Raw genomic sequence first — 70573 nt, forward strand, 5'->3', positions numbered from 1 at the left:
GAGGAGTATGGACTAAAGTAGAATATTGTCAAGACTGTATTCCCCAGTGACCAAATCCACTGCTAAATGCAGTGTCAAACCCTCCCCTGACTCCCTGTCCTTGCTGTCAGCCGTAACTGCTGTTACCCCGACCTGTGGTTGTGTGGTGTCTCCCCGAGGTTCCCACATCCTTCTGAGAGGCCACTGTTGTTGTGGGCAGATCTGCAAGGTGAACGAGACAGAGGCTCACACAGGAGTTTAACCATGCTCCTGATGTTGCTGCAATATGGGACAACTTCTCCACTGGCAGGGTAAGAGCACGAGGAACCAGCCACCAGCCAGAGGACAGCTAGGGACTGCATGCTAGCAGCGTTAACAAGCACAGCCATCATTAATTCCTGTTCTCCTGATGTATACTTTTATTTGCAACTGCTATGAAAAGCATCACGTTGTTTCAGACATACTCTTCGCCCTACTGGGAGGTGAGCAGGCTTTGTCTCTTTCAAAGGTCACCGCGTGGCATCTGTGCTTGGCCCTGTGATCACAGGTCTCAGGGCCCTGATGACTGAGTTACCAGCCAAGGAAAGCAGCAAGCCTTTCACAAGGCACCCATCACGCACCATCTTGCGGAGCCTGGATATATCAGAGCACAAGAGTGAGTGTGAAATGTGGTGTGTTTTCCTGAAACACGTGGCCAATCATAAGGAACAATGGTCAGTTTGATTTTTTCAACCACTGAATTACCACTCATGTTCCTCATATTCAAAACAAAGTCCCGATTCCTCATCTAAACTTGCTAAACCGCAATAGGCAGAATTACACAGCCAGCAAGAGTTTCAAAAAAGCCAAAGAGGAATAAATGTGTCTTTTAAATACAAAACCTCTTTTGCATCAGAAAAGAGCAGTTCCCCTAAAGAGGAGGAGGGAAATCAAATACAAGAAATAAAAAAGGATAGAAAGCCAGAGCCAGTGAGGAGAAGTGTTTCAGAGCGCAGAAGGCCAAGGCTTTCCGTGTTTTCTTCTTTCACGGAAGGGAAGTAGAAATGTTGTTCTGTTCCAGTGCGGAAGGACTCCAGGTGTTTTCCATCCAGCTGTGGCTCTGGGGACTCACCTCTCACCGTCAGCTCAACGGCGTCGCTCTGCTGCACAGCCCCGGCCCCAACCCTGTTTGCTGCCTCACAGTAGTACTTCCCGGCGTCGGAGGGCCGCACGCTGTCCCACGCCAGCTCGGCCTGGCTGCTCCGGAGCTGGGCTTTCCCTCCTGGGATGCTCCTGAACCAGCGGTAGCTGATGGGGGGGGACCCGCTGGCCACACAGGTCAGGCTGGTCCTGGCTCCTGCCGGGACCGTCAGCCCCAGCTCGCCGGCCCTGATGACGGGCTTGGTCGCTGCCACTGGAAGACAAAGCAGATGAGGCCCAGGTCACGCTGGGGAAGGTTCTTCCCCCCCCTCCGTGGCAGTTCTTGCTCTGGCTGTTAGTGCTTTCCCGCACCACCGCTCTCACATCACTGCTCTGCACAGGTTGAGCGTGGCTTAGCTGTGCCCGTACCAGCTATGCCGCCCAGCACACCTCCCACACGAAGGCCCGCTCTGCGGGGTTGATGCCACATCCGGTCCTCTATAAATCACCACTGCCCAGGCAAAGGGAGATCAGGCACATGCTGATGGAGTTTGGTCAAAGGAAAGGAATGCAGTACCCCAGGGGCTTCCTCTCTGGTGTGCGTCCCTTGGAAACATTGAGCCATCGGACACAGGTAGAGCCAGGGACAAACTGGTAAATGAGAGGCCACAAATCCTCCCCCAGCCCCTGAACTGCAGGGCACAGTGTGGTGGGCAGAATTCCTCTCTCTGACCTATTTGCTGCTTCTCCCTGAAGTCAGACACCACTCAGCAAAACGCTTCTGCAACAGAAGCGGGTGGTCACTGCCTCCCTGATCTGTTCAATTCCTAAAAGCCTTCCCGAGCCGTGCCTTCCGGTCCTGCACAGCTTCCCTATTGGGTTTACCTTTAACAACCTCCACTTTAGTGCTGATCTCCTTTGCTATCAGGCTGTTGTTTCTGGCTCTCCAGGTGACCTGGCACGTGTAGGTTCCCCTGTCAGAGATTTCCAGGTTCTGGATGTGGAGAGACACGTTCCCTGGGGCATCCTTCAGGACGCTGACCCTGCCTCTGTACTCGGCCAGGAGGATGTGGTCACCAGAGCCATCCCTCCGAAAAATGGTGCCAGAGCTCTGGTCGTGTACCACAGTCCACATGAGCATTTGCTCCACAAAGTCCTTCACAGGCACATAGGCACACGGCAAGGTGGTAGATGCCTTCCATGTACCCTCGATCTCACTGGGGCCAGTCAGGTCCAAAAAAGCTGCAGGAAGAATGGAGAAAGACAATTAGAAAAAAAAGCAATCACAGTGAAGGCAGCTCCTGGGTGACAAAGCGGTGGCGGGAACTTCAGCACGTGGAATGCACCAAATCAAAACCCTGGGCGGCCAGTGCGGACAACAAGGCATGGTCTGCTCAGGGATGGGCTAACAAAAAAGCAACGTAGCGCGAGGAAGACAGATGGGAGAGCGCCGATCGCCAGGCGCACTGACACCCGCCACTCGTGCCGTTTGGTTCTCGTGCCCTGCCTGCTGCTTGCCTGCAAGCAAGTGAACAGCAGGCAGAGCACGGCATCGGAATTAGCGGACGATTTAGACCTGAGGAAAGGAGTTTGTCTGAAGCCCGAGTTGCGGAGCGCCCCGGTCACAGCTGGCATCTGCCCCCACCACTGCTCTTGGGGCTTTCCTGGAAAGCACCGCACGTTAACAGCAAACCACAATTTTTATGGTTTTCTCTCCTCCACTGCCCGTTTGTTCTTCTGAAAGACAGTGCTTTTTCAGACTAGCTCAAATTTAAGCAACTTAGCAATGGATCAAAGAAGTCTAAAGCTCTTTACATTTTCCCGTAAAAAACAAGGTCTGTTGACCTTGTCCCAGTACATTTTTGTCACTCTTAGGGGTGCATCTATGCTTCCATACACACTTCTTTACCCTTTTCTCCTGGTTTCCAAGCCTCCCCTTTCCTGGGAACACAAGGACTAACCAGACCCTTTGTGCTGGGCTGCTCACTGTGCTCTGTGAAATAGTTGTCACAACATATATGGGATCTTCACACCCTAAATACGCGGGCAGCATTTCCATCCCCTTCATGCACCGCTGCACTCTGCAGCCACTGGATTTGAAACAAGCGAACACCGAACACCGAGCCAGCAGCATGCAAAGGCATTGGCCTTTTTGCTATATTTCTATTTCCAAAAGAGAACCACCCCTGTACAGACACAGCAGTGCCAGGGAAGGAGCTGCCCGGAGCAGGAGACCTTTCTGTACACTCACCATTGCAGAAGAGAAGGGGACTCATAAGCACAGCTGCTCTCACCAGCATTCCCATCCTTCCCAGGGCTGCAGCTTCTCCCCCTCCAGCAGAACAGACCTGCTCTCTGCTCCCCAGGGGGTAAACACTTCCCTTTCTTCACTCGCTTTGTCGTCAAGACTCCGGGACAGCTGCTGATGGTTTTTCCTTCCTCTTTTTCAGAAAAAGAGTGTCTCAGTGATGAGTGTCAGAGGTGTGGGCAGAACAGAAGTCCTCAGGGAGGGTGAAAAGAGAAAAGTTTAAGAATTACTTTTACTCTATTTCACATTTCCTGCTGAGTATGCTTTTCCCCCTTCTGCCTTTTTTTTTTTTAATTCAAGTTTAAAAAAAGTTTCCTTTGTTTCTTTTTATTCCTAAATACCTATTACTTCCTCTTTTCCTCCTTGCATTGCTTTCTAAATAATAACTTTTAACACATATGTTACATACAAGATCTGAGAGAGTACTCTTCAGGAGCTAAATAAGGTCCTTACTATTCATTTTCTTAATAGCTTTTTGATGGAGCTTACCACCGTGTTTTAAATTAAGATTCATGAAACACCCTAAATCTTTACATTACCAACGCAAAACAAATTATTATTGTAGGTCCCTTCCAACTGAAATATTCTATTCTATTTCATTATATCCTATTTAAAAGGCAGAGAGTTTAGGTATACAAAGCTGAAAACAAACAATTTCCAAGAGCTGCAGTCACCTGGTTTGACCATCCCACTCTATATCACAGACTGAGCCTCCTTTCTCACATAGCAATTTAGCTGCTTGGTTGAATTGATTAATTGCATTCAATTAAAAGCACAGATTAGAGACATATGCACCTGCATTTCCATGTAGATTATTCTGGAAACAGGTAAACAATTTTATGCCTAGAGAGGAAAAAAAAGTAATTTATCAAAGCAGAAAATCTTTGACACTATGAAATCGTGACTTCTTACCAGTAATAAGACTGGTGTTATTAATTAAAGGTAGTATTAGCTATATTATTAAGTAATTGAGCACTAGAGTCATCTAGGAGAAGTACCTGTTCTCTACTGAAACATTATCTTCAAGAGATTTTACATGTCTTTCTCTGTCTTCTGCAGCTCTTAATTTTTCTGGTGCCCTAATGACAGAAATCTCTTCTGCTTCATTGTATGCAGCTAAATCGATGCGAGCGCTTTGCTATTGTTACATCCAAATTCAACATCCAGTCCTCAAATGCAAGCAAACTGAATAATTCGACGCAGTCAACAAAATCCTAGACCATATTCTAAAGTACAATCCTCCTTTAACAATAGTGAGACGACATTTGCAGCTGTTGAAGCACAGTACAGGAGACCAACGCAATCAGTCAGTGCTGCCTACCTCACTCTGAAGTTGTGGCAACGTTGGGAAAAAGATATTTCCTACAGTCTTATATACAGCTTAAAGACAGCTCCACCTACATTGTCATTTGTAGGCAGCTTCATTAGGTTGTTAGGTAATTTAACACTAAACCCAAGAGATTTGTGTATACAGCCCTGGGAGCTCTGATATTATCTTGTTCCTCTTCTTTCGAGGTCTTTGCTTTCATTGTGATTGCTTGCTTTTACATATATTCTTATTTTAGAGTCATTGATAGTTCGTTCTGCAAAAGAATGGTGCTTAAAAGCATATATGCATATGGAAGTGTGATTTTTTTTGACTACTTGTTATTAACATTGATCTAATTATGACTATGTTGTCGGTATTTGTTTGAATTTGGTTTTTTTCAGGTTATGACATTCTGATCTCTGTTTCCCTGAAGCTGGTGATTTTACTACATGCAATTTTCATGCCTTTATTTGGTTAGAAAATCTCCGTATCCTTGTGGTTGTTTATCAGTCTCGGCCTGGAGAATCATCTGTTCACTTAATTTCTTACTATATCTACCATATTTGCAGTTATACCTGTGATTAAAGAGGACATCTAACCAGCTTAAGGTCTAAAATGCTTCTGAAAGTATCCTACTTGATAAAGCTGAGAAAAAGGTTTGACAGAGATTCCGGAGATTTTGGGACCTGATTTCACATGCTCCTCCCTTGTAGCCCTGTATTCCTCCGTCAGAAATTTTCCACCAGGTGCAACTCCAATCTGCAGTCCCTGGGATGGGCAGAAGCAGAAAAAGCTGGTGTGGGTTGCAGTGTTCACATACTTCTTGGTTCAAAAAAAGAAGAGAAAAGAACCTGTTAGGTTCAAGTTGATGATACTCCTTCCTGGGGAACGTGGCTCGCTGGACAGGAGGGCAGAAGCCTAAACTGACTCGGACTAAGTCATAAGGGAACCTACCACTAGAAGGGTATCTACCCACCAGGAAGCTAAGACTGAAACTGCTTTACAACAAAAAAGTGTATACATTTATTTATATTTAAAGTGTATATATGTATTTATATATGTATATTTACATTTATGTTTTTGGTTGGGGGCACAGCGGCAGGAGAAATCTCTTGTCCTTTATTTGATGCAAGTACCGACACCCGTAGGCTAAGATGACCCGTGGTAGCAATCTCTTGCTTCTGCTTTGGGGAACTATGATAAGAGATAACACGGATACTACTTTTCAAAATGGCAGTCTTGTTTTAGGGGGACAGCAAAACATTTTGAGCATGGACTGGTTTAGGTGGCATCACACCATGTCCAGGAGAGACAGATCAAAATAAGTTCTTCTGGTATTCTGGAAAGCTCTGTGTTAGCGAGTGCAAAGCAATAGGAGATGATAACAAATTGATGGCTAAGGCTGACATGGTCTGTGTGGGGAGGGCTGGTCTGAAACAGTGTGAAAAATAACTACGAAAGGAGCGTGTGAGGGGCACTTTTCCCTTTCTCACACTGTGCTTGCCGCGCCTGGGGGCGTTCTGTAAATTCTCAGCACGTGGAAGTCAAAGAAAAGCCACTTTCCCTTCCGCAGGTACGGGACACTTAAACCAATCAGTAAAAGCGTCAGCCATGGGCGTAGGTGCTGGAGGGGGAAGGAAACTTGCGTTACAGTGAAGCAACTGCGGTCATGGATAACACAAACTTGTTACGCATCAAGCTGCCGTGCGTAGCAGTCCTAACCAGCAAGATCTTGGACATCGAGGGGTAGCGACCCGCTGCCGTCTGGCCGGCTGCGCTGCCGATATCGCTTGGCTGCAGACAGACTTGGCCGGCTAATGCTAACGGAGTCCTCTGGCCGTGGCTCCCGGCGATGACACCGCTGCCGTGTCCTTGTCCTTATCTTGAAGCGGAGCAGCACTTTTTCATATAAACAGCCTTTTTCTTGGCGGGGGAGATGATGAATAGAGTTCTCTACTTCTAGGAAAACCCTGCAAAAACTGTAGAGCCCCCAGTGCCGGTTAACCTTGGCACGGGCCCTGCACGGTGTGCCATGCCCGGACCAGAGGTCTGCCTGATGCTGAGGTTATCTGTGCTGCCCTGTTTCCTTCTCAGGTTATCTCTAGTAAACATTTTAATCTGTACCTTATGGAGCTGAGGGCCTTTCTTACTGGACGCCACAAAGAATACTTGCGCTGGTGTATCACATCTGGCACAGCTGGCAGAGCCCGGTGAGAAATGGCTTTTTGGGAAAGGCTGGTGTGGTGAGGTCAGGGCGGGTGCCCGCTGGCCCCACACGTGGGCACTTGCGCAGTCTGCGGTCAGAGTGACCGCCCCGTGAGTTGGCAAACAGGGGAAGGGTAATCTGGGTGACCCATCCCAGCTGAAATACTAACTTGTCTCCAAAAGGACAGGGAAAGGGTGGCAAAAAACCTCCCAGCAGAATTTATGTTGTAGTTGGTTGTTATTAACACGCTTTCCAAAGAGTGCTGGAAAGTTTTGGCCAGGCAGAGAATTACAAAAGGCTGAGCTACAGGAAGAGCTGGCGTGGGTACTCCAGCAAGAAGAACTGGTGAAAGAGCAGAGAGCTGCTGTGCCAGCTGGGGGGGAGAACAGCCGCAGGAGCAGGTAGCAACCTGGTGTAGTGGGAGGCGTCCCTGCCCACCGCAGGGGGGTTGGAACTGGAGGATACTTAAGGTCCCTTCCAACCCAAACCATTCTATGATTCTGTGACTGCTGCAGGTTATTAAAGGGGACAGATGGTTCCTACACCTTGGCAGCGCAGCTGAGGGCATCCAGAGTTTTCCACCAGCTTTGCCCAAATCATTTTCATCCTGTCTTTCATCTTACTCTCCCTTTCACTTCCCCTGTGTTCACTTCAGCTGATTTGTGTTTACATAGACCTTGTATTACTCAGAGGATACCTCTGAGTAATGTAAGAGGATTGAAGGATACTTGTTCCTTTGGAACAGCAGTAGCATTTGTTTTGCTGAGCTTGGGGCATGGTGGTGATCTTTACAACAGCACTTGTTTGCACAAGAAGGTCCTCAAGTGGTTCCTGAAGTTGCCGTTTCACTGCACACAATCCATCATGACTTCCAGTTGTCAGCTGGGGAGCTTTCCATCACAAGTTCGTTTCTCAGCCAACGCAATATTTTGAGCTTTTACTTCACCACCTATGAAAAAACACTTGATATCATGTGCCCTCACTGGTTAGATGTGAAGGCCGGCTCCCAGCAAGCTACGCGCGTGTAGGCAATGAACAAATGCCCAAAGCCAACCTGGCCCTATACTGTCAATGGTGGTCAGTCCCCTTCCCACAAGCTTTGATTCCACGGCATGTCACATACGGGTTAATAATAAACCTAAAATTTCCTTCCTTCTCAGGCTGACAGCTCTGAAATCAGGTGCCAGGCTAACCTTAGCATTTCAGATAGTTTTGAACCAGCAGCAGCTGCATAATGAGATCCCCCCTGAGAGCATTAAAGCTCTCCTTTCCAGAAAATTCAGTAAACAGGTTTGGGAAATATTGGCACACACAGGAACGCACAGAAAAAGAACATACAAAAAACACAGTAATGGTTTTGCAATTCTTGAGTTTAATTACTTCAGCACGTGGGTTTTTCTTACTGTTCAGCCTTCCCCTTTCCACTGCAATCTTTCTTAGGGAACTTGCATAAACAAACACTTTTCCTAGACCAGTACATAAACCAGAGATGCACACGTTTTTATTTGCAGTTTTCTCAAGCCTTGGTTTTTTAACTTCTTAAGAGAGAAAGTGTATTAAAAAAACTATTATGCAATCAGATCAAATATCTGATGGTGAGATGCACTGAGATCAGAGGACTCCATGATGGAAGAACGTGACAGTAATCTGTAACGGGAGCTACACTTCAGTCTAACGTGTTCGGGAAGTCAGAGTTACAGAAGATCAGCCAACTCAAAGAATCTCGTTGTCTGCACTGTGCTGTCAAAGCAGCACAGAAGAAAAGTCTGCTTTTTACTGCTTCGCTCTTGGCAAAACTGAGGCCTTTAGGAAGAAATGAAAGAAAAGCAGAACCCAAGGCAGACACGCAATTCACTCGTTTCCCCCTCTCCCTTTAGCTCACAAAAACTCGAGACTATTCAGCTCTTTGTCTCAAGAAGTAAGCAAAAGAAAGACTAGAAAAGGCTAGAATAAGACATACTTGACAAAAGGCAATTCAAAAGATCCAAACATGAAGGGGTCACGAGGTTAAGAACAGCTACAGAAACATGGGAATAAAATGACACTGTGAAGGCATTACCCATATACAGACACTCAGTAGCAAGATCCTCCTCTGCAACTCAAAAGACTGGAGAAGGAAGCACAAATCCAATTAAGCAACGCCAGCACAGATAACGTGCATTATCTAGTAGGCTTTAGAATATCAGATTAACTTGGATTCTTGAATATAAAAGATCTCAAAAGTTATTAGTTAAGAAACTTCGGCGAGAACAAAGCCTGTAGGTGGCCTGAATTCATAAAACTGAAAAAAATTTCAAGTAATTGTGCTGGTAAGAATATCATGTGGTATTACGCAATGGGTTTTCTACCTGCCTCCAAGCCTCTCCCAGCCCCAACAGTTTTGTATCACTACAGCAAATTTCGGGTTTGTGGGGGCTAGTGGTAGACTGTTACAAACTCGGTATCGGCGAAGGAGAACTTGCTCCTCCACTGACACCAGGAGCTGATGTCTACATTACAGCTGCTCAAAGAAGTTAGGAAAACTGTAGAAAGGAATTTTGGTGAAAGATTGTTTGATTAAGGAGACACTAGTTTTGTAATTCCCTGTCAAAGGGCTCAAATGCCTCTAGTTAATGTAGCTTTAAGATTCCACAAGCAGAAAATGCAGGAAGAAGTCCAGTGCACATATAGGATCAGGTAAACAAGCAGCTGCTGCAAGCAGAAGAGAAATCTTAATGTAATGTCCTATGTCAATGCAAGTTACCCCATGACTCTTTCTTTTTTTTTTTTTCCTCCCCTCTCATTTTAAGGGCAGCTGCTGGACTTTGCTTGACGTGAGTCAGTTCTACTCAAAATTTCTGAGGACACATAACCCGTGAGCTAGGTGCAAGTTACCCTAGAAGAACTGCCATGCAATGTGCATGAGAAATCAGCATTATGCAGGGTGGCAAGCACTTCCTACCACAACACCTACAATCTGTGGCAATGGATGTGTGTTAGCATGTTAAAAAGTAATATTCCACAGTTAAAATGTAATTTTCCATAGGAAAAATGTTCCCTGTACCTAGGAGCGAATCTAGGAGTACGAAAGTGATCTAAGCAGATGGAAACAATTGTAGCCACAAACTATCAAAAAAGAAATCTCAAATTAAAAACAAAATTTTAAAAAAATCTTACTTCCAAACAGTAGACAAGCCACCTATTGAAACAGGCTCTCAGAAAGAGTAAAATCCATGTTTAAGATAGTACACACTACATTACTATCCAGCTAATAAAAACCAAAAAACCAAAAAACCAAAAAAAAAAAAACCAAAAAAAACCCAGCCAAACTTTACAAACAGGATACAAACAGATTTCCTTTTGCAATAAGGATACTGGATAAAAAGCTATGGAATACGTTGCGGTACGTTTACAGAGAGGTTGTTCTTCCCCTCCGCCCAGTGCCTTCACTCCCACCAGCTCTTGTTTTGAGCTTGTTTTCAGTTTTTCCAGATGTGCTCTTTGCTTGTAGAAAGAGAATTTTCTTTTGTCTATACAGAATAGGACACCCAGGAAGCAGGTGAGGAGAGAGGTCAAACTTCTTGCCGATCCATTTCTCTGCTGTCTATTTCACGTCACTAAGCCAGTGAGAGATGTTACGCGAGTTCAAGACGTTTCTATCTCAGAGGCCTCTTCTATGAAGTTGGCAACGGGACTCAGGAGCAAGAGCGGGAACAGTTTATACTCTCCATTCCCATCTTCGGAGAGGAGAGGTGGATCACCCATTCCCAGAGCATCCAGAGGCTCAGCCTGGCTTGCTGGAGCTGCTAGCGGCAAGACAGTTTCGCTACCGGACGGGGGCTGAAGAGCAGGTTTCTCCTCCAGGGGGGGCAGCAGAAGGTCTTTCGGATCCTCCATCTTCCCTGCAGCTTCACTCGAAGGTAGTTCTTCAAATAACGAAAGCAGAGGATTGGCCCTGTACTGTATCAGCTGCATATCTGAGGGAAAACAGAGAGTTTAAACTCCAGGCTGCTGTGTCACAGAAGCCAAGGCTCTTATTCAGACAAGGAAAACCGGAGAGGCTGCTTCAAACCAGGGTTCGCTAAAGCAAGCCGTACAGCTGAGCTCTGACAGACTACATCCACAGCTGCAAGAGGGGAGCTAAGGCTCCTCTGTCTGTTAAGATCAGTATCTGAAGCACACTTCAAGGCCCCAATACATATGGCACACAGGGGCAACACCGAAGTAGTAAAATGAGTAGCACTGCATTTGTGGGCGTCGTAGCCCATACAGGAGATACTTCCACGAGGACATGTGCAGTTCTGCTCCCCTTCGTGGCACTCTGTCACGTATAAGAAAAAGGAAACAGTAAACACCAACATGGGGCATAGGATGGAGCCTCTTAAGATTGCGACACAGCTTCATCAAGATCAGTGAAACATCCCAGTCTTCACAAAAATTTTAAGCCCAGACCAAAGGAGGAGATAAACCATATTACAGGCTACAAAAATTCCACTTCAACACACAGTTTTGGAAGAATTTGGAACTGCCACAGCTCTCAGTGTTCCTTCCTGCCCACCTTTGCTTCCCGCTGTTTCTCTCTCGCTCGCTCCCAGATCTTCAGTGCTCTCTGCCAAGTTTGCAATCTGAAGCAAAATGGACAGAGAGTAAGACAGAATGCTTAACAACAACAAAATCCAAGTCTTCACCGACTGGTTAACAAAATCCAAGGTGAGCGGAGGAGGGAAGAGAAGTGAAACGGTTGACCAATAAGCCCATTGTCACGCATGAGGGCCAGCAAACAGGAGCTCTCAGAAGGTACGGTGAAATACAGACAAGCTTAACTGACTATAGCCAAACAAGCTTCTGACTTATTTTTTTACCTTCCAAACCAGAAGTTTTATTATAGTCCGTCTTGACGGAATAACACTGTCAAACATGATTTCATCAATACAATTAAATTTTGCAAGCACTGCTTGAACACAGCTGCATTTTAACTCAGTTGTGGTCTAAGCTCTTATGACTGGGAAGTCCTAGTTAAGTATTTCGGGACTACAAAATAAGTGACACCTGCAAGGGGTTTTTTTGGTGGTTTTTTTTTTTTTTTTTTTTTTTTTAAAAACACAAGTCGATTTTATGAACTAGACCAAGAGATGTAAATTTGCACTGGACTTTTGTCTGTCCTCTGATGAAATTCCACACAGCCATGTTCAGAATAAATACGGTATATTGCATTATGTTTTTCATTTAGTACTTTTCCTTCCATCTTCAGAGAGAGTGAAGACACACAATCTCACCTGAACTATAACCCCAGACCTAGTTATTACTTGGCTAAAAGACATCATGGGAATGCCTGAGGCTAGGAGAAACAAGCCAAGAAACTGTTCTCGCACAGTTAGACCAAAAAAAGTCAAGATTTTCTACCCTCCTCATTCTAAACAGAAGGTACAGAAGTAATAGATAGGAAGAACAATTCCTCAATACAGACAGCTGATTCAACAAACACCAGTTTGTTTCCCTCTTCCTTATGTTCTCGGGTGTATTCAGAAAGCAAAGAACACGTTATTCAAAGCAAAGTGACAGTTTAAATCAGGCCACTGAGCGTATTACCGCAGCTAGGGACCTAAGACTTGAAATTATCTTGTGAACCCTCTTGAATTCATATATGCCAACAGCAATAACTGAAAACATTAGGTCAGCAGGACTAGACAGAATGGCAGTTTCATCCTGCGCTATCAATCCAGTCCCTACCCTCAAACTGCATCAGTCAAAATTTAACTCTCCACATTGTGTTAACCCTCCCCATCATAGAAGCAAATCTTACTCTTACATTTTCCATGCCAGGGGAAGTTTCCATCAAGCTCATATCCAGGGCTGGCAGCTCAGGATTAAGTGTCTGAAAATAAAACCAGACCATATATCGTATAATAAGGTCCTTAAAACAAAGCTTCAGAGAGCTCCTGAAAGGACAGCAGGGTCCAGCGCACCACTCCATCCACCGAAGCACAGGGAAGGTGGCTCCTCCACAGGCCTACAGCAATATACTTTCAACCCGTGGCAGTAAACTGAGGTCACAGAAGAAAAGGACACCATAATTCCCAGCGATTCCAGGATAATCAGGATGTGATGATACGTGACAAAGGCTTGAGAAGGAAAAGAGTCCAATTTTTTCCTTTTTTTTGTCCCCTGAAGTTATGTGTAACAGAAATACTGTATGAACTGAAACAGGCTCTCAACGTTACCTTGTACATTGTTAGACTCCTAGAATGACTATGTATCATTCTATCCATAACTATTTGCTTTTCAGGATTTTCCCCCCTCCTGCCCGTTACAACATGGAATAAAACAGTAAAGTTTCATAATGCAACCTAATCAGTATTTTTCACACATCAGAAAAAGTGAAGAGAGAGACTCACATCGCTGAAAGCTTCAGAACCAAAGTTATACTGCTTCCCAGATAACATTGCTTGGAGCTCTTCAAGGCTGGCATCAATGCAATTAAGAAAATCCTGAATTTCTTCTCTAAAAGACAAAATTACACAGTACTGTAAAAACAGTTGGCAGTTAGGGCCTTCTTTTGCACCACATGGCAGAAAAAAACTCTTAGAAATGATCTGCTACCCTCACAGTTAGTACAGCTGTGGGGCAAGACAAGAGCCAGACCAGGCTGCTCTCAATCCAAAATAGTTTATTGTCAAATGACCAAAACCGCGTTCCTTTATCACTTTTCAAGGTCCAACTCTTTGAAGGACAGGTACATGGAAGACTACCCGAACAGCAAGTATAATAATAGCTATCATGTCAAAAAGCAGTTCCTCCTTCCATACCTATTTCCTCCTTCATTTTAATATCTTTTGAATGTTCTCAGATCCCAGCCTATATACCAACATCTGTTTAACCTAAGGTCTGATGGCTTTCACCTGGGGACAACAAATGATAAGCAAAGGGCTGGAAATAATCGGGATCTGAAGGAACACAACCTATTTTGAAACATCAGACCGTTGCCAAATTGTACACGTTCCCAAGGACAGTGGGCAGGACACGAGGGACAGGGAATGAAGTGGGAAGGATGCCGCATGCACGGCGCCAGTACTGAACTTCTGACTGCGCTGCAAGCTGCCTCCTGTGCTGGAATACTCAGCGACAGGCAACAGAGAGCTCCGAGGCACTGCCTCGCATTTTGCGGTGCCGGCGAGGTAAGATATTCCAGGGCCTTCAGACTACACTGGGTGCTGTGACACATCATCTCAGTACTTCTACTGAAGTTAACCACGGCAGAGGAACTGTCAGGAGAAAGAACTAAAGTTTGTTCTTTGATCTGGCTCATCCTGCAGCCACACAGATGGTGGCACCGATAAAGCTCAGGGGCCGGCGCAGCACTGGGAAGTGCTCATAGAGCAGTGCCGGTGAGTGTGAAACCACAGCCCGCGGGACTTTGATCCCAGGGGTGAGTCTCATCTGACAATGCGCAAGGGAAACGGAACCTTTGCAAAAATGAGGGGCAAAGAAAGGAAGCAACAGCGAAACAACATCAGACTACCACTGATACAAATCCATATCCAGTTCCGTGAAACAAAGCAGCACGTGGTGCCCTTCTGAGATCACTACCCTCACTCTCCTGTTTGGCAGCACTTGGCAGTGCAAGTAGTTGGCGATATGAGGGCTGATGTGACAGACCGACCTCACCGATCCTCAGCCTGACTCATCAGAAGTCAGACACACTTATTATCAGACACGGGACAGATGAACTTGCCCTGCTTTTACTGTGTGATGCTAACCCTTGTCTTTTTCAAGACCGACTAACAAAAGGGCAGAAAATTCAGTTCATCAGTGACATTTAGAAAGCTAATTCACTATGTTCTGCTAAACACATCCTCTAAAACTTTGACAAGATCCCACATGATGACGACAGCATAACAGTTTCCAGAAACAAGTTAATACCTGTCCAGTAAAGGATCATTTTGGTTTCCAGAATTGTTCTCGTTCAAGATGGAGTCAATCACTGACACGGGATCTTCTGGAGCATTAGGTTGTGCAGTATGGAGTTCCACAGCAACGTTTTCCGTTTCACCGGATTTATTGACATCATTTATATGAACCGGTGGGATCGGTTCTGTACAACTTAACTCATTCGGCTGCGATACTTGACAAATAGGTAAGCCAGGATCCAGAGCTGCCTGCGTCTCTCTAAAATGTGACCCAAAGAGAAACAACACACAGGAGAATTCATCAACAGTATTACTACTCATTTCCAGTTTAGTATCTCAAATCTTAATACCTAATAAAGTCAAGCCAGTCAAGGGTTCAAACAACCAACTGGCATTTAGAAAAAGAAGAAAAGTACCTTCCTAAAGGCAGATGAAGAATCTCTTATTACAGCTTATTCAGATAGCGTGTATCAGAGCAAAACACCCCATTTTGCCAGGCCACAAGTGGCAAAATAGTATATGGAAATTAGGGAGGAGGGAAACTCCTAACATTGTATCTCTGGAAATAAAAGATTCCAAATTGGCCCGTATTTCACTTTGGATGTTAACAACGAAATGGGTTTTCACAAGAATCTGACGCCACACACAAGAGTGCCTTCCCTTCAGTAACGTTTAGCATAATATCAGCGAGAGCAGTACTGAAACTGGAGATAAAACTATACATCTTCGTTTGTGTATCAGTAACCTATATACACTTGGGATTGCTTATTTATAACCTATAAATGCATTCAGGACCCTGTTCAGTCAAGAAGTATGTGCTTATTTGTTGAACAGACAGAAAAGCCTCAGCAAATTAAACTTCAACTGCCAATCAGCTCGATAGGCCTTCGGGCACTCCTGAAGAGATGTGAGCTCTTAAAAGCTTTGCTGACCCATGACCAATGCTACAGGCTGTAAAAAGGACAGCCTACAAACAGGCCCGTCGTGCACAAATAAGTAGGATTTCAGAGAGGCTTCCACTGACATAACTACCCAGTTAGCAACCCAAGCTTAAATACTTCCACATCCTTTCAACGTACCTGGCTCCGCCACTTGTGTGTGCCACAGCAAGGAGACCATCGGTGGCATTTTCCAGGGTATCAGTGATATCTCGAATGATGAGACCTGTACCGTTTCCATCCTCGTCATCTGCATTATGTTCAGAAAAAGCCACCTGCAGGATACAGGAAACAGAATGAGTAACCCAAAAGGTCTGAATTTTTTGATGTTGAAGCTCCATTCTTCTTGCAGCTTCTCTTTCCTGTTCGGATTTCATCTATGACTACCTGTACTGATTTGCATGGTTTTACAGACAGAGCAATGCTTTAAAGCTGCCCATTTCAAAGTGGAGTGCATTTGATTATAAGATTAGGGTATTAATAGTTATAAGGAAGAATTTGAGATCACTGCGTATCGTCCTGTCCAACCCACTGTCCCTTCTCCTGGGAAAACTTACTGCTTGGCCGCTCTCCACAGGTATGCGAACATACTGACGACTGTATTTGGAAGGTGAAGCACCTGCAGCATCCGTTAGAGACCTGAGACAAAATATGGCTTTAGCATATAGTTCCACAGCAAAAATCTGTATCAATGCCAAATACATGCAGTAACGGTAAGAACAACCATTCTTTCACTTCTAAGAAAACTGGCTTTTGGAAATGTTTTTTAGTAAGTATACTGCAGATGGGTTGCATTCTAAACATGCTTTTTGTTTTGAATAAGTCAGTCACGTTTGCACATTTTGAAAGAGTTACCATTTCTGATAACTGTGCCCTTTGACATTTAAAATGTATAGTATATTCTCTTCCCACCCATTTTTTTTTAGTGATAAAGAAGAGGAAATACTTATTTCACGCTTTATTCAACTTCCATCAGCTTTCTCAAGTTTGAATATACAAGTGATGAAAATACTCTTCATACGCTTTTAAATATCTTGCTTCTAGAAGCAGTTTACCCATATAATTCACATCTGACACTGATTTGTGACCTATCCAGTAATTACCTTTTTCTTTTGACCCCAACAATATAATTTCCTCGCATCAAACTTAGTATAAATTGAAGAATCTAAAAAGGAAAAACAAAAAACCAAAAAAGCGGTCAGTATAGCAATCCTACCTAATGTTAAATTACTAATTCAGATAGGTAAATTAAAAATCCATTTGTGTTCATGTCTTAAAAAACAAAATGATAGTTACAAATGGCACTGAGAAGTTATCTCACTTGGACAGGTTTGGTGGGGTTGGTTTTTTTTTTTTTAATGTAATATAATAGCACAAGTCACTAGAGGATTCCAGACCAGAAACAGCTGAGGGAGAAAACAGAGAAATTTTTTTCCAGTGCAGAAGCTCCTACAGTTTCTGGGTTCCAAGTTTACTTCTTGCGTGGTCTAAGTATGTCATGGTCCAAGATCTTTCACAGACTCCACTCCATGTGCCTGCAATCTCTTGTTTTAGGCTCCTGTTACCATGCGCTGCCTCCGGCCCCATGGTCACCCCAGGTCAGCTTTCACTGATTTCTCTCCAAATAAGATTCACTGAGATTTCAAACATATTGAAATCCTTTTTTACTATGCCTTTTCCTTAGTATTTTGCTCGTGGTTCTTTGCTGTGCTACTTCTGGGACACTCAGGAACTGTGAACATTTTGTTTATGCTGTATTAATATAGGCTGTTCAGCTCTGTGTCATTTGTCATTCTACATAAGCAAAGAATGCCATCAAGTATCACAGAGGCAGGAATAAGGATGGTAGCACTGAAGATGCTGCAATGGTACCTTAGACAGCAGCTTCTGTTGTTGACTGTGCTTCTGCCTTAGAACTGCCACTTCTTTCCACAGGGCCTTATTTTCTCTGCAATGCAGAATAAATCAGAAGACAGAGGATGAACAGAGTTTACTTTATGTGCTTTAGTTTTACAGCTTTCAAACTTTCACAGTACCTTGCAGGACCAATGGCAACATTCCTTCCGTGGATAACTAACATTCAGTTAATCCAATCCGCTAGTATAAACTCTGGGTTAAATTAACTCCATTTTCCATCAGGCAGGACCAAACACTCACTAATAGGGATATTCTCACCCTCTGCTGCTCCACCAATAGTCTCGATCTGAGGTATTCCTTCAAAGGCTCAAAGCTTTAGAATAAAGCCTTGGTGTTTGGAAACAGGCTGAGTGTAACACAGACCACCTCAGAACAGTCTCAAAGTTTGTTCTCACTCACTGCATGTAACCCTGCTCTGTGTTTAGAAAAGGAAATGCTTTGATTGCCCTAAAAAACTAGGACAGGTGATGGCAACCAAAATGAAAGCTCAAGATGGTCAACAAACTCCCAGTCTTAATCTCTGGTCTGTGACTGAATTATAAAAACAAACAAGATTCAGAATGCTGCGTGGGGTTGGAATCTTAGAAAAAGAAAAAAAAAATAGCTTCACCTGTTTCCAGTTCAAATGAAACCCACATTTAGAGTCAAGCTCCGTTAGATACAAGCAAAATTCAATGTTTAAGTGCCTCTGAAACAGACGGAGTCTACCTCCTCATGTTAGCCAGCCTGACATCCATGTTGTTCTGCTGCTCTCTCATCTCCTGGACTTCAGAGAGTACTTTGTGCAAATCCTCTGTACAGACCTTGAGATCCTCAGTTCTTACTGCAGATACCTAAAATAGGACGAGGTTACACATGCTTTACCATGAACAGTGCCTTGCAGACTCCTTTCTACAACAGTGTAGTTAGTCGGTAGAAGAACAGGTACAAACGCCATTAAAAGATTAGGTAACACTTTAATTCTTGTGTATGACAAAACACTGCAATTTCTGTAGATGACAGACATTAGGACAGTCTATACCGTCCTAAGCATGAAAAAACCAAGACGTAAATTAAAACATGAGATTACCGCTTTGTACTCGTAGACAGCAGATTCACCATTGTAACTCAAGACAAAAACCTACCGCTGATTGAAAATGGCCTTCCCTAGGGGCTGCTCTCTGACAGCTCTGGCGACAGCTTGCCCTCTAGTGTCAGAGTAAGACACCAGGCAAAACCAAACCAGAATTGACAGTGGAGTAAGAAGAAGATCGTGTTCCTTTTAGGTTTGGGTAAATCTGCCAGCACAGGAGTAACAAATTTCCATTAAGTTACTGGGAAGGTGGGGAGGAGGAAAAAAAAAAAGGTATCTAATTAGCTGCATCCTATTCAATCTGACAATTTGTCCCACACCACCTGAATTGCAGATTCCTATACTGGTGTTTCCTCTATTACCTTTCAGCTCAGTGACATTCCAAAATTATGGAGCCTTGTCTCCAGAAAGTCAGAGTCCAAACTGCTCTTTTGCCCACAGCAGAATCCATGAATGCCACCTCTTCAAACGATGGCGGAAGAGTCATCAGAAAGCGAAAAGCTCACTCTCTCCCCTTCCCACACTTCCATATTCAAAATTTCGCAATTCCTTCAGCAACTCTCTCTGCGGTGGTGGCCCTGATGACTAACATACAATTCAGGATTTTGAAGAAGATATGTCTGGTGCATCACATGTCTGAATGACATGTCCAGGTTTGGGGGGCATAATTTTAAAAATCATTTAGCCAAATACTGACTGTAGTTGTACCAAATGGAGTCGCACCAGGTAACCACCAGATGTCCCTTCCAACCTACAGCATGCTATGATTTTTCTTATTATTCTACTAAATTCCAAGAGGGAGGTGAAAGCATCTGGGACTGTCCCGCTGAAGTGCTACATAACTTCCACGCAGGTGGGCTCACAGATCCCTTTTTTTCCAAAGGAGAATGGGATGGTCAGAGATGGACCTACGGTGTTATAAAAGAACATCCCATTGCTTCATGATGAAACAAAATATAATTGTTATGTAATCATTCCACAGGAATTACTAACCACTTTCTTAACGTAACCCAGCGTTACAAAGGATGGACTGAATGACCCGACAGTTCTCTCTGTCTACGTTTTTAGATGCTTTGCTATTCATTGAGGATAACATCTTATGCTAAGGTACACAAGCTGTATCCCAAATGAAATTCATGGCTGGCCGATTTCTCTTCAGCATACCACCTCTCCATGGGGAAGACACCCAGAAGATGCAGACAGCAGGTGGAGATTTCACATGCAGCCAGTCTGCCTCCTAAAAAAGGGCCAAACTAAAACATTCTGCCCAAGAGCAAGGAATTGCTCTCTTGAATCTCTAACTAGATAATAAGGATGTCAAGACTGAAGCACACCAGCAGAGCTAACACTAAAAGGGAGTTAATCAAGGAAGTCCTGCATTCAAACTTGCATTCCTGTTAGGGGCTTGAAATCCAGTTTACAGCAAGAACCGAACTATGACTCCATTCCAGACAGTAAAAGAGCAAGAAAAACTAATGGACATTTTGCAAAAAAAATCACAAACATTTCCCGTGCAACAAAGAATACGTTTCACCAACCTATTCAATAGTTTCACACGAATGCCTCTGGCACTAACTAGAGCTTTTGTCTTTCCATCTAGAACACTCCACCCAGTGCAACACTCCTGGGATGCACGGTGCCGTACATAACACCGTCAGCTGACTGCCCCAACATACCAGCAAGCAAGGTGTGCAAGCCGAGACAAGCGAGCGATTACGGCAGCTGGGAAGAGCACAGGCCTGAGTCAGAGAAGCAACTGTAAAAATGAATTGTGATTCTGAGCTCAGACAGCTCAGTGAAGAATCGATCAAAACCCAATTGTGACTCTCAAGCCTGCCCTGTCCTTTTATTAACTTGGGCAATGTAGCTACCACATTACGACATTCTAAAGAAAAGATTCTGCAGTTCAAATGTCAACATGATGTATCACGATACTCTCTTTCGCTGGCAGCCAGGATATTATGGGCTGTAATGTGCCAACAGAGGATAAATATCTGTGCAGAAACAGGTCAGACAAGGCCTGAATGTACAAAAGATGACCAGAAAGCGTTAACAAAGATGTAGCTTAGTGGCAACATAGTTTTGGAGGAACAATGTAATTTATGCAAACTCACCCAAATGAACTGATTACTGATGCCCTTGCTCATTTCCAATGAGCACCAAACAGGAATGTATTTTCTTTTACTTCTTTCACTTTGTGACTCTTTCCAACTCTGCTATGCTGGCAGAATTGAAGACCATGCTAAGCTGTAATCGGGTATATAAACTCTCTGTGGAGAAAGGGCTTTAGTTCAACAGCTCTGAAGAACACAGTCCTACTCCAGTGCATTGCTAAACAACAGCAGGGTGTGTTTTGTCTAAGAGTTGGCATGAGGAGGCCGAGCCAAGCATCAGCCTGGCATTCAGGAGGGGTTACGAAGGCTTGCATCACCGTGCACAACCTTGGTTCCCACAGAATTTGTTGACTGTGAAGTGTTTGAAACCCCCAGACATGCTCTTGATAAGCTATTTTTCATAACAAAGTGAAGTTACTACATGCTTAGACTGTACCTTGCGCTTGATGTTTTCCAGTAAATGTGCCTTCCCTTGCTTGAAGAAAGGGTGCTGGAACTCAATGACTGAGTTTTTCTCTGCTGTAATCATACCATTCTCCAGAGCAACCACCTTCCTGAAACCATCTGTGGAAAGGCATCAACAAAATGATTTCTTTCAGTGCAAAGCTGACTGGTACAACACATAGCTAAAGAAAACTCCAAGGCTACTGAAATACCTACAGCACTACAGTTACTGGGAGCAGAAACTATGAAAAACAGCCAAAGTAGCTTTTCTTTGGTGCTCAATGATTTGACTACTCCGATCCTCACAGCTAGGGAACACGTCCACAATATCATCAAATGGCCTTGCAGGATCTACAAACTGCATGCGTGGCAGAGGCCAGTTAATGTCCGCAAGCAAGACAGTGATGTCCGAATAATCACAAAAGTTAGTTAGAAATGAGATTTATTAGGACATCTTGAATAAAATCTTGTCCCAGTGTAAGTAGCAGAGCGGTGCACCTTCCCTTTCATTCCTATAATCCCAGACAATTACATATCAAAACAAATGCTGTCATGTACCACCAGGATCTACAGAATAAAGTAAGGAAGAGAAATTAGTTCTCAGCCTAGCAAACACATGCACACAGAATACTTTCTCCATACTGGACTGCCTACGTGAAATAAGACACTGCCAGCTCTATTTCCATCACTGCTTCAAGTACCACAGGGTAGATACAAAATACAGTTGACAGACTAATCCATATCTCTACTCATTCAAGTTTTTAACACAGTTAATGTATTCCAGTTTCACAGCGCCTCAATAGTGCTATCATTAGAAAACTTCACTTGAAGCTAGGATAGATCCAGCAGAAAAAGGCCATCGAACTGCATGTCTTCATAGGGATATTTGCATTTTAGCATTTACCCTTGCTACAAGGCAACAGGCAATTGTTTGTTTGCATTACCCTTTGACACTTGAGTGATGGAGTCTCAACACTTGACACAAACAGCAGCATCTACTCTGTGTCAAGAGGCTAAATGTGTGCTTTCTCTCTCATGTCTGACAAAATCTAAATAGGCATCAGCTAGAGAGACCAGGCAAACCTACAGGGCAAGGACAGAGAGCTCTTCCCCCTTACTCCAAATGGAAATTCCAAGTAAGGCGGCCATCTTCTATGCTGTTTGTACCTTCACCCAGCCCATAAGCTATTTGCTGCAAAACAACTATTTCTGCTGTGTGTTGCAGCCCTGCACGTTGTACTATACCTCAGAATAACCACCTCGCTCCAGCTTCTTTGCCTGAGCAAGTTGTACATGTGTTCTATAATGGATGCTACCTGATGCTCACAAGTTGAACACAGAAAACAATGAAAAACTTAGTCCAGCTCGGTCCGTCAGTGTGACTAATCTTGTTTCAACACAGCAATGCAGGCAACAGCATGATCCAGACAATTTTTTTCATATACTAGAAGTATGGGTGTAGATATGGCCTTTGTTCCTCTAGCTAGCCATAAGTCTGCTGTTACTATTACCATTAACACTACGACCACTGGAGCCCAGTGAATTCTACCCAAGCTTTAGGTACCAGCACATGAAACAACATTATTACAGGTGTTGCTCAAAAGGACTCAGAGCTGAAACACAGAAAACAAAGATTAAGCCAAGCTCTACTGTTATTCTTTTCTTTTGCAAAGCAAACTCAAGACCAGAATTCAGGTTTTCAGGGGCGAAAGACCTGCCAAGTCAATTGCTTTGCTTAAAGAAATTCAAATCCATGCCAAGTAGCAACGAACTTGGCAGGAAGGCTACACAAGAACAGCTAATGCTTACACATGTTAAGCTGTCGTATGAAGCTGGAGATATTGTTGTGTTTGAAGTACTTGGGGAGCAGCTCCTTGGCAAACCTCTGCTCATCCAGTATGCAGAAATTCTCACCATTCTAGGAAATAAGCAGAAGTAACAGTTAGAGAACAAGCGCAGTTTTTCTAAGGTGTTACTCATATGTCAAGATCATAAATCAACAGAGACAGTTCCTTCAACAAGGAAGGGCAAAACACTCAGCAAAGGGAATTGTCTGTATGAGCACTTCTGAGCACTTGGGACTGCGCTGAAAAGTTTGAATCCAAAAAGACAGTTACATGGAACACTTCTACTGAATGGGAGATTTTTTTAAAGCCCTGAAGTTTCGATCTCAATCCAAAGAAAAATCGTTCTAAAACCCCATGTATCCGCTGCGCTCTTCATCCACAGGAAACATAAATATTGCCCCAGCACAATGGAATTATGCCACTAGAGGGCTTTTATCTCCCTTGATCAGTTTGCCCAGCTCCTGACCAGATTCTTCCATTGTATGCACTATGTCACCACTAAAAATAACCAAGTAACATTGCAGAGTTACTGAAAGTTCAGACAACACAACCCAGCAATGGCAAAGGGTAACTGTGACAAGCGCAGTTTCAGATTTATCATATTCTCAAGTTCAAATTTCCAAAACCCGGCAGGTCTTTCTATCATTTCTATGCTGTTCACAAAGAGAACAAAAAAATCATACGTTCCTTTCCATCTTTGCCTTTGTAAAGGCCAAACCTCCGCAAAAAAAAAAAAAAAAAAAAAAAAAAAAAGTGGAGAAAAGCCTACGGATTTAAAAGTGACAGGGGACGAAAATAAACACCGTGTTTGTGTCAGATGCCGCATTAATCTGTGTATGTTTGCAGTGTCCCACGCCTGAAGGCGCACCGGCCCAACGAGGCCTGTCTTCCACGTCTCAGCGAGAAAAAAATTAAAAGTTAATTACTTCTTAAAGTGCCTCTTCCACCGCGCGCCACCACTTATGCGCTAATTACACGTAGTTTAGAGATGTTTAACGCGCGGCTGTGCTCCGCTGGGCGATGCCGGGTCCCTTTGAGCCGCCACGCGCGGGCACTGCGCAGGCAGCGGCATCCCCCGCACCGGGGGCACCGGATACTCCCCCCCCGCTCCTCCCCCCCGCCCCCCGCCAGGCCCCGCCGCCCCCGCCCCACCTCCCGCTCCCCGCAGCGAGGCCGCCGCCGCCGCCGCCCCCGCCCTGCGGCCCGCAGGGCCCCGCGGCCACGGCTCGGCCCTTCCCGGGGCCCCCAGCGTCCTCCCCGCCGGCCGCCCCGGCCCCGCCGCCCCCCCGAGAGCCCCGCGGGCCGCCCTCACCCTGCTCCAGCAGATGACGTCGTCGCTCTGCGGATCCTCCACCAGCGCCCAGAGCTTGGCCAGGAAACCGGGCACCGGGGCGGCGCCGGGGGCGGCGGGCAGCGCCGGCCCTTCCCGCATCTTCGGGCCGGGCCGCGCTCCCCGTGCAACGGGCCGGGAAGGGAGGGGCGGGGCGGGGCGGCCGACGGCAGCCGTGACGCTACGCGGGGCGTTGCCTCCGGCCCGAAGAGCCCGCTCATTGGTGCGTACTTCCTGGCCCCGCCCCCGCCCGGCGGCTGCGAGCGTGACTCTTGTTGTGCTCCCGAGGGAGCGCGGCGCGCGGCCCCGTGACATCACCGGGCGGCTTTAAAGGGGCCGCCCCGCCGGGTCCTCCACCCGCCGCCTCCCCGGGGAGGGCTCGCGCGCCGGCCCGGTCCGCCTCCCGCCGCGGCAGGCAGGTAGGTGCCGGTGCCCACGTGCCGCAGCTCCCGCTCTGCCCCGCGTTCCCAGGGGTCGCCGCACCGGCAGGCCGGTCCGTCCGCCCCTTCCCGGCTACGGGGCAACGAGCCCGGGGCCGGCAGGTGCGGCGGCCGTGGTGGGGCGGCTGATCGGGCTCCGTGTGCCCGGGGCCGGGCCTGGCGCGGGAGGGGAGGGCAGCGCCCCTCTTTACAGCCCAGAACTTTGTCCCCTCGTCACTCCGCAGGCTCCCGCCGCCGGAGGTGTCCCCGCTGACGGTCTCGCCCTTCCAGCAGAGCCCGCGGCCAGCCCCGCTCCGCACGTAAGGGATGAAATGTTTTTCGTCGCTCCTTTAACGCTTATTTTTTGTTTCCCTCCTCTTTCCTGGGCAGTGGTTTCTCCGCAGTCGGGTGTCGGGAAAGAGCCGCGCGTTCGGCCTCTCTGCCGTGGTACAACGCGGGTTGGTTAACTACCAAACGGGCTGAAATCTCGTTTTCTGTTCATTCGCAATTCCTGTGCTATTAATGAATTAGCAAGGGGGAGTCCTGGGAGTAAAGCTTCTGCTATAAAGTAGCAAGGGTTAGGGATGAATGTACTACAAAGTTGTCTTTTTTCTTTAATCAAGGCATATATTTCAAAGAAAAAAGTAACTTTTTTGAAAAGAGTTTAAGGTTGTTAGTTTCCTTCACCTTGCACTAGTAGAGTAACTAAATGGTGATTAGTCACTGTGCAGGGAATGTGAGCGCTGGATCAGTCAGCCTGCTGAGTGCTCATTGAGTGCTGTTGTTTTGCTGTTTCTGAGAATTGCCACAGAGGTTTGGGCAATGTCACGTTCAAACTCCAGCCTGAGGTCCAGACAGGACTTCTGTAAAGCCTCAGTAAGGCTGTCCCAAAGACTTTGTCCTTGACTGTTTTCAACACCAGAGCACATTCACAAGGCGTTTAGGATTGCTGTGACTTCTGGTCGAGCCTGATTTATCTGATAAGTATCTTGATGCTGCAGTGGGGGGCCTTGATGTGGTAAGCGGGGACTCTGCCAGGTAGAAATAATGGGCTGACGCGGTGGGGATTTGTCTCGGTAGGCAGTTTTCACAGCCAACTTTAAGAGTCGTTGTTTGTCCTTGGTATAAAGTTTAAGCTTTGCACTTTCCTCGGATTTGAGATTGCTTGCAAAAACCATTAACGTGAGAGGACACAAAGATCGCCCCACGCTGACTGCCCAGGCTCAGCTGCTCCCAGCCCTTGGGGACAGCCACCCTGCGCACTGGGCATACTTTCACTGGAAAGCTGCTCCTGCGTACTTTGACCTGTGTTGACAAGAAGGCCACTTCTTCGGCTGAGTCAAAAGCATCCCCTTGCCCTTCCCAGCAGGGTGTGTGCGGACAGGATGAGAGGTTTCAGGCTGAGCGCTGGCGCTGCCTGCTTTGTCTTTCCCCATTGATGCCAGCAGTGCCTTTTGCTATTTGTGTGGGGCGGGTGGTGTGTGAAGCAGCACGAGTACAGCTTTCTGAACTCCTTGCTTTGAACCTTCTTTATTGGCAGGGAATGAGTGGGCCAGTGCAGGACCTTCTCAGGGGCTTGCTGCTGGAACAGAGCTGTGATCTCTCGATGGATCAAAAACATCTCTAAATCTGAGAGATCTCTGCAACCCTCTTTTGAGAAAGTAGGGGAAAAAAGTTTTTTCCTAGTTGAGAGTTGATTTCTCTCAACTTCTCAATTTAATGACTGTTTGGAATTGGTAATACTTGATCATCACTAGCTTCTGAGAATGGTACAGCATGTTTGGAAATCAGAAATACCTATTCCTATCACTTCCAAAGCTGTATCTCGTCTGTTGCCGTGTGCTGGGGTTGAATCCCATATATTTGGTATCAGATGTGGAAGAGACTTCTCAGCTTCTCTGGGAAAGCTGTTCTAGTGTGATGCCTTTGGTAGCTGAAAGCTTACAGAATATCCAGCTTTGCTGCAAATAAACCTGATATATTTATGTTGCTATTACCAAAGACAGGGGAGAACAAATAATTATAACCTCTCTATGTAAAAAAAAAAAAAATCTGATTCCTTTAAGCTTTCTTGCTAGGTCACTTTTTTCTAATCCTCTTGCTTTCCTGTTCTTGCTGAACTGTTCCTGCTGTTACTTGTCTCAACAGCTGGACATCTATTTTAGATGACAGTTTGATTATTGGTTACATCTGGCTTTGTTAATTATATCACTGGATGAGATTTTTCCTAAGCATTTTCATGTGGGTTTTTTAGTTTGTCATCCATTTATTATCCTTTGGTGTAATTCTGCTGTCCCACATTGCATCAGTTTCTCCTTCATACAGGTAGTTCTTTGAACTTGTATTTACAGAATTGCGTTATGTGTTTTGATGATTGCAGACAGTTTCTGCAACTTGCCCTGGATCTCTCTTCAGAGTACTATTCACACCAAGCTTGGTGTCGATTGGAAGGTTTATAAGTAAGCTCCTTACTTTGTGATCTAAATCATGGGGACAATGTTTAATGGAACTAGACTAAGGAAAAAGCCTTGTGCAGCCCGTTTGAGATGCACTCCCTGCATTACAGAGAATTGCTCTTTAAGAGCAATCTTTAAAGAAGTTAGAATTTCAAATTACTTTGCAGTGACTAAATCATGCTCCCTCAGGTGGCTTAGTAGAATAGACAGATCTTGGCAACAGTTTCAAATATGAAGATACGCGCTCTGGATCATTTCCCTGATCTTTGTATATGGTCCTGTAAGATGATTTGGGACATCAGAGGTGGTGGAAAACCAGTCACTTGAAATGACACTTTCAGCTCAGGACCCCTAAGGCAGTTACACAGCGTATGGATTTGCAGGTGCCTTTTCTGCTGATACAGTGCTGTGAATGTCCTACTGTGTGAAACCTTACCGAATTAATAGTATTTTCTCAACGCTATGGAACAAAGCATTTGGAAGAATACTACAGACAGGAAAAAAAAGGTTAATCAAAAAGGTTGATCAAACTGTCGTGAGAGAAGTACATTTGGTATTGGGGACTGACTAGCAAGGCATAATCTCCATCCACCTTGTGCGTTAGTTTTGTTATGGGAGTGATTTCCTTGTCTTGGAACCCATGGATGTTTGAATAATGATCCCAATAGGACTTCTACCTGATTTCTTCATACCCTCTCAGAATGTCCAGTACCTTCAAACCACGTGGTCATATTCTATTTCTGCTACATTACATTTGTTTTCCTTTTCTCCCAAATAGGTGTAACGTCCAAAAGAGCTATGATGGGATTGTTTTGGTTGCTGCTGCTTTACATCCACATACTACCACCCGCATCTGCTGGAGGAGTCACCCGAGTCTATTACCTGGGGATCCGTGAGGTGGACTGGAACTATGCTCCAACAGGGAAGAACGTGCTCGCTAACCAAAGCATTGCACATAACCCGTATGTTTAGTTCTATAAGAATTTAGTTTGGTACTGGCTTAAAATAGTAACTTTATGAGTAAATTCATGCAAGTATCCTGGGGCATCTAAGCAAGCAAGAGACACGATGTGGTAAATGTCTGATCTTTATGAGCTTAATGGTTAACTTATTTTATTGTAGGAACATAGAAACTGTGTTAGTGGGAAAACGAATGGTCACTTTAACGGAGCATCCAGTGACCAGTGCCTGTACGCTAGAGGGGAGTACAAACACTCTATACTGGAACAGATTGTGCAACACTCTGCCCTGGGGTTTCATTTTCCGTAGTTCCAGCCGGTGATCAGCTTGTGTATCCTGAGGCATGATGACTTTTCACCTCGATGTAAATGACTTCACAGAGCTGACTCGTTTTCCTTTAAATGGAATTTCAAGCCTTAGACTTAATGGAGCTCCCTGCATGAAATTTTAGGGGTTGTCTGAAAAATATTTTTGTTGCAAAAGTAGATCTGGAAACTGCAATAATTACTTTGAGTCACTACAAAAACAAGTTTTGGTTTTAGTTTTCAAAACACCAAACCTTTTTCTTTGGTGTTTTTTGGTGTGGTTTTTTTTTTTTTTTTTTTTTTTGGCATAGCTTTTCACAGCTTTTTAAAGACATTTGTGGCTCTTTCCCACCCACACCCCCCATTTTCTGTGGCAAATAACCGGTGTTTCTTGACCTGCTCTCTGTCATTTACCCCTCCATAATAAATAACACTAGGGTTTTTACATATCTTCCAGAAACGGCACAGCAGGAATAGGGGGGGTTCACAGGAAAGCGTCAAGGTCTGTCAGTTCAGCATGGAAAAGTCTTTGTTCTCTGGAGATGCTTAACAGACTAAAACTAGTTCACAGAAAAGGAAACCCCCCAAAATTCAGGATTAATAAAGATATTTTTGCTGACTCCTGCAGTGATAGCGAATGCAGTAGTTTTTGTTTCATTTCCTTCTCTTTGTGTATTATGAGAGAAAGCAAATTCAAAGCTATTAAACTAAAATGAATTTAAAAACTGGTCTGTCACTGCAAATAATTAGCTGATGGCACTTATTTCTACAATGATTGCAGAAACCAAATTGCTAGCAGTAAGGAAGGGATGTGATACTGATATGAATGATATAGGTAGTAACGCTTGAAGAATTTTTTTTTATTGGGAAGAAAGGGACTACATGGAGGGGAAAAGGGGCAAATCTGTAAAACGAAGTATGAATTATCTGTAAACTCTTTGCTAATCATGGCTGCAGGGATGACTTCTCAAAGGGATAAGCTCTAGATTGTGTAGCTGGAGCCCAGCCCGTCACAAATTTGAATGACAAGGGCAATGCCTAATGTTTTGGTCTCAACTGTTCATCTTCTGGAGATACCATCTTCTGGAGTTTGCCTGTAATTGAGCTACTTGTATTGCTGCAGGGTGATTGATACTAAGGGGGAAGCTGGAGGAGTAACCTCAGCTCTCATTTAGGCTGGTCCCACTAATACCTGAACCATGATTCATCTCTTATCTACTAAGAATTAGCCATAAAGAGCAAATATACTCCCGAGTTGAACTTTAGTACCTGTATGAGGTTTTAACTCTGGAAGCTGGTTATGTGCTGAGTATGTACCTGCCTGACTTGTCTGCCATTCTACAAGTAATTCAGAATCGGTTAAGTAGAAAATCAGCTTTTAGACTGTGAATTTTGGCCAGAGACCTCAGAAGATTTTCCCCCCCACCTTGTGATTTAGCTGCAAATGCCACGAAGGCACTGAAGTGAGTTTCTAAAAGCCCGATGAAGGCTGAAGCAGGTATGAGGAGGGCTTTGGTCTTCCTTGGGTCACCCATGTGTGATTGTCAGAGAAGACCCATCCTTCCCATTCTTCATTTGCACCCCACAGTTCAGGGGTGCGCTTTGTCTCTGTTTGCAAAGAACTGGGGACAAGGCCGTGGCCGTGCATGGCAGCAGGCATCTGGCCGTGCTCATTCCAGCCTCACCAAGCCGTTCCTGTGCTGATGTCCCCTGTTGTGTTTCACGTGCCCAGAAAGCAGGCAAGCGTAATGGCCAGTGCTGCCCGTTTCTCAAGCAGGCTGCGCTACCCATGTCGCAGCAGTCAGGTGTGGCAGGAGGAAGTTCATGGATGCTTAGAGCATGCTAGGGTAGAGCACAGGTGGTCCTCTAAGGCCAAAGCTTTTGGGCTTACCTAGGAAAGCTGCACGTTGTTGTTGTCACTCTATTGTGTTACCAACCAGCTGTTTGGTATAACGCATGACTCATGGTGCCTTTCCCTTTCCTGAATTTAACAGCAAGGCCTCAGCATTCCTCCAGCCTGGCAAAGACAGGGTGGGAAGCACGTACAAGAAATCTGTCTATAAGCAATACACAGACTCCACGTACACCACTGAGATTCCCAAACCTGGCTGGCTGGGGTTCCTTGGGCCCATCATCCGAGCAGAAGTGGGGGATACCATTAAAGTGCACCTAAAAAATTTTGCTAGTCGACCGTATACAATCCATCCTCACGGTGTTTTCTACGAAAAGGACTCTGAAGGTAAATGAGCCACTGCTGTAAAGTACACAGATTTTTCTCACTGGGAACTTAAGACTATGCACTGAGGAGAGATGTCTGTAAAGGCACAGACTTGGTTAGCCCAAAGCTATATTGCTGGAAAGCAACTGCACTTAGGTGATTAGTGAAGTCACCTGATGTTGGGTTAGCAGGTTCATGGGTCTGGGGGTAGTTTCCTGACCTGGGCATTGCAGAACACAGCCCAGATTTCTTGATATTTTTTTTTCTTTTTTTTAGAAGAATTTCCAAAGCTGGCTAGTGGGAGAGTGGTGCAGAAGGGAAAGAGCTGTATTCATTATTTGAAGTGCCATGATATACAAGTCATGAGTGTGGTGAGCTTCAGGGCATTCACAAGAATGGTGAAGTGTGAGACCAAAGAACTGCTATTTGAAGCACCCCTAGATATTGTAGAGAGATTGACTGTGGCACATCGCAGAGTTGAAGGCAAAATAGCAATAGGCAGAGTGGGAATCATCTTTCTGACTCTGTGCCGACCTGTTTACTGGGCAAATTGCCTTACAATGGCTCTGTGCCTCAGTTTCTCTTTGAGAGAATGATGAGAGTGATAGAACACTATTTCAGCCTTGGGATGGTGAATCTTGCTTTGAAATCTGCTACCCAAGTATATATGTGCAGCTGTACTGAATGAGAGCAGCTCAGTGTAAAGTTACATGTGTGGATGTCTCTGCTGTTCCTGTATAGATGTTGTGATTGCTCAATTGTTCTAGGATCCCTGTATCCCGATATGTCCCCCCAGGATCAGAAGAAGGATGATGCTGTTTTCCCAGGAGGGAATTACACCTATACTTGGACTGTCCCTGAAGATCACAGCCCAACGGCTGATGACCCAAACTGCTTGACCTGGATCTATCACTCTCATATTGATGCACCGAAGGACATTGCATCTGGATTAATTGGGCCATTACTTACATGCAAAAAAGGTAAAAACTCCAAGAGAAAGCAGCTGAGAGCTGTAGTTTCATACTGTGAAGATTTTGTGGTGACTTGAAGCTTCATGTGAAAATGCAGCATGACTGGAGAAGACAGTACCCGTGTTCTAGCTGGGTTCTGGTTATGACATTGTCTTTATCCCTTAGTGGCTGGGTGGGTGAGCTTGTAGGCCTCTTGATCTGAGCGAGCTATTTGAACTCAGATTAAAAGCAGGAATTTTGTCCAAGACCTGATTTGTGTATTAAAAAAGTTGAGGACTGTTTAATTTCAGCAGGAATAAGAACACCTAAGGTGTTGCAGTTCAGCCATGCAGTGGCAGAGCTGCTTGGGAGTGAGAAATGTGTTAGCAGGGATATATTAAAAAAGAGTGGGCTTGCTAGAACTCTATGAGCTGTGCTGGGATGGTGGGGAAAGCATCTGTCTCTAATTTGTGTGATAAGAGTTACTCTTCTATTGGTGTTTCAATCCCTTGACTGATGTCTGCTTTTCTGCATGGGTGGGTCTTCATTCATCTCTTCTTTCACCCTAGGAATGCTGACTGGCAATTCTCAAAGGCGCCAGGATGTGGACCTTGATTTCTTTCTGATGTTCAGTGTGGTGGATGAGAACCTCAGCTGGTACCTGGATGAGAACATAGCGTTGTTCTGCGCAGACCCAGGTTCTGTAGACAAAGAAGATGAGGAATTCCAAGAGAGCAACAAAATGCATGGTCAGTGCCGCATTTGTGAAGCCATGGACTTTGCCCAGACACTCCAGGGTTGTCAGTGTTCTGGTATCTTGAAATGCAGTTTCTGCTGTTGTATGCCAGGGTGTGGGTAGAGGGGAGAAGGGAGACGGCAAGCTCTGGGATCATGTGCTGAGCAAACAATATCACAGGGACACTGCAACAAGAAAAAAGAAGTGGTGTTATGATTTAATCTCTGGCTTCAGCGAGCCCTTTGTTCGTTGTTTGGAGATTTTGAATACATGTCATGTTAGGAAAGACTTGTGGAACTGGGCTTTCCAGAACAAGAAGAGCTGGATGAGTTCTGATTAGGTCCATCCTTCAAACATGTCTGTACTGTGACCTGCTGGCAGAAGCGCTAAAGGTCCTTTTTCTAATCTCTGATTTTGACTTGCTTGGTTTTGCAGCTATTAATGGTTATGTGTTTGGGAACCTCCCTGAGGTGACGATGTGTGCTGGGGATTACGTTTCATGGCACCTCTTCGGGATGGGCAATGAAATTGATGTTCATACAGCCTACTTCCATGGAGAAACGCTCAATATTCGAGGTCATAGGACAGATGTGGCCAGCCTCTTCCCAGCCACTTTTGTTACAGCAGACATGATCCCCAGTAACCCTGGGAGATGGCTACTGAGCTGTCAGATCAATGATCACATACAAGGTAAGGCAGAGTTTGGAATACATCCTGTGCTCTGTGGCCTCCCTTTTTTCTCCCAGTGTGGTCCTGTGACGTACAGTGCGGTAGCAAACAGTGCCTTAGGCAGCCTTCCCACTAAAAATGTCCCTAGATGAATGGAGTGATTCCTTGTCTTGTATAAATTGGGGTGGGTTGATTATTAATGTGCAAGCCAGACTTACTATTTGATATTCACGTTGATCAGTGGTGAAGGCAATAAGTTTGGTACAGCTGAAAGCTAAGATGAGGCAGTGCCTTAAGAGCTCTAGTCCCTATAAGAGGCACTTGCATGGTGCATTTGAAGATAGCAGAAGGCTCTATTTGCTCTCTGTCCATACTTCCATAGCATCCGATATCTAAGGTAAGAAGCTCTGCTCACCAACACAAAAGACTGCTTGCTGTGGGAACCACCTAATCACCTTCTCCCAGCCATGTGCCTTTTGGGACAACAGAGGAGGAATGGACTGTTCATGGTAGGAAGGTGGCACTGTGTTCACTGCCTGGTCAAACTGGCTGAGAGAGGTTAAGCATGTGTGTCCTCCACCATGTCTTGGACAGCTGGGATGGGGGCGCTCTATGAAGTCCGGCCCTGTTCTCGGCAAGCTCTGGCATCCACCCTGAAAGGGAGAGTTCGGAAATACTACATAGCTGCAAAGGAGGTGCAGTGGGACTACGGACCTTCAGGGCTTGACCAAAGCAGTGGGAAACGGCTGACTGAGGCAGGCAGGTAAGCGAGAGGCTGATGGGCCAGGGTGGTGTTTGGGGCTCTCTGGTCTGTGCTGGGGAGGCTGCTAAGGAAAATGTGGAATTTCTTCCTTATCAAAATACATTCCTGCAACTCACATGGAGTACACTGCCTGGGAAGGCAGATCACCCTGTCTGGAAATGTAGGCTGCTGTAGCTAGACTGTACGGAGAGCAGTACTGGGTTCATAGCCTTGCCCACAGACTCCAGGAATTGCAGCTTGTATAGAACGTGAGCTGCCATGTTTGTCTCCGGGCTTTGTTTCTGCTTGTTGTGCCTGACCTAGGAAGAGTTCCGTATATTTGATGAACTATTAAGAAAGCACATCTTTCAGCAGACACAGGGTGGCAGAGCTTGCCTGCAGCTGTGCTTCAGTGTAGCCTTGCCGCAGCAAGCGATTTCTAGGAAATCAAATGCAGTGACCTCGATGACAGCCTTCCATCCCACATGTCGGATGGTTGTGATACAGTTGGTGAGTGGGTTCCCCGTTCAGAATTTGGCTAACTGAAACAAAGACATTCCTCCTCCTCCATTCCCTTCCCTGGGAAACTATTGGAGAGGATGTATCTCTTGCAGATGGAGAAGTAGAAATGTGGAGCTGTTAATGATTTACCCAAAGCCACGCAGCAACTCTCTCACAGACCTTAGAACTGAAAGCTCCTAGACCTGTGAGCTGGCCTTGTAACTAAGGTGCCTCTCCTGCGAGGCATGTTACGTCTGTCTGTGTTTGGAGAGGGTGGTGGCAGAGGAAATAAATCTCTCTTTACAGCTATTGTGTGGTGGTGGGGTGGTTTTGTTTGTTTTTTCAGTGATGACTGCAGTTGTCCCCTGGGCTCTGAAGAACGCGGTGTTTTAGCTCTGTCTTACTTTTTACTGCACTGCAGTTCTGTTCACTGCCCTCTCGCACATCTTGCATAGAGATGCTGGTCAGACCTGTGCCATGGAAGGGAGGGGGCTGTGTGCCAGAGGTGCCCCCTGAACCTAGATGAGTCTGTAGGACAAAAAAGCTTCACAGATGTGCTGTGCTTGTTCCTAACTGGAGATGCTGTCTTTGTCTGAAAAGCTGCTTGGGTTGGACATGCTGCTGGCGTTGCCAGAGGGATGTGGGAAGGGAACAGGAGAACAGGACTGATTTTCATAGAAATGACCTGACATTTGCTTTCTGCATTTAGCCCTGCTGAGCAGTTTTTCAAGCGTAGCCCCTACCGAATTGGAGGAATCTATTGGAAGGCAAGGTATGTGGAATATACTGATGAGAGCTTCCGTGAGGAAAAGCAGCGATCAGAAGAAGAGAAACACCTTGGGATACTTGGTAGGAATCATCCAGCAACACAAATCCTCTTTCAGTGCCAGTGAGAACAACGTTGATGTCGGGAGTACCAGTGGCTGTGACTGTCCTCTTGTTTCATGGTGTGGGGTGTGGCAGAGAGGAGGTGTTTCACAGCAGTTACATCTAAGAGCGAGGGGGACGGACTGAGGATGTGGAATGGTAGAATAAGCAGAATCACTTTTCTGCCAGGGCAGTCTTCAGAGGTTAGTAGTGAGGGCTGAGGGACACAGTATGGTGTTTGTAACTAGAGCTAAACTGGTCACAGTAACAGCTGCCGGTTATGTATTTTTGACTGAACATCTTCAAGGCTTGCTGGCTTGAGAGGTTAGAGCATCTCATACCTCTCTTTACATGCCAGATGTCAGGCCTGAGGCACCTGTCTTGGAAGGCCAAGGGGGCCTCATGTAGGTGGACGAGAGGCCTGGGCCTTTCCTGAGTGCATTTCGGCACATTTGGCCAACCCAACATGTCAGCACCACCTAAGGCTGTTCAGCCCCCTGCTCCTGCTGTTAGGGCTGAATGGTGCTGATGTGTTGGGTTGTCCACCCTGTCTTCTGTTCCCCTCAACCTGGGTGGAAGGTGGCCCTAGCTTTTTTAGTTTGCTTGGCCACTTGGGGAGTTGCTCTGTTGCTCACATTGTTTCTGCTATTTGCGTAGGTCCGGTGATCAAAGCTGAAGTTGGAGACACCATCCTAGTGACATTTGTTAACAAAGCCTCCTGGCCTTTCAGCATCCAGCCTCACGGAGTGTCCTATGGGAAGGCATGGGAAGGAATGTGGTACCATGACGGTTTGTGGCTCCCTTTTCTCGAGTAATTCAGTGCTAATGCTGGTGGTGGAGCTCCACAGCCCACACCTCCTCTGTGCTGAGGAGTTTCTGCAGCCAGGAAAGACTGGGTGTCCTACTGGGTGGAAGCCAGCCTGGTCCTCTGAGCCTGCCTGAGGCCTCACTGAAGGAGACTTTCCACTGAACTGGTGCCAAGGGGGGGTACCAAAGGGAGTACAGTTCCAGAGGTGCTATTTTTCAGATGAAAGTTGTAAACCAAAGCTCAGACTATTTCTAGCTGTTTGAGATGCCGTGAGTGGAGGAGCGTGCCCAGTGCACTCCAGCTTAGATAACCATGTGCTTCCAACATTCACCTCCCCAGATGCAGTGGGATCCACTTTGTTATTTCCTGCCACCAGGCCCATCTCTGCCATGGCACCAGCAGGAATTTACATGGTACTGAGAGTGACTCCCTGTGTGCCTTATAAACACACCCACTTCACACCTTAGAGATGCTGAGTATTGGTGACATGAATGAAGTAAAGCCCAGTATGAGTGTAGCTGGTGAGAAAATGTAACCAAGACTGGGACTTTGGGAATAACTGTGCCAATCTGTTTTAAAGGTCTGTCCCAGAATGGGGTTTCTGTTGCACCACTGCACAACTTCACGTACCGCTGGACTGTACCAAAGGATGTTGGGCCCATGTCCAGCGACCCTCCCTGCCTGACCTGGATGTACAGCTCGGCTGTGAATCCCATCAAAGACCCCAGTTCGGGCTTAGTAGGGCCTCTGGTCATCTGCAAGCCGGGCACTTTGGATGACAACAACAAACAGGTAAAAGGGGTTTTCCTGCCATGTTCTTACCAGGTTGTTGCCTTGTAGAGAAAGGAAGCATCAGCAAAGCGTTAAGGAACATAATGAAAACAAACATCTGACAGAGTCCAGGAGAGTCGAATCAAAGCCCCGAGGCAGGGTAACATTGGGACAGCTGGTGCCCAGGTTGCATGTAGGAATTGCCAGTGTTCTGGGCGCCCGAGGGCTGCCCTTGAAATGGTTTCTGTGCTCTGCTTTAAAACTCGGACAGAGTTGGCTGAACTGTACCTTGGATGCGAGTTTATAAATAACTTTTGTCCCAAGACTTGCACAGCAGGCTGCTTTCAGAGGCACGTGGAATGTTCTTTGCAGTCTTAGAAACGTTGAAAAGACGTTTTCTCTTACAGGTGGTCTGGCTGAGTGATATAATGCTTTGAGGTTTGGGTAAGCCTCGTTTCTTCTGCTAGATCAGTTCATTTGCAAGCAGAGCTGACTACAAAAAAGTGTGTGAAAATCCATGTCAGTCTTCATGCTTTTGATGAAAGAGTGGTGAAGTCTGAAGGGCGACCAGAACTACCTCTTGGAATTTCACTCAGGAATAGTCTGCTCATGGCAGTAAGCCTAGGGGAAAGCAGTAAATTAATATGCTGGGCAGACGCAAGACAGATTAGCAGAGCCTTATTGTGGAAAAACAGTAGGCGGCAGAAAAACAACCTACTGTCATCCTGCCCACCTCGTGGGGCAGAGCGGGGAGCGGCTGACAAGCCTGAAACCAGCTGCCACAAGAGCCATCCTAGAGGGGTTTGGCTTTCGGTCGGCTTTCAGGGGTGGCATGATGTGCCTAAATTAGGAGCGCAGAAGAGATCAGGCCGTTACACGGGGTGGAAATGCGAACCTTCTGAGCAGAGAGGATCATGAATATATACAGCCCGCTGTGTGAAGGAGCTGTGATAGCTCCTTCATTTATAGCACCTCCATAGACATTTGCAGGTATTGAGAGGGTGCGAACAAAACAGACTTGTTTGGAAAGGTGGGACGGGGAAAAATCGCCTGAGGCAGCAATTCTGGCTCCACAATCTTAGGCAACCCTCTAATGAATGTTTACTGGGAAAGGTGTGCGGCCACTCCTCGTGCGCCCATGTGCCGCAGAGTGGGGATCGCGTAGCCCTCCGCAGCGTGTCTTCCTGGGTACAGCTCGGGAATCTGAGAGCAGAATGAGAATCTGGACAACACCGGGCATGTTCTTTTAGTGGGGGGAATACACCATGCTTGGGAACGCATTTCTTAGGATAATTAACATTTTTCAAGGATTTAGGGTAATTAAAAAAAAAAAAAATGCCCTATCCAGGCCTGCGGTAGGAGAAAGGAGGGGTGGAACACAGTCCTCAGCCTGCCGTGTGGGCTGGGCTCTGATCTCAGGTCCGATTTGGACAGGCGATGAAACCTACGCCTAAACGTAGGTGTGGTGGTGGAAGGAGGCAATGATTTCATATCCTTGGTTGGATTTTGATCACTTTACTCATGTGAAATATCATGGAAAAACGGCAAGTGGTGCCCCTTGTGGAGCAAAAGAGGAATGTTCAGCGTGAGTAAAGGGACAGAGCCCTGGCCCGCAGGGAGCCAACTTTTAAGTTAAAGGGGAACGTGAGAGTCGGGCAAAACAGCTTTAACGGTGAGGATAGTTAATTGGTGCATTTTAAAAGTTAACAGCCATCATTATGATTTATATCTTAGAAAGGGATCGACAAAGAATTTTACCTTCTCTTCAGCGTGTTTGACGAGAACCTCAGCTGGTATTTAAATGCAAACATAAAGTACTATTTGAGAATGGAAGAGACTTCTGTGAAAAAGGATGATGGCTTCGAGGAATCAAACAGGATGCATGGTATGGCCTGATGCTGTTGCGCACGCAGTGGGAACAAACCTGCAAAACACAGGGCGGTGTTCAGCGAAAGCCTGAGCTGGGAAGCGGCGGTAGCTGTGTTGTATTGGCCTGAAGTCAAGCGAGGCCAGAGGCGGCGGGTGGGACGTGGGACAAGAAGCACAGCTGTCTCGGGAAGCGTGTCCTGAGCGTATTCAGAAGTGAATTTGCAAGCAAGCTACACTCCCACTGTCAGGTCTGCCCTGTCAAAGCCTGTGCACAAAATGAATCTTTTGGCTGATACCTACCTGCAGAGAGTTAATGGTTTTCTCCTTTGCAGCCATCAATGGACTTATGTTTGGCAACTTGCCTGGGCTGGATGTGTGTGAAGGAGACAATGTGTCCTGGCACCTCCTGGGCCTGGGCAGTGAAGCAGATGTACATGGAGCTGTGTTTCAAGGGAACACCCTGCAGATGAATGGGATGCGGAAAGATTCAACCAATCTATTCCCCCACACATTTGCTACTGCCTTCATGCAACCTGATAACAAGGGTAAGTGTTGGCACATCTAACTTAGCAGCGGGAAAAGTCTCCTGTTGTAGTATTTGCTCCTGTGGCTGATTCTTTAGCACAGTGAAACTCTTACGGGATGAGCTGTGCTTTGGATCCTGTTTGGTCCCATTTACAAGGCCACAACTCCTGTTTTTTGCATCTGATTCTGGAGCAGAACAGGAGATACAGGACCTTGTCTTGGTTGTCCCAGCCTGGTTCTCCAGGCTGCCACTTCCTCTTGAATATTTGTAGTAACAGCCCTGATGGACATTGCTGCCTGTGACCCATAGAAACGTGCAAACACGTCATTCAGAATAAAGCAGCAGAGAGTTGCCAGAGCTTAATTCTCCTGTCTATGGCTTGCAGAAGTTCCTGTTTATGACAGACCCCAGTCTTCCCAGTTTGTGGGATAGGCACACAGTACCGTGTCTCCATCACACAAAGAGATGGCCTCTGCTGCCAGTTTTCTCCTCCCCTTTGGCATTCGCAGGCTGGATCTTTTACTTAATCAGCCTCTCAGCGGTGGTAGCACAGTTATGTCACTTGTTTTTTTTCACATCCAATAGGCTGGTTGTTGTGTAAGAAGGCCTCCTGAGATGATTTTTGTGTAGAACTTTTTGTTGTACCATTCCTGCTTGATTTCTCTAGCAACCCCTTTTAATCTTGGCCCGTGGCAACCAAGCTTCCTAAACAAACACCCAGATATACACATACCGATGTCGGCCACGTCACAAGCTCTGCGTGAGAAGCAGCTGCTTCCTAGGATCTTTAAAAGTAGCTGATTTCCTTGCTTGTGCTGCCTCCCTCAGGGATTTTTGAGGTATACTGCCAGACGAGCAATCACTACCAGGCTGGGATGAGGGAACGCTACTCCGTTTCCAAGTGCGGAAAAAGGGATCCTGCTCCTGCCGTTCAGTACAAAGGGGTGCGGACGTATTACATCATGGCAGAGGAGGTGGTGTGGGACTACGCGCCTGACCGAAGCTGGGAGAGGGAACGGCACAACCATTCTGCAGAGAGGTAGAGGGGAAGCTTCTGGGGAAGCTTTTGGCAAAGTTTCTCAGTAGACCTCGGTGAAGCCTGTTAAGTGAATTGGCCATCTTGCAACACAGTAGATACGCCATTGCTGGTGGTGCTGCTGATGGGAGCTGCAGCCCCCCGCATCACTGTGCCCACCTTTGCAGCCAAAGCAGGTCCCTGGGAAACCCATTCAACTAGTGACCCCCCTGCCACAAGTTAGCTGTTTTATTCCCGGCGATCTTTTGGGTATCTCAGCGCTCATTCTGCATTTCTCAGCTACGCCGACGTATTTTTGAGCAACGAGAATGGACTGCTTGGCTCCAGGTATAAGAAAGCAGTTTACAGGGAGTACACCGATGGGACTTTCCAGACCCCCAAGGCCAGGATAAATGGTGATGAACACCTGGGGATACTAGGTAAGGATGCGTGCAGGAGATAAATCTTCCACTCGCACAGTGATGGGACTTGGACTCTAGAGCTTCAGTAGATAAGGGCTGTAATCTGAAGGCCTCCTAGGTATTTAAAGCATCTGCTGCGTATGCAAGTGAGAAGTTCAGACTGTCTCCTATCCAGATCTGCCAGCTTTGGAGACAGCAGTAAAGAGCGTCCTGAATGCAGCTTGTAGTAGAGGAGACTGGGTTCTTGTGCCTGCCTTCATCTCAGCTTGCTTGTGTGTCTCAGGCAAAGCATTTTTCACACCTGCATTTCTCTGACTGTAGAACAGAAGTAATTGCTGACTTCTAGAGAGCAGTCTGAGAGGTGTAGGTGAAAATCTGTAGCTGAGAGAGAAATGCCTTTGGCTTTGGGAAGTGGAGGAGCACATTACAATGGCTGATGGAAGTCTGTGGATGCAGTGCTGTGTTATGAACCCAGGGCTATAAGTGGTGCCAGAGCAGCAAGGCTGAGGGAGTATATGCCATTCAAAATAGGCTGCAGCTCTGATTTTTGACAATGTCAGGCATGATCAAGACACTGTGAAATTTGCATAGCAGTATTCAGAAATCAAGCCTTAGTTGTGCTGGGCACAGTTAAAATGCATAACAACCTTAATTTCCCTCATAGTGAAACACACGGTCCAGTTTTCTAAGACTTACTTGAATTAGGACTGACCTCCAATTCTCTTTTTGGGAGGCAGAGGTAAGGTAGAGAAGAGGGAGGGGAACATCATAAATATTATAGGGGAATATCTCTGGGGAGATGATGATGGGAGATAGGTGGGAATATCCTCAGGAGATATGTTGACAGTGTTTGCTAGTCTCAGAGTACATTCTTCCTATTTCAAGGTCCTTTTTTGTGGGCGGAAGTGGGAGATATTCTCAACATTGTGTTTAAGAACAATGCCACGCGACCCTACTCCATTCATGCACACGGGGTGCTGGAAAGGGAGACGGGACGGCCGCAAGTAGCAAACCCTGGTAAGTCACTGTGGTCTCCAGACATCTTCCTGTATGGGCTTATGAAGCTAATTTTAGCCTATAGCTAGACTGGCGTCCTTAAGTAGGCTTAGATGTACTCGTTTTCTTATGGTAGAGAACTGGAACTGAGCAATAACTGGTCTTTCAGGTTCACCGCAGTTCTAGTGACATCGCTTGCGTGGGAATGGCAGCCCTGGGAGTTCACATTCTGCTCTGACTTCTAGCATAAGTGTAGCACAAACTCTTCTGTGTGCAGCCTTATACCCCCACACTGAGTCGGGTCTGTCTGCGGGAAGGAGAAAGGTGATGGTGGTTCACAGCTCAGCCGGCCCTTGGTAGCCCTGGCCTGATGGCACACGATGGGGGAAGCCTGTGCCTCTTCTTTGGGACCTATACTCTTTGTGATGTGCACAATAGTATGAAAACAATATGAAATCAAAGAAATTAATAAGTGCTTGCCAGGACACTGACTGAAGTCACCAATTTGTTTCACAGTCCAGATGGCAGTTTGCATAATTTTTGGTCCCCTTCAACTTGTGCAGGCTGTCTAAGCAACAAACAGGTTCTCAGCTGGGACCTGTCTTTCTGAAATGTATTGCTAATATGCAAAATGGTAATTTTAAAAAGAAATTTGAATAAGCATCATAAATATACTTCAAAAAGAGGAAAGATCATCACAAACTCCGTCTGTACTGAAAAGAGGTGGAATTTCCTTGGTCAGGTCCCATGTCAAAGGCAGCAGATGAGGCAGAGTTGTGCTGGTACCAGACAGTGTGTGCATCCTGTGACACCCCCCACCCCCCCGCTTGGCGTTTGGTGCAATGTCCAACAAAATCAGAATTGAATTTGCACTTTGCAGGCAGGATTTCTTTTTTGTTTTGCTTTGCATGCTGCTCAGCAAACTGGTGAGTGAGTGTGTCACACTGATGTTGATGGTGCTTCTCTGTCACTCAGGTGACATTGTGACATACCGATGGGAAGTTCCTGAGAGATCTGGTCCAGGGCCAAATGATTCAGCCTGTATTCCTTGGATCTACTACTCCATGGTGGACCCAGTAAAGGTAAAATAGAAATTAGAACCAGAAAAACAGTTAGACCAATGTTTCATCCCCTCTAGAAAACAATGTGAGCTGGATACAATTTAGAGATTTGCCCAGCTGAGAGGCAAAAGAACCACCTGGTGACACATCCAGTGTTCTCCTGGGACAGTAAATCTTCCAAACTTGTCTTGATGTTTGTCTTGATTTTTTTCCTAACACAAACCTTCATAAAACAATTCCACTGTCTTCTTGATACTAACCTTCCTTCGGGTATTTGCAGGTTATGAGAACATTTCCCACTAAGTCATGGTTTCTATTAGTGAGAGCCATAGGGCTAATCTAGAAAGGCAGAAATTGTCCAAAAATAGGCCCCATGGATAAAGCAGGAAGGTTTGGGCATTGCTAGGATCAGTTGTCATAGCACTGATTTCACTGGGAAACAACATGGAGGATCCTGCAATAAACTGTCACATTCAACCCAGAGATCATTGCCTTTTTATCTCAAGTTGCAGATGTTTTTGCAGCCCCAGAGTGGAGAACACTTTGATACCATTCATATTTATGACTTTTGGATTTGCATTTATAAGAGCATGTATAGTGTTCTTATGCTTTGGTAGCTAATTTTCACCAATGAGAGTACTTACACGGTAAGTTTGTTTTAATTGGGGTCGTGCCGGGAACAGAAAATATGGTAGCTGAAAGGCAAAGAACTGCGTACAAAAGAGAGGCTGAGAAGATCTTTGCTTCAGAGACTTTTCTCCTTTGTTCTGATTAGGATATGTACAGCGGTCTGATTGGACCCCTGAAGATCTGCCGGAGAGGGGCACTGCAGTCTGATGGGATCAGGAAGGATGTAAAGAGGGAGTTTGCTCTACTCTTCCTGGTTTTTGATGAAAATCAGTCCTGGTACTTGGAGGAGAATGTGGAACGTTACAGTAAGGGAAATCACAAGGAGATCAACCTGCTGGATGACAAATTTGTGGAAAGCAACAAGATGCATGGTAATAATGCCTGTTGGGTGCCTGAGCACCCGTTACTATCTATGCAAAGTTGATGTTGACTCTGCCACCTCTATAAGTAGTCAGCCAAAAACCCAAAAGCCTGACTCCCAGCAAATTCCCTCATCCTTTTCTGTTGTCAGTGGCACGAACAGAATTAAACTGTCTCTTGTTCTCAATATTGCAACACATATACGGCACAAATCTTTGATCTGTAATGAAGACTAATTGTTATGGCTGTCTCTGTCAGGAGGCAAAGATATGGGCCAGAGAGGTTAATCTCTGATGTGTCTGAGTGACTTGGGACAGGAAATAAAATCAAATGTGAAATTAACTTGTCAGACTAATTTCATTCTGTTTGTCTCGGGACCATTAGAATATGTTGGATTTCAAATTAATTGACTGATCTATGCAGCTGCAGTACATGGTCCAGTTGTTCTAGCTGATAACCAAAAAGCTATTTATACCATAGTAGGATGAACACATTTTTCTAAATCAACATGTTATTTGTGATAGTTTTTCTCCATATTATATATGGATCTATTTAAAGTATTCTTAGCAAAACAAGTCCCTTGGCAGTTGTCGAGAAAAGAACAGAGAAGAGTTGCATTATGTGTACTATCGTTACTACTGGTTTTGTACAGGTGATATAAAGAATCTCCAGATATACATGTCCATTGTTATAATTGTTAACCCAATATTATAGCTAGCGAAACCAATGCACTGATGTTGGATGCTTGCTTTAGGCCACAGAAAGTGCCTATGGCAGATCTGGGAATAAAACACTGGTGTTCCTGCCCTCAGATCATGTCTCTTTCCCTCTTATTCCCTCTGTTGTCATCTGAGCATTTAGCTTGCTCACTGTTTTGGTCCCTTTCCTGCGAAGCAGTATTCCTTCTGGCGATGCTAATTATGAAATAATGTCCTGCCATGTAGTGATTTTACAAGTGATCAGCATGTAATGTATACAGCCAGCATGAGACGCAGAATGACAGGGTTGTCTGTTGGCAGGATTTACCTGTTTTCATTGTTCTGCAAGTAAAATGTTCAGAGATATATGTGTATATAGATATATGTATATATTGCCCTATCATTGGACTAAGGTGGCCATTTTTACACATCTTGACTTCTAGAAACAACCGCCTCTGCTGGCTGACTGCAGGTTTTCAGCAAGAGGTAGTTTTTGAGGTTTATTTGAGCTGAGCTACAGCATGGCCTGGGATGCAAGTCACTCTACTTCTCCTATTTGTTAACAGATAGGAAAAGTAGTTGAGCTGAAGAGAGACTGACAAACTTTTGGGGGCTGGTCATATGGAAGACACTAACTGCTGATGCACTGGTTGCTATATGAGCTTTGCAGCATCTAACTTGCTTTGCATGTTCTTCCTCTGAGATGGTTCAGCATCTTTACCATTTCAATAACAGCCTTTTCTACTCTCTCTGTATGTTATTTCCTGCACAGCCATCAATGGGAGGCTCTATGCGAACTTGCCTGGGCTGACCATGTTCCAGGGTGAGCGGGTGAACTGGTACCTGCTGGGAATGGGTCAGGAGATTGATGTCCACACAGTCCATTTTCATGCCGAGACCTTCATATACAAGGTAAGAATATCCTGCTGCTGATAAAGCGGAGACTGACCACCGATATAATCACTTTTGCTTGACTCTGACGGACTTGAACTTCTCGAATGACTTCATAGCAACTTCACCCAGCTAGGAAAGGGGTGTGATTTTACACATCTAAATCTGATTCACTGAGCCTCTGTATTGTACTGATGTGCCTAGATAACCCTTCTTAGGATTAGGCATTACCAGATCATGTTTGCTTTCCCAGTTACGGCCCTGGAGCTGCTCTTTTTGGGCGTTTAAAAACTGTAGTAGCACTGAGGTGGTCTCCAGTGACGCTAACAGATTTTTCTTTCTGAAAAGATGCACAGAGCACTGCACGCTAACAGCCTCCCTTCCCTTTCACAGAATGGCAAAAGCTATAGAGCAGATGTTGTGGATCTGTTCCCTGGGACCTTTGAAATGGTGGAGATGTTGGTTGGGAACCCTGGGACATGGCTGCTTCACTGTCACGTGTCTGATCATATTCATGCTGGTATGGAGATACTCTTCACGGTCTTGCCCGGACCAGGTAGGGAGTTATCGCTGATTGTTACTGTAAGACATCTAACAGCACTTTCTACTACTGCTGCTAAATTCTGAGTGTTTGCATCAGACTTACAACTCTTGCATACCGTAAGCATCCAGTTAATTGAGCAGATAATTACTTAAGTACTGTTAATTTAACGTGTTCCCTTTGAATATGGTAATACCTGCAGCTGAAATTAAAAACAAATTGGTTTCTGGAGTTTACATTGCCTATGTTGTTATTATGAGTTTTATATTAGCTTGTGTCTGAGAAGCAATGTTCCCCCATCAGCTAGTAATTGTTCGTACTAAGAATATTACCTGTAATCTAAATGTACATCCTAAGGCTCCTCATTTCAGCAGGAAACGCTGGAATGTGCTCACAGGTGAGTGACACTGTACTAGGTTTGGCTGTGATGGCATTAACTTTCTTTATAGCAGCCCATATGGTGCTGTGTTTACATTTGTTACCAAAACAGAGTTGATGACACAGGGATGTTTTAGCTGTTGGTGAAGACTACTTTCACAGCATCAAGGTCTTCTCTGTTTCTCAGTCAGTAGGCTGGGTGGGCCAGAGGCAGGGAGGGGACACGGCCGGGCAGCTGACCCGAACTGGCCAAGGGGTATTCCATGCCATGTAACGTCATGCTCAGCAACAAAAACGGGGGAGATTTTCCAAAGTAGCCATTGCTCAGGGATTGGCTGTGCATCAGTCTGCTGGTGGTGAGTGGCTGCTTTTGCATCGCTCGGGTATTTTGGTTCGTTGTTCCCCCCCCCCCCCTTCACTTGTTAATTGTCTTTATCTCAGCCCACAAGTCATTATTTGTGTTTGTGTTTGTTTTTTTGTTTGTTTGTTTTTTTCCTCGCTTTTGCCCTTCTGATTCCCTCTCCCATCCTGCTCGGGGGTGAGCAAGCAACCCTACCAGCCAGGGTCAGCCCGCCACAACCTCAGAGGCTTTGATTTTTGCTTTTCTTTCAAAGGCCATAAAGGGTTGTGCGGCAGTGGGAGTGGGTCTGCTTTTGAAGCAGGCAATACAAAAACATTCTTGGTGTGATGCAGAGAGGGGAAAACACTGACAGGAGAAAAGAAAACCTGCAAGCCCTGGAAACCCCTGCTGCCTCTGGACCTCATCCTTGCCAAACGCGCCGTGTTCTGGACTCTCCCTGTTCAGTCCAACACTTTTTCACCCTCTTTTCCTTTCCTTTCAGAGCCAGCGCTTGAAGTTGTAAACTACAGTCCAGGTATGGTGTATTTAGCACTGCTAAATCCTGTCTGCGTGTGTGAGGCGGAGGAGGGAGGGAGATCTCTGATCAGCGCGGGGATCTAGACCTGTAGGAGGAGAAGGGAGGAGCACGGACACCGCCTACAGCCTCTCCTCTGTCAGGCTGGGCAGCGCGTTAGTCTGAGGCCTGGCTGCCGATGGATAACAGGGAGGGTTCTGGGTTGGTTTGTTTATCTGTCCTCCAAATGTCTGTGCTTTGATGATAAAAATAAGGAAGTTGGGCTTGTTAGGCTTGTTGACCAAGTCAGGCGAAAAACTTTCATGGCCTCGCATCCTGTTGTACTTGCTATGTACGGATCCAGCTCCAGAGGAGAGTGCCAGTGTAGCAACTGGCAGAGATTCAAAGGGTTTTAAAGGAGGGTGTTGCAAAGGAGATGGTTTTTCTTATCCCTTTCAATCAAAACCCAAGGGGTACCTTAGGTTAGTTGTCCTCCCTTCTTGGACTGTTAATGACTCTGTGGTTTAGTGGATTTTCACATTCACCATTACTAGCTGAAGGGACTGAGTCAACATGCAAAAAACAAGCACATCCGCCTTCTGGTCTGTTCTTCCCGCAAGAAAAAAGCCTAAGCACGTGCCCTGGCTCTTCTGGGTATTTTAAATAACAGATGTGAGAAGACATTCGGTTGAGCAGCACCAGAGAGAAGGGGATTAGTAGGGAAGATACCTTTAAAATTCTCTGGGGTAAAAGTCTGAATAGTTTGTGGTAATGATTTATTTCCCTGATTTTTTTTTCACCTTTTTCCACAACTCCATTTTTCAGCTGCTCTGAATAAATCCAGCTGAGCTGATTTCAGAGCCAGCTCAGACCAGCTGAATATACAGCCATCTGCCTACAACTCTTTAGCCTTTCTCTACTGATATTTCAGTCATTTCCTTCCCAACAATGTTTTCTTCACTCAAAACGGGTGTAAAGAAGAGGAGTAACAAATGTGTCAGAGCAGTAGTGACAATATTAAAGAATTCAATTGTATACCATGCTCAGGCATCGGCCTGTGTATGCCCACCAGGCAAAAACCTTCATCAACAGTTGTTACCTGTGCAAACAGCCACTTTTTGCAAAAGGTTGCCACTGCCTCTGCGTGGAAGCGTAAGAGAGCTCAGGATCTTAAGTGACTCACCACCAGCATGACTGAGCAAGCGCGCTCTGCAAAGTGGTGGTTAGGACGACGGACTAAGTGTCGTGCATGGGGAGCTTGGAGCAGAGTGGGGAACTCGCAGCAGCCCTGGTCTGGATGCACGTTCTCGTCTCCGTTCTCTTGTTCCTAGCCCAGCCACTGACTCCCCACGCAACCCCAGATCACCTCCCTCTTCAGTGGGGACAGCAATGGTTAGCTGATGGGGCTGAATAGCTGTGAGACACGGTGAGATCCTGGGGTGGAGTGGATTAGGGAAAGAACCATTCATTCTCAAATTTCTGTGTGACCTCAGGGCTGAGGGTCTTTTTGATGGACAGTGACTGAGTCTCTGTCACTCTGACTTGTTTTGATTGCATTGGATCTTTCTTTTGCTCCTTTCTTATATTTCTTGGAATCTTTCAGTTGTGGTATTTCTGGCTCTCATTGGAACTTCTTTTTGTTTGTCTCTCAGAGTTGCTACCTGAGGATAAGGATGAGTCCCAGAAGATCAGGCTTTTTGGAGCTAAGGTGTCCCTTGGGCAGATAGAGGCTGCAGTCATGGGTCTGGCCATTGCAGGAATGATATTATTCCTGGTCGTCTGTGTCCTCCTGGGCATGGTCCTCTATCTCGAGAGACAAAAGAGGTTAAGACGCAATCGGAGGTCCATCCTGGATGACGGATTCAAACTCGTGTCTAAAAAGAATTCAGGACTATAAAAGCCAAGTACTTGGAGCAGAGGCGGGATCGTTGTCCACAGCAAAGATTTTGGGGCATCATTTAAATTGTACACTGTACTTCTAGAAACTAAGGAGGGAAAACTGGAGCCCTGACCTCTTCATATATCCTCCTCAGCAACTCTGTAAAGAAAAAGTCCATCCAGGAGAGATCCAAGGACCCTTTGAACTGACTGAAGACAAGTAACCAGAATAAAAAGGTCCTTCTGAAATACTTCTCTTCCCTAAGAAAGAGAGGAGACGTTTCCCCTATTTTCTTCTCTCCAGAACAACTCCACTTGGTCTTTCTCAGCAGACTAGCTTAGGCCAGATTCCAGTCTGGCTCCATTGCCAGACCGGAGTTGGGAATGGTCTCCCAAGAAACTATGAGCCTTTAAACATATTAATCTGAAGGGGGGAAAATAATATTTTCATTTTTGTGAATCAAATAAGAATACAGAAGAGAAAATGTTAATTTAGATTTGGATTGCTGTTTTTTTGAGTAATTGGACAGGTGCAAATTCAGGGTGGTACATATCACAGCGTTTGAGAGAGCTCCACAAGGACCATGACAGCAGCTGTGCCTCACCATCTGCCTTGCTGTGACACATCCTTCTGCTCTCGGCACCCCAGGCAACGTGCTTTGATATTGGGCATCCTGTGTCTTGTGCTGGGAGAAGAAGCTTTTCCAAGTGCTGCAGAGCATCCTGGTGACTTCCCTGTGTCGCAGTCGTGTCAGGCTGTGCGCGTGAAGGGCTGTACCTCAGCGCCCGTGCAGCTCCTTGTGCAACAGGGTCAAGGATGCCATCATGTTCTGTGATGTGGTTTGCTCTCTTTCTTTCAAATACATCTTAATGTAGCGATCTCCGGAGTTGAGCTGTTGCCACGTTACTGCTGTGAGCCAAGCCAAAGGCTCAGTCCTGTGTGAGCTGGAGTTTCTGCTCGGGAGAGAAGTCGGGGAGTGCTTCCCGCATCGTGGTGCAATGGCAGTTTTGTCCAGGCAAATGCGACAGCGGTGAAGAAGGAGAAAGCTAAAGCGCCGGTGGTATTTTGTAGCGTGGAACAACTAAGCTGCAGTCTGTGGAGCATGAGATAGTGTGGCCAGAGATAAGGGAATGCTTGCTGGAGCGAGGGGTGGTACTGAGGGGCCCTGCCTTTTAGATAGCACAGAATCGCAGGCGTGAGAGATGGAGAGGCCTGTGCTGATACATAAATACTTACGGAGAGTTGCTGGCTACTGAACCCTCTGTGGCTAATGACAGTCCCCGGGGGGAGTGGAGCTGGGGGGAGCCTGCTTGGAGCCAGGAGGGGATGGGGACATAGTGCCTCGGGGGGTGACTTCGGGCTGGGGTCGGGCACTCCGGGTGCCCGCTCTCTGCGCTACAGCTCTCTGCGCTGTAGCTCTGGGCTGCAGCCTGCGGCAGCCGGACTGTGGGGGTGGGTGGTGTAGCCCGTGACTAACCCCAGAGCTCAGTAGCCCAGCCCGCAGGCTGTGGCAGCCGTCCTCCAGCGGCAGCTGTGCCCACACACATGACAGTCACGTTGCCCTGCATGTCAAGTACTGAGCGATTCCCTATAAAATATCTATCTTCCTGGCTCACCCACCGAATCCCTGTTATCTAAATGGATGCAGGTTAGTGCTTACATATTTCTATTCCTGGTTTGAAATTGGAAAGAGCATAAAAGAAATCCTTTCTGGGTGGCTTTCAGGGGCAATTAAAGCAGAGCCAGCTAAATGGCTGTAATGACAAGGGACTGCTGTAGGCTATTTAGGTATAACAGCACCATTTTATTGAGAACAATAGTTATAACATACTTAATCATGCTCAATTCATATTGGGTCCCTGCATATTTCCAGCTGCCCTTTCCTTTGGCAACGGGGACAAAGCTCATTAATTTCCTTTCATTACACTTCATTAAGCCTGGTGAGGAGCTGGAGGGCTGTTGAATGCTCTGAACATGGGTACTCTTTGCTCATTGTCAACCCTGGTTCAGCTGCTGTGACAAACCAGAGGTTTACAAGCCCATCAGTCCTGGGTGAATTTTAGACACTATATCATCAGAAGTAAGAACTGAGCAGGAAACCTTTATTTATATTTTTTTTTTTCCCCCTTGGCTTGTGATAAAATAAATCAAAAAATGTTCTCAGCCTACGCTGTGATGAAGGAGTTACTGTAAATGTATTTACTCTCTTCAAGAAAGAGGGAAGTCGCCCTTCCTTCAGTTCTTCAGCCAGCAGGCAGGGCACTGAGCTGGACCACAGCAGAGTGGGGTTTCAGCACTGGCTCCGAAGCAGGGCAGCCCAGGGACTGGAGCTGGGTCTCCAGATCTGCACACACTTCTAAAACAGCAGGCTGCCGAAATTCCTCCAATGTGATGTGTTTTGGGCCAAGTGGAGCGTCAGTGGTGGAGTTCTCTTCTTCAGTGTTGGTTGTTAGGATGCTCTTGTGCCCACGCCCTAGGGGAGACCTCAGCTGAGCGGCTGTTTTGGAGAGGACTGTGTCCTCTGATAAGCAATTCCACCCCAGGCTGAGAAAACTCAAGGAAAAGCTTTGGACAAAACAGATTGTTTTGCTAAAACTTTCTGTTGCAACAAACTGTGATGAAGAACAGTTTATCAGCAGCTTCACAACTGCTGCTAATCATAAGTTGGCTCTCCCAGCTGGTGGGCAGAGGAGGAGGAGGAGAGATGTTTCACAGCTCTGGTGACTCTGAGCTGGAGCGTGTGAACGAATGTGTGTTTGCTTTGGCGGCCAGCCTTCTGTCTGAGCATCCTACAGCATCTTGTTTGCGCTTGTCCCTGCTGCAATTATGGCTACCAAGGAGTCACCTTCTCAAGATGAGAGCAAGGTGGGCAGGGTCAGGGGCTCTGCACTGCTGCTCCCCAGGGAGACGCTGGGATGGCAGCAGGTCCCATGCTGAGCTGAGGCAGTAGACCAAGCATGTGTTCCCTCTTCTTTTGCCAATGCAAAATAAACTAGTTAAGGTAAAACTCTGTTCTGTAGTGGTTCGAGATAAATGGTTCACAATAACACATGCTGAAAAGGATTAGAAGTGCTCGCATAATCCGTTAGTGTGACTCAGCTCATAGGGACAGAAGGGTAGAAATACATGTATATGTGCTTTTAGATAGTTAAATGCTATAGGAAACTTCAAAAAAACAAACAAACAAAAAAACAACAAAAAACCAACCACCATCAGTGCTGCCAGTAAAAGTCCAGAATAGGTTTATCTTCGTAGAAGAACTGGTCTTTCGAGTTTTGTATGGGATAAGCATAAGAAGCAGCTAGTATTTCCTATTGTATTCACTTCAGGTAGTGCTTAGTTGACTGCAAATCTGAGTTACTCATTTACATGGCAGCAGCTGGATGTTTGCAGCAGGGCTGAGATGAAAATCCCTTTATTAGTGCTGTCATCTTGCTCAGTAATGGGCACAATCACCACTACCGTTACTTTAGCAGCCAGGTAATTGCATCCTTGCTCTATGTCAGTGCCAGGCCAGTGTTCAGCTGACATTCCTTTATACTCCCACTCTCACTATGGATGTGAGAGATGTGTGAGTCAAAAGCGGGATGCCTTTTGCATGTGCACGTGGAGATACAAATGCTGTCTTGATTTTTTTTTTTTTTTTTTTTTTTTCCTCTCTCTCTCAACACAAAAGTTAAGGTCAAATTAACCTGAAGCATGCCATAAAAAAGACTAACACTGGTAATTGTCAGCAAAAGGATTTGAATGTCTTTCAGGTGTAATGCAGTCTTTGGTTCTGAATTAAATGTGTGGCTTAACATGCAGCTTGCTTTGTAGTATATAATCACCACGTGGGCTGTTTACAGCGGTTATAATTTTGTTGGCACAGCAAATTATAGGAGTGATTGTAAGTCTAGAGCTATGTGCATATATACTGCCTGGGGAAAGGAATTCAAGCGCAGTAGCTGCCAAAATAAGATGCTCTGCAAGATCACAATCAGAAGATGGATCTGAGTAGAGGTAAAAGCTGGCCTCCAACTTATTCCTATATGGAATGTAGGAGCAAGGCAATATGCATACACAAGGTACCAAACTTGCCAAAACATTAGTCTCGGAAACAATTGATAAATTTAGTCACAGACTATTCTGGCAATGTGAGAACAGCAGGACTGGGCATGTGATTGATGAAACAGCTATTACTGAAAATTAGCATTTATGGTGTTAAAATTCAAAGACAGCCTGTCTTGGAAATGGATTTGTTTGTTAATTTGCTCCTATTTTGGGGAAAGTAAATCTATTGCTCAGTAGGTGTTTTTGATAAATCTCATATCCTTTGGTGTTCTTTAGAGAGGATTCATTCTGCATTCTTAAACCACGGGAAGCATGGGAGAGATAAAATAGTCACCTGTCCCGAATAAGCCCTAGAGGAAGAGTAAGGGAGCAATTCAGTCTGTTTGGGTTAAGGTATGGGCAAAAATCCTGCTGCCTGAAGGACAGTTAAATAGGTGCGATGCAGCTGGCAGTGTGTCTGATGGGTGCAGGAGAGAAAAGTTCTCGGTGTTATTCAGTATCATCAAGAACAAAGAAATTATGCCCTATCTTTGCGTGCAGAAGGATGTTAATGTACTGAGAAGTTTTAGAATCTGTCACTCTAAGGAGCTTACAGAAAAGCCTGCCTGTAGGATCTTTTATCGGATTCTTATTTTTCATATTTAGGGGTTATTTTCTTCAAATGAAAGCTTTCACTCCAGAGGTAAGCAAAGAACAGCCATCTGTTTTTGGTCAGGCTGACTTGCTTTGTGAGAAACACACAAGTAGAAAACAAAGCTCAGGATGCCCAGAGAGCACGGTGCATCCCTGCCTGCCCATGGGGTCCCTTTGCCGGAGGCTGCATCCGAAACGGCAGTTGCCGTGCTGTGGGAAGGAGGTTCAGGGCATCAGTAGGGAAGTTTCTTCTCCACTTGTCAGTGCAAAATACAGAAAGGTCCTAAGTCAAACACGCTGGAAGAGGTCACTGGTGTGTGCCCCCTTTTGTAGCTTCAGTCACTCCAGTGTTTACCCATCAGTGATTTTACAGATCTCTGCTATCGCCCGGCTGGGAGACAGTGGGCTGGGTGACTTACAGTTACATTTGGGTGGGCTTTTCAAGACCTAATGTGTTGAGCAAGACTGAGCATAGGGATTGTGACTAGTCCAGTTTACAGACTCTCAATTTGTTAAACTTCAAAAAAACCCCAAAGTGTAACAGCAACGTGGGTTTTAAAAGGGGTGGCTTGTTAGCTGGATTACATTTAACTGAAATCACTGCAGTGCTCTGGCTCGTTTAGAGGAGCTCATTAGTGGTGCATTGAGCTGAAATATTCTTCAGCCTTCTTTCATCAATACTTTGTGGGTATACAGTTCAGTGGGTTACAACTGGCATGCCACCCCAGGAAACTTTCTTTCTGCTTCCTTTTTTAGTGCAAAAGAAATCATTCTTCTTAGGGAGAGAGCTTTTGTTTCATTTAATCCGCACTTTGGCCTAGATGTTCAACATCGTGTCTACAATTCTGTGTACAGATGCTTATGGACACATGCACATTTTTGCACTGGCCCAGTGCACAATATCTTATTAAAATGGTTGTACAGCGACACAGGAGGGTTGTCATCGTCCCCTGCCAACCCTGTGGCCAGAGGTATCTCCTGTCTGGCACGAAGGTCTTGCCATGTTCTTACCCATGCAGCTCCATGTAACGCTGAGCAGGCATGACCATTTTCCGTTTCTCAAGGCAGGTCATGCTTTTAAGTCGTAATTTCTTTGTATTTCACAAAAAAATCCGACATACATTTCCTGACTGAAAGGTTTTGCTGCAGTAAAACTGAAACAGGCATTCCAGCTCTGATTTCTAAAAACCTGAGGGAGATTTATGTCAAAACTATGAACACTCTTTCAAAAGGAAAATGGAAATTACCCCTTCAGTTTACAAAGATGTTTGGATGCTACTGGAATGTTTCATTTGATTTTTACAAGGTATGACTGAAACCGAAACTTAAAAAAAAAAAAAAAAGATATCAATGAAGTCTTGGTGCAAGTTCTTCCCACTGTCGTTACCTTTTTGCATTTCAGGAGATTTACCCCGTCCCTTCTGTCATCTGAAACTTAGAGAATAAGGATATCTATTAATAAAAATGCTAGCCAGCTAACTAAACCGTAAGGCAGGAGAAATGCTGTTGTCTGTTTTCATACCTGAAAATTACTTAAGGAGCAAATCCCTGACTTGCTCAAGGCCAAAGAAGTAGTGACCTGGTTAGGGTTAGGACTAGAGCCTGCAGTGACTTGATTTTGAGTTTTTCCCTTTCTGCAGCCATTGGTACAAAACCAAGGCAAATTTCAGGGAAGTGCTGAGGAATATCATGAAGCAAAGGCTGCCTCTTCCTCATGAGCCCACATTTCTCCCACCACTCCCCTGCCCATCTACACTCTGTCTAGAGATTTGGCTGCAAGGCTGGTGTCAGAGTAGCTTGTGGCTCGTTTTTCTCTCTGCAACATTTAGAGATCCTCAGCCTGGAGATGTTTCGTGAATTAGGCTGGAAGAATCAGCCAGGATCCCGTGGAGTTGCTAATTGCCCTCCTGAGAAGCGCAGCGTGTGATGAACTATCTCTGGGCATTGTGGTCATGACTCTTATGCCTTTGTTAGTATTCCAGATGCATAGCTCAGGAATGGCTTCCTCATGGGTGCTGTTCTCTTCCTAGAATGAATGGGACCCGCAGGCTGGAGAGTTTGGTGTGAAATTGCAAGTTGTAGATGTAATAAACATTGGGTTTTAATGTTGCTTTATAATGAACCTTCTGGGAAATCTGCTGCCGGTGTCATGGCTGAGTAATGTGATTTCCCTTGGGTGAAGCTGTACAAAGGTTTGATAAAACTGATTGCAATGTTTCATTAGCCAGCAAATTCCCAAAAGGCTGATCATCCATCATAGCATCCAATCACTGTCAGCAATGATTCAGGATGTGAGACGAGGACACATCTTTGAGAAACTCAGATAAATTGCTGTCAAGGTAAGTCATCGTGTCCCATCATGTTAACAGCCTGAAGACTGGTTACAAGGCTCACAACAGAAGTGGAGGGGTTGTGGGGACAGGAGTCGGTGAAGCCACGGTAATGCAATGGGTGGAAATGCCCAGGGGCACCAGCTTAGTTAAAATAATGGTTAATGCCTACATGCTATAACCTAAGGGATGATAAGGAAGCAGCTGGCAGCTTGAGAGCTTACACAAGGCTTCAGGATTAAATTGCTACTAGATACCTTATTTTCTAAGAATTTAAATAGAAATGGGTGATGTTGGCATTTCATGCTGCATTACAGATGACAATTTCATTCTTACCCAGGGGAACATCAGTATTGCCAATACAAAAATCATATCGGAATTTGGGGGATTTTGAGTAGTCAGGTGAAATGGAACCAAGATTTAAAATTCTTCTTCCATTTTGCCCAAATAAAACCTGACCAAAGCAAACACCTTCTCAGGTTTTGCCTATCTTCAATCAGTCTTGCAAACAGTAATTCAGTAATCATCAGGCACCTGCGTCCTGAGCCATACAACCACTCTAGTTGGTCTGTGATCTCTGTCAGCTCTTTAGTTATGCAAGCAGGGTCCCCTATGACTTTCCTATTAATACTTTTTTCTTAGGCCGCTTTCTACTGCGTTATCTAACCAACTCTCTAAAACCCCACTGCCTTCGTGGCAGCAGCTGCTTTATGGGTTTCACCCCTGCATACTCACCAGGATTTGTCTCACTGACCACCCACCTCTCCCAGGGTCTCCTGATGCTCTACACACTCCCGTTGAACTGGTTCTTTAAGTCATTTGTAATGTCAAGCTTTTTTGCTTCTTCTCTCTAAATTGTGAAAACAAATAGCATATTTGTTTTAAAAGTGCGTTGCCATGACAATGCCACATCTGGATCTTGTAAATATTTGGGAAGTGTATATTGTTAATCAGGGGAAAATGAGACTCACCTCAATTACGCATTAGGTACCTATTCGTAACTGGACACCTTCATATAGCAGAGTCTGGAGTCAGTAGAGTGGATGATGATTTTGATGGAACAGGGCATGCACCTGTGCTCTCATGGTGTCCAGTAAGTTATGCAAGCACATGTTCAGAGGAACCAGAGTTGGAGATTTATGCTGTGAATATTGCCCACCTCTTGAGGAACCAAGTAAATTCTGTAAAAAGGAACCACTTTCTGCCTACAAGACTAACAACTCCTCTAACGGGTCTGAAACAATTGCTGGTGTGGAGTCTCTCCCCCACGTCTCTAGGAGACGATTGGTTGCCTCTTGAAGGCTAAGCTCTCAAACCTTATCTAGCTGTCACTTAAACTGCAAGTTTTAAATCTAGATTGGACTGATGAAGCCCCAAGTTCATCCACTCGCCCCTTTTTTTATCTCTATCCCACAGTACAGTGTGGATAATCAGGCATTTTTCTCACATGTTCCTCACTGCTTTGCAAACACAGTGAGAGTTCATCAGCTCACCTGGACGCCATACATATTTATTCTGGCACTTGCTTTTAGATTACTTTCACTTGATGCAGAAAGCGGTATCATTTGTAAACGTTCAGAGCAGCCTGGGAACCTGCAGTTTGTTCTCAGCCATTTCAGCCCACGGGTGACTCCACAAACGAGCACGTCAAAAATAATGCCTTTGGTTAAGAGCTATGCAACGAGCTATGAGCTTTCTTTGCTGTTAAGCAGCCTTTTGAAAGTTCAAAAAGCAATGGCTTCTGAGGTGCTCTCCTGTCTGCTCAGCCCATGCCATTTCCAGGCGCTGCCGCGGTGTTGCTGTGTAATTGGGCTGTGATTGCAAATGTTCTAACAAGCACATGTTCTAACAAGCACTATGCAGACTTCCAGGGTCGGGCAGCAGCTGAGACTTCATGCTGCTTGACAGTAAGACTGTAAGTGTACAAAATACTTGCTACCAAAATGGTAACCATGGAATTGGAATTTTCTGTTCCTTTACATGAAAAAAAAAAATTATAATGTTGAAGCTGACCCAGACACATCTTACTTGCAGAAACCAGCCTGCAGGCACCTCCTAGGAAGCCAGCTATGGACCTGAATGCTCTACCCAAAATAATGATTGAAAGCTTTCTCAGGAGGTTGTTTTGAAATAAGGCTGGGTGAGCAGTTCGGGGGAGACGGAAAGTCTGATGAACCCCACCTGAGGCTTTACATATGTTCACCTGCACCTTTCTGGGGTCTATCCTTAGATGGCAAGATGAAGGTGATTGCCCAGCTTTCCATAGGCTAAAGATGTATAAATTACTAAACTGAACGGACGAGAGTCATCAGATTCCTCTATGCTTTGTCTTAAGGTAACGGAAAATAAATTTCACCCTGTGGAATGGAAAGGCAACAAATATTAACTGGGTTCATTGCACTGGACTGCCCAGCACAACGCATCCCCTGCTGCAGGGCATGGTCCCACGATGTCAGAGCTCAGCTGGGCTTCCGTGAGATTCTTGTTTGCATTATATGATAAAAAGGAATCTTCTCAGTAGATCATTTACCTGTTGCATTTGGCATTGTGATGCTAAAACACCGTGAAGACACAGAAATAGTGTTTCATTACTGCTGAGTAAATTCCTCCCTGGCATTCCCTAGTTATGTATTCCAGCAACAGCCAATAGGCTGTGGCAAAACATGATTAGCTGAGTCTGCAGAGCACAGTTTGGAGAGGCAGAATGCGAAGAATTAATTGAGAGAAAGTCTGCAGGGGCTGTGGAAGGGAAGGAGAGTCCCAGAGGAGCCGTAGTCAGAAATATGAATTGCAGTTTTTCTGCAGGGCTTCCAAGTAGACTTCTCTTAACAAATGATTTTCATTTATCTCATGCCTCCGTGAGACCTGCATGATGACCTGCTCCATTGTCTGCTGGCGAGATGCAGTGAGCTACCAGATGCAAGTACCCAAAACTTCTAACAAGCCATGTGCAGAGAAAGCCAACATTCCCCTTCAAAACACAAAGTAAAGGCTCCTAGAAAGTGACAGTGACACCAGTGAACAGCTTGGGAAAGCCAAATTCCTCACTGACCATCATGGCTTGGTGTTTGACCTACTCCTGCTGAGCCTTCTAGGTCTGGCAGGGAGAATCCTAATTCCTTACGCTTATTAGGATTAGATTGCTGCTACTTAAGTAAAATCATGTTTTGAGAGAGAAGAACAGCTAGTCAGAGCACACCATCAGTTTACAAATATATGTTTTGTTTCTAGTTATCAAGGAACCGAATAAAATTTAGCATCATATTAATTAAAATATTGAGGAGCATGCTCTAGAAAAACGGCACCAAGGGAAACCCCAGCACTGATTCCCCATGTCATGATGGGTGGCAATATCTTGACAAAGATCACTCGTGAAGCAAAAACGTAGCTTAGATAAGGTGTAAACTTTACGACACATCCCACAGTCTTACAGACTACTGTTTTATCTCCTTCCTACATATATTTTGTATCTTCACTAATATCTAAATAAAAATCAAGGCAGGCAGAGATGTCTCATGGGCAAGTGCAAGGTATTTGCTGGCAAGCGTGTGGTATTAGGTACACTTGTATATTGGTGAGGAGGTAGCTCAGATGCAGGAAGATCGGTTTAGGAGACAAAGACCCCCATGCCAAATGAACCTGGATAGTATTAATTTGTTGTGTACGGTGAAGTGTGTCTCATTTCTAGCATGCTTAAGAAAACAGAGGAACCAGCAATGCCCTCTTGGTTTCTGCAGCATTCCCCCCATTCGCGTTCCCAGCACGGACACAGCTCCCCACTGACCCTCTGACCGGTGCTGGAGGTGGCAGCTCTCGTCTGGGTACGCATGCTGGGACTGGCCTGATGCCAGGGGAGACAGGGACAGGGCTGAAGTCTCAGCTGAGGTCGCAGCCGCCTGCCAGAGCGGGTCCCCACTGCTGCCCAGGGAGCTGGGCTCAGCCCCGCTCCTGCCAGGGCTTGCTGTGTCCCCACCGGTCCTCATCAGCCCTGTCTTCTTCCCAAGTGTCTGGTGCTGGGGCTGTTCCCCAGGTGTGCTCAGCGCTTACAGCTCCAGCCCCAGATGATGAGTGCTGCACTTTGTGAAAAATGTCCCAGAAAAGCCCTCAAGGCTGGTAACTTCAAAGCTGGAATCACGCGGAGGAAATACTCTCCATTCTCTGAGCACCGTCAAATAAAAGCCCTGACTGTCTCATCCAGGCAGTTTTCTTTTGATGCAGGTTTTGCTTCGTAAGTATATAAACATCATATCCATTACTTTACTCAAGCAGCCAGAAGGGAAAAGCAGGCTGCAGTTCACTCCAGATGTTCAGCCAGAGAGAGTAATGTTTAAAGTCATGACTAGCCCTCCAAGTAACACTTAGGGAAAGTCATCCAAAGGCATCGGTGATAGATGACTCTGGTCCACGGCACAACTCTGCCAGGCAGACCCAGCCCCGACCAGGAGGAGCCACCATTCCCTGGCACAACCTGGTCCACAAAAGCTCTTCCAAGGCTCCTTGCTCCTGACTGTCTACGCCCCGAGCCAACATCTGCCAGTCTGGAAGCATTAACCTCCTCTCTGTGTGTCCAAAGTTTGGGGCAGGTCACCTCCATCTGGTGCTACGCGTTCCAGTCCTGGGTAACCCCTGTCCAGACCTTCCCAATATGTTACCAAGACATTTTGGTTTGTGCTGATATTCCTCACTTACACTCCCAGACATGTTTTTCATTGCTGTCAAGGCATTTAGCACGGACATCAGCACACCTCCAGAGTCCTGTGTTTCAGCTCAGAGGAGTTGGCTACACAGAAAACAGAAAAATCATTATTGTCTGAGACGCTAATTGATAACAGACTGACCAAGGTGGAGACTAGAAATTCAGGGCTGGTTTTTGTCTTCCCTTGGCCTGCTTTTTCTATAGCAAAAAGGCACTAAAACAAATAAAAAGTCCTAAACCAAATGTTTACCAAAGCTACTTTCTGTGATTTTTTTTTTTCCTCACATGTGTAGGGACCTTTTCAATGACTTTTACTGCTTTACCTTCCATCAATTCTAGCTGCTCAGCACTCGCTCCAGAAGCGTACTGCCCAACACATGTCAAGGCACAGCCACGGATCATGGAATAAAAAGGCATCCTTTGTTTGCAGGGCTTGTTGTTTTGCTTCAGGTTGACTCACAGCGAATGTTCCAATATGACTCAGAAAGAGACGATACTTAATTGTGGAGACATTCTGTACTAGCATCTGAGGTTCAGCAACTTAAGATGCTGTTGCTGATAATAATAGCTTTGCACTGATAGCCACTTCTGTTCAAGACTCTGAAGGCTTTTTGAGCATTATCCTGTTAAGTTGGCTGAAGAGGTTTAGAAGTCTGCCAGGTGCAGAACCCTCTGCCCAGCTTGGGAGAAATTTGGATGTAACCCAGGGCTACTTTGCTTCAGATTGTCTATAATTAAAAATCCATAATACCTTCTGGAGTTAAGATTTATGTGCAAATCGGATACACCCTGGTGGCCAGCCACATAAAACCTTTTTTGGCCAGTGTTAGAGGTGCTGTTGTTTTGAGTGTATGAAACGAGACATCCTGTTCCCAGCCAGATTATTATTTGTGATTTTTCGTGCTGCTCAATTCTGGGAATTCTTAGGAAAACGCAGACAATAAGAACACCATTCATTTCAAAAGGATCAGGATTAGAGCTAAAGGCAGGACTAACAGTTTTCACCTCTAAACTATTTTTGTGACGTTAGGTGCATCTCTCTATTTTGGCTAAGTCTTTGGTCAGCACCTTTTGAGCTGCTGGGAAACCATTTAAACTAGGCTTGTGCTTCCAAACACTGTCTTCAACTCAGCTGAGCTCAAGGAAAGCAATACAGGACAGCAAGTATGTAAATCGCCTTCCCTCAGGTCATCCTCCTTCTTCTATTCACCATCTCCTTGGCGCCAGGGACAGTGGAGCACCGAAGCAGCACCTCCCGGAAGCCCAGGGGCCCGGCTCTGCAGAAGCATCCTGGCAGAGCCCGGCAAGGCGGACCCACGGCCAGTCGGATGAGCAGCTCCGAGGCTGAGAGCAGAGTACTGTGCTTCTCAAAACCCACCTTTTTGTTGCTAGGGCTGCCAGTTATGCTATCGTTAATGTAGTCACAGCTGTTCTTGGTTTAAAACATTAAGCAGAGTTCCAGGTGCTCGTTTTATGCAGATTAACAATTAACTGGCAATTTTATAAGAGAAGCCTTGCCTCTTCCAAGCAGTTCCTCAACTGCTCAGGCTGCAGGAAAGGCTCTTTCAGGGTAAAAAAATCACATGGTTCCTGTTTGTTTGAAAGCAAATCCCTCTCTCTTCCATGAGCTTGATGAGACCTGAAGCCTGGGAGTTCTCTGGAAGATTGCGGCTTGTGGCTTTGGCCAGTTTTGCTGTTGTTCTTCCTTTATTCCCCTCATGCACGAACTCCAAAGTCACCACAGACCCGCTGTTTTGCGCCTCATACAGTTGTAATGAGTCAAACCAAATAACTGAAAACTGAATGAGGAGAAACATCTCCAACTTAGGTTATTCGACTCCCAGCTATTGCCCGCCCACTGGTTCAAGACAGCTGCAATTGCTGTATCATCTATTGATGAACAAAGGAAATATAAACCATCAAAGAAACTGTCTGCATTTGTTTAATGCCTGAGTCTGTCCAACATGAAGAGAAGTTTCTAAATTTAAGTAACCAGCAGCAGGAAAGAAGAAGTGTAGGAAGTTGTAGTCTGTGTTGGAAGCCTCCCACAAAGGAACCCTCCCATAGATTTCTGTATTTCTTTTTGGATTCTGATGTTAGGAAAGAGTCTCAAGCTTTCTTTCTTTCTCTTCTGGAGTTCCCTCCTTTCAAGCACTTCTTCCAAGCTGAAAGCCTCATAAATTCCTAGGAGCAATTGTAGTCTCTGTAGGAAATTAGTTATGGTGATGACTGCAGCCCCGGTGGCATCATTTCTGTTTGAAATGCACCAGTATTAAAGAACGAATGACACTCTTAAAAAATGTTTTCTGGAGGCCCACGAGGTCTTGTCAGACTGCATGATAAAGCAAAACCTTTAGGGCAGTTTGACTCAGTCCCTTTTTTCTTTCCCTAACATGTGCTTCACTGCACCAATGGACTCCTGTTTCCAGTGACTCAATCCTTAGTCTTTCAAAACAGCGCAATAAAGAAAAAGAACAGCTTTATCTATTTTTCAGAACATTTTTGCCTTTATCATTACATTACTTACTTCCAGGACAGTGAATAGTTCAGAGCTTGCTAATGGGTCTTGCTGAGCTCTCTCCCTTCTGATTCATAGGGAACAAAATAGGAAAATGTTCTTCTAGTCTTCTACTCCCTTACTTATTTTAGCTGAACAAGATACAAGGGAGCCTCTCTCATTTTTTTTTCTTCCTTTTTTTTTTTTTTTTTATTGCACTCACTCTTGTAGATCACATTGCAGAGAAATAGATAAGCACAGATGCTTACCTGTTTCTTTTTCACTCACTTCCAGGTGACTCTTCTTGAATACTTGTATGCTGGGGAGAAAAACAAGACTGAATAATTTCTACTCTGCTGATCACTAGTCATTTACAATATTGCCAAGAACTTAAAAATACCAGTTACTTAGAATTAAAGAGTTTCCAGAAAGGTTTTAAAGGGGAAAGTGATTTACTGGGGAAAAGTTTGAGACGGGTGGAGTGATGGTGGAGGGACTGCAGAAGTGCCCGGTGCTATCACTGACCCAAGGCTCAGAAACCAAAGGCAGAGCAGTGCTGGATGCAGGTGTGATGCTTGGGAGCAGCAGCACAGTAACAGGGCACTGATTTTTGTGGTCAGGCTTCCCTTCTGCAAGAGGCCGGGTCAGGTAAGCCCCATTCCTGGAAAGCATTTTGGTGCCTACAGCCCCCTGAATGCCCTGGGGGAGAGGGCTGGTGTCTGTGCTGGCATCTCCCGCGCACAGCCCCGCCTGGGTCTGCAGGCAGCACATCCCAACCGCTCAGGGAATCCGTGCTGTTAAACCCAGCACCACCGTGTTGGGAAAAATGAACTCACCTGTCAGCAAAGAGATGAGCGCAACAGGTAGAATTTGCTTTCACAAAGGTGTTCTGTATTTTAAAGCCGTTGGCAACACATCAGCCCATTATCTGGAAGAAAACATCCACGTAGCTCTTTGGAAAAGCGACAGTTTCCCAAGCGTGCAGTGGGCTGGCAGAAATACTCCGTGGGGTAAAGCTGCGGGAAGGCTTCCACCGACGTGGAACCGGCACAACGGAGAGCTAGACCAGGCCAAGCTGTTCACACTATTCTCTTGAAAATACTCTTACGCAGTAATTTTTACAAACACTCCCTGTGTTCACCCTTGTAATCATGCCTGCGCCAAGTCACCGCGTCGAATTACTGGTGGTACTTTGAAAGCAGAGCTGTTCCTCCATTTGGGCTAGCAGGGATGCACGTGTCTGTGGTGTCGATGCTCCAGCCCTGCTTCTCCGGCAGCAGCCCTGCCTGCCGCCGAACAGCCGCCATTCGGTTTGCCTGTAGGGCCTCACATCCGCGGGAAAGGTGTGCTGGTGGGAGAGAGCCACCGGCTGCACAGACCGGGGCACGGCTGCTCCGCAGGGCCAAAGGTGGAGGAGCTGCCATGGGCGGCACTTCTAGATCCTGCTCGGTGTCCTGCTATGGCATTCATGCTCTCGCCCAGGGGTAGGAAAAGCAGATTCCAGGCTGGTTGTGGATGTCTGTCTGCCTGTGAAGTTCCTGCTACAGCAGGAGTCACTGCTGACCCAGCGCTTCTTCTTGAGTTCCCCAATTCAGGGCAATACCAAAGCACCTTTGGTGGGAAAGACAGGACTGCTATAGTCAGAAATTCAGGCTCCACCTTAGAGTAAGCAGTGATAAACAAAAAGAGGCTAATTTATCGCAGTGTACTTAATAAGGTATCACTTAGCATTTAATTAAGATTATTGAAAACAATAACGAAATCATCACGGCCCAGCTAATTGGAATGGACACTGCTAATGAGCTGTGAGTCACCTCCCTGCCGCTGCTCCCCAGGTGACAGAGCTGCTGTTGGGGTCTGGGACCCCCCCCCCTCTCAGAACGGGAGGGACGATGCCGGCAGCGTGGGGTTTGGTTTGTCCCGCCTGCGTGAGGGTGAGGACGAGGGAGTGAGGAGAGCTGCTGGAATAACTTGCTCATTAAAGAGCAGGGACTGCAGCTGAGAAGATGTCTGTCTGAAGAGAAGCTCCTGCAGGTCACATACATGAAACCAATTTGGTCAGGGGACTCCCAGGTGAAAGACTTCACTGCTTTCTGCATGCTGTGGAAATATTTCTAAGGACTACCTTAGCTCAGTCGCTACACTTGAAAATCCGCTTTATCAGCTTCAAGCTAACTCCAGCTTTGGCCTTCTCTTTCCCCCGCAGGTGGGGTGGCGGGGCGGCCACCAGGGTTGTCCCAGGACAGGGGACAGTGCCACAGGCCCGTGTCCTGGTGCCACGCTCCTGACCTCCATGGCAGGAGACAGACCCAGAAAAGAAACCTGAGACTGAAAAGGAAAAAATACACTTTGCAGGGGTTTTGTGGTTTTTCCAACATCTTTTGATCTTCAGGACTAGCTAAATCAAACATCTTTTCCTGGAAACGCGCTCTGCTTCTTTTTTCCCCAATTTTCTTTCAAATCCATGTTTCACCTGGAGTCCCCTAAGACAAATGCTTGCTGCCACCTGTGCTTTGCTACACAGCACAAGGAGTCCGCAGTGGCTCCCGGGCAGGGCTATCGCTCCGGGGAAGCCCAGATGGTTTGGGATGGGAACTGCCCAGTGGGAGCTGTGGGTTGAGCCCGGGGCTGCAGGGCAGGGGCGCTGCCAGCTCCTGTCCCCTGAGATGTATGGGAAATACATCCTCCCCGCTCTCACCCAGGGACAACTGCTCTGAAAACACCTCCTGCCATACTACCGAAAGCCAAAAACAAGTAAATGCATTTTAGGCTCTGCATTTTAGCTTTTCCTAACTCTCTCAGTTTCTCTGACTGATGCCACCCACCTGGCTTTCCCCCCAGAATGAGGAAAAAGAGGCAGGAGGCTCCCGGAGGCAAAAAAGAGGGAAGCTAGGATACTGTAGAGAGAAGGCAGCAGCTGTGTAATTTTCATAACAAAGAAATTTTGGGAGATTTCAGCTCATTCTTGCGCCACAGTAACATCTTTTTCTGTGCAGCTGTGGTTGGGCTGCGCTCCGAAATGCATCGGTGTGAGAAACAGGTTGTTAAAACCATAAACCTTTGATCAGATGCCAAAGTGAAGCTGTGAAACTTATTTTGAATCCTGCAACTGATTTACACCTCCACAAAGACATGCCTAGGCACAGGGTGGAAGGTGGTAAAATTTAGCTGGGAGATGGTCAACGACCCCTTAAACCCAGCTGCCCCCCCCGCCCGGCAGCCCCCGTGCTCCCCACTGCAGGGGCAAGCAGAAGGGCACTTATGAAAACATCCTGCCAAATTTTTGTCCAGCTAACAGGCCCTTTTTTGGTCCTCAGTTATTGAGCACCCAAGTGAAAAACACTGAGTTAAAGCTTGTGGCTTGCCCAGGAGCCGTTTGGCTCGTGGAGAGCCGGAGGCTGCTCTCGGGAAAGGGCTTTTCCCCTGCCGACGGTGCCCTCGTCTCCGTATGTCAGTTTGCCCAAGAGCGAGGTTTGCCTTCCAGAGTGTGTGGCCTCTCCATCCCTGAATTTTTGGATGTTGAAAAGAGATCTGGCCTTCACAGATCATTCAGGAATGTGAGCGCAGCATCTAGCCTTTAAAGGAAAGAGTAGATGTAGATATTTTTTTTTTTTTTGGAAAGCCAGGAATTTTAGTGAGTGCAGCTGGGGATGTGGCAGTAATGTTAAGGAGAGAAAATAAAGCATCGGCTAGCTCTGCTTTTCTTGGAGCAGAGTTGAATGCAGTTGAAAAGAGAGAAGGGACTGAATGCAAGAAATGTTTTTCATCATACAAATGCAAACTAACCCAAGCTAGAAAAGTCATCTGTGTTTCAAAAACTTAGCCCCTGAAGCACTGAGATATTGGAAGAAATGTAAAAAAAAAAAAAACCAAACCAAAACCCACCAAAACAACCCCAGAAAAACCTATCCCAGAGTGAGTAAGACCCTTTGAAAGAGACTGTGAATATTATAAGGGCAAAAGAATCCAGTGGGAGATGCCTGGGCTAGAAGAGATGCAAAAGGATGCTGTAGAGTAGATGAGTGCTGGTCAGGTGAAGGTAAGAAATGCTGTCTCAAGGTGAGCTTCTTCCAAAGCTAACTTCCACGTACCTGAGACAAGGCTGTTTTCCGCTTCGCACTGTTGTTCCACCGGGACTTTCCTTCCTGAAAGATGTGGTCCCTGCACAGGGCTGTGTCCTCCGAAGTCATTTGCCTCCTCCAGCTCCGCAGCAAGACCCTCGTGAGCTGGCAGCAGCCAGTAGTCTGGCTTGAGAGGCTGAAGTTGAAAATTTTGGTTGTGTAGAGAAATACTGGCTTCCTTAGGAAAAGAGGATTTTTTTTTTTTAAATTTCTTTTTCAATTCAATGGAGTAAAAATTATTGTACATAGCTAAAATTTCACATTGGCATTGATTACATTTATGTCCTGGCTTTCATTCAGATTTTCAGTGAAAAAACAGCATTTTCGGAACACGAATATGACCTGCAGAACACCACCTATTCTCCGGACACCTTCTGAAAAGGAAAGCTGTTGCTCAAGGGTGGGATTTGCAACTGTGTATTTCAAGGCTCATGTTATCCCTGCCTCCAGGGAGTCTTCAGAAGCATTTCAAGGCTTCTTATTTCACTTTTCCTTTCAAATAATATTTTATCTTCTGCATCACTTATTAAAGGAACAGGGCACTCAGTTCCCATTTACACATTTGTAGCTGCCACTAAAATCTGATTAATGTTGGGGGTTTTTTTGTTCTTTTTCAGCAACTACAGGGCAGTTTTTAGCCGAGTGCATCTTCCCATCCTCCCAGAGGAGTTTTCTTCAAACTAAGTTAAAAAAAGGCATGACAGAAGCTTCCACAGCAACGCAACGAATTCTGCCAATGGGACTTGACTAGAGAACAGCCTGTCCGGCTTTTTCTCCTGGTATTGAATCCTCTACAAAGGAATAAAGTCACATTACCTGAACCTGGCAGTGCTCATTTCCACCTCTGATGAACTATGATCAGCAGCTGCCACAGATGATTACCTCCTCCGTATGTCTTGTCTTCACTATCAATCAAGTCTTCCCTGTCAAGAGCAAATCTTCAGGAAGAGGATATGTCAAATTTCATGTCCTGGACTGATAGTGTGTCCCTTGGTTACTTTGCCTTGTTTTTACTTTACAGCCATTTGATAGTCACAGGAAATAGGAAATCACATGAAATTTTAGAATATAATTTCGTACTTTCTCACTGCTTAGAATTATGTGCCTATAATTCACTGGAGCATTTTGCTGTGGATGACCTGTATGTACTACAGCTGATCTCTGCAGTGTGTCTGGCACACTGAATTAGAAATAATTGCAGATACATTAGAGAAGTCACGGAAAACCCGTCAGGTACATTTGTACCGAGCTTTATATAGGCATCTGGCCAGAGCTGACTCTCACTCTCGATCTGGGAAGTTCTCCCTCTCCTGGCAAGGGACACGCATCTAACCAGGACTGCTCTCTAGGAAAGGAGCAAAAGGGGGTCCCTGGAGCTCAGTTCCCTCCCAGAAATGCTGCTACATATCTAATGCAAAAGTGTTTATTTGGCAATGAACTGTGATAACATCCCCTTCTCCAAAGACTCTGGAATAAGTGAGCTGGTACGAGCGAACGTGAACTCCTCTGAGAAGAAATCCAATGGAGAGACTTCTTCTTTCACATATACTCCTGCTGAGAGGAGGAAGGCTGCAAGCGACCGAGATGAGCGGTGGCTGAGGGGTTCAGCCTCCCTCGGCCCCTCTGAGGATGGAGAGTGGCTGTGGCCCAGCTCCGATGGCCCACGGGGAACCCGCTCGCAGAGAGGGTCTGGGTGGCAAAGTGCCACGCTCCACTTAAATGACAGTGAGTTGGGCTGAATTAAATTGCTGTTGCAAAAAGAAAGTAGCAAACATACTCAAGTGTCTCTTAGCGCAAAATATGAGAAAGATTTGCACTGGTTCCAGGCTGCGGAACTGCATATTTTAGGCGTTTCAGGATAAACACGCAGGGTGCTGTGCATGGCTCCTTTTAGTTGTGTTTGCAAATCCGGTCCGTGATAATAGAGCATTCGGATCACAACTTCATGTAGTTCCTCACCACTCACTGTGGATATTTTTACAGGATGCTTATATGTCAGTCCTCACTGCGGGAAGGCTGATCCTGCGTATCCAAAGTAACAATTTTCAGCTCCTAACTCAAGCATCAGCGTCCTGGGTAGTCCCACACAGGTCCTCTGATCATCTGTCCCTCTCCTCTGTCTGCAAAATGGCAATTATATTTCACTACCTCCCAGGAAAGCTGTGAGAATAAAAGCTCAAGTACCATCTCAGGGAGACTTAATTAAGTACCTTGGCAGATAGACAGTCCATACCCAGCACCTTTCTTTCATGTTTTTCCCCACACAGAGGAATTTTTTTCCTCTGTGAAAAAAAGACACTAAAACTGTACAGCGTCTGTTTACCTCAGGGCACTCCATTCCACTGAAAAGAAATCACAGCACTTCAAGGAGGACCTGAAAGTAATTAGTGAGGTTTACTTTGGAATGACTAAACAAACTGCGTTCCACCCACTGAGCATCATCTGAGCGTCTTCTCATTACACGATTCATCTACCTCTTTGTTTACTGATGCTGCTTCTCCGCAGAAGTAGGCAGGTATAACCCGCCGTTCCCGAAGCCCCGCCGGGAGCAGAAGGGCTGCAGGTGCGGGAGCAGCGGCAGCATCGCTGCGGTGCCGGCGGAGGGAGCGGGGGCGGCCGCCTGCCCCCAGCCCACCCCAAGCGCCAAGCGACCCTCCTGGGCGGAAGGCACCGCTGCGGTCCCAGCAGCGCTGGCAGCCTGCAGCACATCTCCGATTCAGAAGGGAAAATGATGATGTCTCCAAGCGACACACAGGATTTGTAGGTTGACGTTGGCCCTGGGGCGCGGTTAGGAGCATCCGGAGCTTTATGTGTTGTAATTCGCAGAACCACGGAGGCAAAACCTGGTGGGAGAGCAGATGTAAATGAATAAGAAAGGAGCGCTTCGTCGCTTCTGGGAGCTCAGCCTGAGTGCGCTCAGGGTGCGAGCGAGGACGTAACGCCTGGCTCCGCTCGGCTCATTGTTCGCAGAAGCAGAATCCTGTTTCAGTTCAATATAATTGGCTGGAATAGGTTTGCCTTTCCTTCAGAGTTTGGTCTGTATAATGTGTTCTCTTAATAGTGGACTCTTCCCTATATAAAGCCACCTACAAGCCCGGCAATAGAAGGAACCGGCAATTTCACATGCATTTAAAGGTAGCGTGAAGAAATCCATCCGTCTCCCCATCAGCCCTATTAGCTGGGAAGAAAGTTGTGCAGCAGATTTGAAGTGACTTGGCACGAGCTCTTGGATAAGGGTGTTCTGCAATAAGT

At 45.8% G+C, this 70573-nt stretch overlaps 3 protein-coding genes across 3 annotated transcripts in view; 1 reads left to right on the forward strand and 2 right to left on the reverse strand.

Annotated features, from left to right (window-relative positions):
* VSIG4 (V-set and immunoglobulin domain containing 4) overlaps positions 1–3425 on the reverse strand; it is a gene marked incomplete at its 3' end in the record, with an annotated part of 19940 nt that extends 16515 nt beyond the window's left edge. Inside the window, exons 1-4 of the mRNA XM_082488454.1 lie at positions 3350–3425; positions 1984–2340; positions 1091–1372; positions 133–201 (exon numbers count right to left, since the gene is read on the reverse strand). Of these exons, the coding sequence (XP_082344580.1) occupies positions 133–201; positions 1091–1372; positions 1984–2340; positions 3350–3404 (763 nt within the window). The 5' untranslated portion in view covers positions 3405–3425. The remainder of the gene's footprint in view (positions 1–132; positions 202–1090; positions 1373–1983; positions 2341–3349) is intronic.
* A 4848-nt stretch (positions 3426–8273) lies between these two features.
* Positions 8274–23205, reverse strand: LOC309675906 (heat shock factor protein 3-like). Its single transcript, XM_082488332.1, has 12 exons — positions 23102–23205; positions 21285–21412; positions 18371–18495; positions 17618–17693; positions 16849–16910; positions 16303–16384; positions 15887–16020; positions 14821–15066; positions 13296–13401; positions 12710–12775; positions 11459–11525; positions 8274–10877 (listed from the first exon to the last, which is right to left on the reverse strand). The coding sequence occupies exons 1-12, from the start codon at positions 23103–23105 to the stop codon at positions 10546–10548; spliced, it is 1428 nt and encodes a 475-aa protein (XP_082344458.1). The 5' UTR covers positions 23106–23205; the 3' UTR covers positions 8274–10545.
* A 1967-nt stretch (positions 23206–25172) lies between these two features.
* On the forward strand, positions 25173–49877 carry HEPH (hephaestin). Its single transcript, XM_082488500.1, has 21 exons — positions 25173–25208; positions 28123–28306; positions 30604–30848; positions 31595–31807; positions 32347–32526; positions 32949–33203; positions 33777–33945; positions 35135–35274; positions 35950–36081; positions 36681–36892; positions 38606–38756; positions 39073–39285; positions 40095–40305; positions 40582–40721; positions 41589–41720; positions 42675–42781; positions 43536–43761; positions 45221–45360; positions 45733–45895; positions 47101–47133; positions 48765–49877. The coding sequence occupies exons 2-21, from the start codon at positions 28143–28145 to the stop codon at positions 49007–49009; spliced, it is 3471 nt and encodes a 1156-aa protein (XP_082344626.1). The 5' UTR covers positions 25173–25208; positions 28123–28142; the 3' UTR covers positions 49010–49877.
* Positions 49878–70573: the final 20696 nt, after the last annotated feature.

This window comes from Vanellus vanellus (genome assembly GCF_965231255.1).
Source record: "Vanellus vanellus genome assembly, chromosome: 10".
NCBI lineage: Eukaryota > Metazoa > Chordata > Aves > Charadriiformes > Charadriidae > Vanellus > Vanellus vanellus.

Bases quoted from the DNA above. Each gene is read 5' to 3' on its own strand.
- LOC309675906 (XM_082488332.1), bottom strand. The intron at 11,526-12,709 runs GTAAGAGTAAGA...ATTTTGCTTCAG, and splicing joins CTTCCCCTGGCATGGAAAAT to ATTGCAAACTTGGCAGAGAG. The intron at 10,878-11,458 runs GTGGGCAGGAAG...GTTTTCCCTCAG, and splicing joins AGAAACAGCGGGAAGCAAAG to ATATGCAGCTGATACAGTAC.
- HEPH (XM_082488500.1), top strand. From the start codon at position 28,143: ATGATGGGATTGTTTTGGTTGCTGCTGCTTTACATCCACATACTACCA. The intron at 36,082-36,680 runs GTTTGTGGCTCC...TCTGTTTTAAAG, and splicing joins AGGAATGTGGTACCATGACG to GTCTGTCCCAGAATGGGGTT. The intron at 45,896-47,100 runs GTAGGGAGTTAT...CTTTCCTTTCAG, and splicing joins CACGGTCTTGCCCGGACCAG to AGCCAGCGCTTGAAGTTGTA.